Here is a 72,089-nt window from a genome sequence, read left to right on the forward strand (position 1 = left end):
GTTGTTTTAATGTGTTTTTTTTTTTCTTTTTAATTCTTCCTCCATGATGCTTTCTACCTCTTCAGACATCTAGTCTCTCTCACCTGTAAACATCTATTGGTTAACTTTTAATTTACCAAGAAAACATTGGGCTATCTACATGGGATCCTGGCTCCAATTCCACGTGAATCTGATAAGTCATCTTAGTGCTCTGTACTTCTGAGCCTTCCTTTTAGTCAATTTACAAATTGCAATTCTCAGATTTATCCTGTAAGCCTAGAGTTACCCCTCAGATGTAAGAGTTATTCCCTCTTCTATTAGAATTTGCATCTGAACCCTCTGCTCTTACTGTGGAAAGACATCATCAATAAATATCTATCATAAGCAGGCATTTTAAGGATTATATATATACATACATACATACACATATATAAAAGTCTTTGGCAACTCATCCTCTCTGGTACTTATCAGAACACATATAGCATTCAATTGTGTTTCCTCACTTATCATAGTACCTGGCATAATATCTGTAGTTCTTGAAACCTATTAGATGATGACTAAATGCTTGGTGAATTGCCATTTTCCATGGATAAGTATACAACTGCTTGTTCTAACCATAAACTTAGGAGAAATTTAAGTATTCTCATTCTCCTGCTATGTTTATCATTACTTGATGAGAAACAAGCTTTTGAAAGGAAGCTGCATTCCAATTTAATAATTTCTGATACTCTTTCTGGGGTTAATGTGAAAATATTCTTGCCTCTAAGAAAGAGAATCTTACTGAGTCATTTTACTTTGAAGATGATTATGGCATTTATTAATTGATGTTTTATCCTTTAAAACTTTTATCCACATACAATTTAACATTGTTATATTGTTGTAAAAATATAAAGTAAATTACAGATTCAGTAGACATGGATAAAAAACTCTTGCATAGGTGTTCAATACATAAGAATCTGTTAGGGAAAATAAATCCTTATTTTCAAAGTTTTAAAATGAAAATTTCAATGTGGAGAACTAACTGAAATAGCTTGCCAGGTAAGATAAAGAGATAGATAATGCACTATACAAATATACATATATACACAGAGTAACACAAGTATATCAAATCTGTTGCATACTGATGAATACTTATTACAAGTTAATTCATGGCTTATTGAGTGCAGCACTTTCACAGGATCATCATTATTAAATTAGGAGTATGATTAAGATTTGGTTATATTTCTGCATTTATATTTTGTTGATTTATTTTTATAAATCTGGCTTCCTTACATTTAATACTTATAACTCTGAATCACCATTCTACTTCAGTGTTAACATGCCAAGCAATATCAAAAAATAATATATGCAAGGTACATTGTAACTATAAAACTAAGATAGATACTTCAAAATTAATATAGGCTGCGGGGAGCTGGCTGGAGGACCTCCACCCGTGGCAAAGGTCATGAGGAAGGAGGCTCGACATACGCAAAGACGGGATCAAGCCTCAGGAGTCCCCCTGGAAATTCTCAAGCATCTACCCCCATAACCAGAGCCTGCCTACTTTACTACTTTGTGCTCTCACCTACACCTCTGACTTCACAGGGGGGCTGTCCCCCACCACCTCTTTCAGAGAAGGAGTTAACTTAGAGCTCCAGTTAAGAAAAACCCCTGGGTGTGACAAGAGTGTTTTAACCTACAAACTCCTCTGAAGGTTCTCTAGCCTGCCTGACAGGCTTGTCCGGCCACATGTGATTGCTCACAGCCTCCCAACCGTGAGAAGCACGAGATGCTTTACACCTTCTAAAAACAGATTCTTTAGAGAAGTTAGAAAACTATTAGTATAAGTATAATGGGCTGATTAGAAATTGTATTGGTGAAGAGTTTTTCATTTGTTGAGCCAATGTTCGCTGCTAAGTCTCCACATCCCTTGCCCTTACACACATTAATGAATATATAGAAGAAATAAGTATTAACCTTTGATATTAATCACGTTAGACCTTAGGCTAAGTAAATTCTTTCCTTAATTAAAACCCACTACACCCTCACCCTATAGGAATGTAACTTTATCTGGTACCTTCGGAAGGTGGAGTCTGTTTTAAGAATAATCACCCCTGGAGAAATAAGTGTCCTGGTTGACTGACCGCTGTCACAAGGAGAGGGTCATAAATTGTCAGCAGGCCCCCTGGCCAGAAGATGATGTAACACCCCTAAGACCTCTGTATACATTTGTATGAAGCACCTGACTTTGATAAAAGTCAGGACTGCTGACCCCACATGACTTTTGCATAATATCTCAGTGCATAAAAGTAGACCATGGAAAATAAAGAATTGGGATCAGTTTCTCGAAATACTGGTCTCCCCATGTGGCTCTCTCTCTCAAACTCTGGCTGAAGTTTCCATCTGGAGCGCAGAGCCCGCCATGCTTACTAATTATGCCTGGGCTTCTAAGACCCGACCGGGGAGGCCTCAGTGTCTCCTCTCCTTCGGGAGAACAGAAGGACGCCTGCAGCCTATGTAAGTGGTGCAAGCTTCTTATCTTGAAGTTTTATTGGTTTCCTGCATAAACCAAGCTACTCAGCCTCTTTTCTCCACTGAATTTTCCTACTGAGCTATCCTCATTCTGTTACTCTTTACATCTCTAATTAATATCTAATTGAAGCTATTGTATCTTGATCCTCGCCAACACCGTCCCCGCTTCAAACTCCCTGGATCAGCTGGGACTGGACCTTGGCAATAGGCTGTCTTTGTGTGCAGAGGAGTTAACAAAATTTCAATGCCATATTGCTATTATTTTTCTGAAAAAATGTAATGAATTCTATTAAAAAGATTATATTATTTGAGAGAAACTTGAGAAAACCTTACACCAACTAAAATAAATCTACAGTATAAACTATACCTTAATTCATATATAACACATAAATTTATATAGTCTTATAGAGATACTTTACACCTCTAAACTGTACATGTTTTCATAAGAAAATGTGACAATCTTAAAAATGTATTTGAAACAAAGTATATACTTTGAACTAGGAAATTATGAAAATCCTTAAAAGTGTATTTTGATCATTGGAAGTGTTCACATAATAAATGATTTCATCATGGCCAAGGTATTAACCCTGAGTAGTAATTTAATATTTCTTTGAGCCCCCTTTTTTTGGGTGGGGGCAAGAATACTGGAGTGGGTTGCCATTCCCTTTTCCAGGAGATCTTCCCGACCCAGGGATTGAACCCGGGTCTCCTGCACTCTAGGCAGACACTTTACCGTCTGAGCCACCTAAATAATCACACAAGACTTTCCTGTTAAAAGCAATTATTTATTGAAAATAGGTGATACATTTTCCTGATGTATCATTTTCTTTTTGTGGTCCACAGCTTTTTCATGGCATTTTTCATCTCACCGTTTCTCAGAGTATAGATGAGTGGGTTCAACATAGGGGTGATAATGCTGTAAAACAGAGTCAAGGATTTATCAACGGACAAGGTAGAAGGAGGTCTCATATACATAAAAATGCAGGGCACAAAGAAGAGGACCACCACAGTAATATGGGAGCCACAGGTGGACAAGGCTTTGCGCCTCCCTACCTGACCACGATTCTTCAGGGAGCACAGAATGACCCCATAGGAGATGAGTAAGAGAGAAAAGATGATCACACATATTGCCCCATCATTGGTAAGCACTGTAATGACAGTAACCTGGGTGTCAGTGCAAGCAAGTTTTAACAAGGGGTACATGTCACACATAAAGTGGTCAATGATATTGGGGCCACAGAAGGGAAGATTGTAGACAAAGAGAGGATGAAATATACCATGTAAAAACCCACCAATCCAGGTCAACAACAGCAACAGAACACACACTCTCTTATTCATGATGGTCAAATAATGCAAGGGTTTGCAGATGGCAACATAGCGGTCGTAGGCCATGACCACCAGGAGGAATATATCAGCACCGCCAAAAAAGTGCCATATAAAAAGCTGGGTCATGCAAGCTTGGAAGGAAATGGTTTTCCTTCCATACACCAAGTCTATAATCATATTTGGTGTGACTGTAGTAGAATAAATAGCATCCATAAATGATAAGCAGCCAAGAAAGAAGTACATAGGGGTATCCAGGATTGAACTGACCACCACAGTCAGGACAATAAGTAAGTTGCCCACCATGGTCACAATATAGATGAACAAGAACATGACAAATAATATTTTCTGGCCCTGGATGCTTTGAGTGAGCCCCAAAAGGACAAATTCAGTTACATTGTTCCTTTGTTCCATAGGTGCTTCTGCCTGTATTATTTCAGAGTTCAGGTCAAAATTACCTGTAAATATAATTGTTATTAGTGAATCCTGAAGTCTTAAGATAGTTTACTCATATATTCACTCAATGAGGATTATAGTTTATTATGATCCAATACTTCCAGATATTGTAATAGAATGCTGAGTAATACATTGCCCTGCACCTCAAAAATCTTAAAGAGCAGCAAGTAATTAAAATACATATGTGAGAAAAGAACACATTATTAAGTAAATGAGTTGCTACAATCTCCTTCCATTTGGAAGTTGATAAAATTATATATTTAATTAATATGTTATATAAAAAATAAATGTTGATTAAAGTTTTAATAAAAAAGTAAAGCAATTTAAAAAATTGCTTCTATTTATTAGAGAGATGATTTCCTCAATTCTAGCAGAGGAAGAATCTTAGCCAATCATTGGAATTTCAGATATATACATTTGAGAATTTCAGATTTCTTTTAAGGATTTAGGAAAAGATACAGTAGCACCAATTGACAAAATAAACTGGAAAAAGATTCACATTGTATGGAATAAACATATATTTAATAAATAAAACATAATTATCTCTAAGCAGTTTGCAAGTAAAAGTGTAAATAAAAATGTAAACATATATTTAAAGGAATAATGCATCTAAGTGGCCAACAAACATAAAGGAATTCTGAAACTTACTTGTGAACAGAAAAGTAGGATTTGAAGTAATATCTTGCTGGCTGCAGTATCATCTTGAGTTTTGAAATGCCACTGAATCAAGGTCTACAGATGCTACATCATCTTTTAAGCAGTTTAACAAACAATGAGGAACATAGTAATTGAACCATCATCAGGTTTACAGATATCTTTTCATGAAGATATCCTCAAATAGTTACACTTGAATTTAATTTCTAAGAAAACTTCATGTTAGAGAAAGAAATTTAGTCCAGAACATTAGAAAGTGAAAATATTTAAAAAAGAATATTACAAAACAGAATTGATTGTCACATATTTTAGTAATCACAACTAAACTAAATTTCTAACATGACTTATTATGAAAATCACCAAATAAAACTCTTACTAGTCTAAATTCTCACAACACCAATATATTCTTGAAAATAGAAAACCTAGTGCAGACCTTGTATACAAACAGTCATTGGGTTACCTGCATAAGAAGACAGCCATTCGATCCCTGTTCTGAGCTCTGATATTTTCTCCTTTTTGTCATAACTGATGCCAACTCTGTGAACACAAAAAGCCACATTCATGCATCATCACTCTACCTTGTACTGTTTTCATGTGGTCAATTCTTTCCATGTTTGCAAGAAATCAACTCATCTCAGTCATTCAGAAAAAGATTACCTTTCACAGTGCTTGGCTCTTCAAAATGATGGTGAATGTCCTGTTATTCAAAGTACTTGATTGTTGAACAGAGACCCAAAATATTTGCTCTTGGCAGAATTTGTGCCAAACACCAACAAATGTGAAATCAACATTTTTATTAGAGAGAAAACTAGAAATGATTTACAAATAGTTTAAATAAAAATTCTGCTGTACAATATTTTATACCAATCAAAGTGAAATAGTGAAATAATCTGAATAGCATATCAATTCTTAATCAATTTTAAAGTACTCTCTTCATTGTTGAACTTTGGGTTTTCTGAAGAATGGAGAATAATTTCATAATACATACATCGTTATGATTTGAGCCCACTATTTAAATTCTCAAAAGTCTGTCATGTGAGGTGAAGAAAAAAGCCTATAAATACCTTATCTACATTTGAAATAGGGCACATATTATTGAGTTATTCAACTAGTGCATCTCCAAGGATAAGTCTTGTCTAATTAAATTCATTGGGACCTTAAACATGATTTTGATGGTGCACTCTTTACCTCCAGAGATGCCACCAGTATAATCAGCATGTAGAACAAGACTTAGAGAGCCCTGTCCTCTTGAGGAAAAGCTATAAAAAGCAGCCTGATGTCATTTCACCAAAAGAGAATTGTCCATCTCTGCAGAAATATGTAAACTTTCTTTTTTAAAATAATGACCTACAAAATAGGCAAAACTATTCACGTTTAAGCTTTGTCTTTGAAAATCATATCTGACTTGAATTGTGGAAGATAATGGATGATAATATCAGAAGAAGTCATTTAAAACCTGTTTTAAATGTAGATAGATTTTTTTTTTCACATAGTTTGTCAACATAGCTTCAGATAGGCAAGTTGAGGGAGTCTATGTTAATATGGAATTGGGGAAATAGAAATTTGTGCAACTATTATCCCATTCATCTCAAAGTGCTCATGAGCCTTCCCCAAGGTAGAGAATTTACTATTCTGTGTCCTAATTGCAATACAGTTCAAAAGACTTAAGTCTATGCATATATATAATGCATTATATATTACAATTAAACAAGAAACATATAATAAAAATAAAAGTTTCTGATTATTTATAAATTAAACCACAGGTTACTCTTTAGTTCTCAGTCATTCTTTTTGTCAGTCTCTCTTTCTGTCTCCCTTATCTCTCTTTTGCTCTCTCTCTCTTTCTCTCCATCAGTTCAGTTGCTCAGTTGTGTCTGACTTTTTGCAACCCCATGGACTGCAGCACTCTAGGTTTCCCTGTCAATCACCTACTCCCAGAGCTTGTTCAAACTGATGTCCAAGTCAGTTATGCCATCCAACCATCTCATCCTCTGTTGTCTCTATCTCTTACCTTCAATTTTTCCCAGCATCAGGGTCTTTTCCAATAAGTGGGTTCTTCATATCAGGTGGTCAAAGTATTGATATTTCCAGGAAACTAGGTTTATAATCTTCAGTATTCTACTCTCAGAATTCTAACTGTCTTAGATGAAGACACTCAACTTCATCTCCTCAACTCAGAGACTGGACCAGGATCTTTGGTAGTACAGCTCTCTGTTTCGCAAAATGGAAATTCTTTAAAAAATAGTCAACCAGAAAACTCCTAGACAGAAATCAAATTGTTTGTTTACCATCTCTCAGTGATCATTGTCAGCTTCCCCTGACATCTAGTGACTTGAAAGTAATTGTCATATTTGTATTCGCTGTTTCCTTATTGTTCAGTGATTATACAAGAATATTTATAAGAGTTCTATTCATGGTTTCAAATAGTTGAAAATAACCAAAATAAATCTTAATTGAGAAAGGGAAAAACAAACTGGGATACATGCTTGAAATGGAATACTATTTACTAATAAATGAGTGAACTATTCATAGATAAAATAATATGCATAAATATCCAATGCATGGTACCAAGAAGAAGTCAAATTAAAGGGTTGTATGGTAGACACAATCTTATAATAGAAAATACAGGAAATTCACCAAAACTGTTAAAACTAATAAAAATATCCAAACAAGGTTGCAGGATACAAAATCAATAGATAAAATTTAGTTGCATTTACATATATGAATAATGAACTATCCTAAAAATAAATTAAGATATTAATCTTATTTCTAATATCAATAGTAAGAATAAAATATATAAGAATAAATTTATTACAAACAGTGCTTCTATGAATATTGGGGTACACATGTCTCTTTCAATTCTGGTTTCCTTGGTGTGTATGTCCAGCAGTTGGATTACTGGGTCATATGGCAGTTCTATTTCCAGTTTTTTAAGGAATCTCCACACTGTTCTCCATAGTCGCTGTACTAGTTTGCATTCCCACCAACAATGTAAGAGAGTTCCTTTTCCTCCTCACCCTCTCTAGCATTTATTGTTTACAGACTTTTTAATAGCAGCCATGCTGACTGGCATGAGATGGTACCTCATTTTGGTTTTAATTGGCATTTAATGAATCACTTTTATGAAAATGTAACTTATACCTGGTCTTTTTGAGGATATAGGATTATGCAATTAGGAGTATGATTAAAATTTGGTTATATTTCTGCATTTATATTTTGTTGATTTATTTTTATAAATCTGGCTTCTTTACATTTACTACTTATTACTCTGAATCACCATTCTACTTCAGTGTTAACATGCTAAGCAATATCAAAAAATAATATATGCAAGGTACATTGTAACTATAAAACTAAGATAGATACTTCAAAATTAATATAGGCTGTCTCTGTATGAAGAGGAGTGAACAAAATTTCTATGTCATATTACTATTGTTTTTCTGAAAAATGTAATGAATCCTTTTAAAAAGATTATATTATTTGAGAGAAAAGAAAACCTTACACCATACTGTCTTGATAACTGTGGCTTTGTAATAGAGCCTGAAGTCAGGCAGGTTGATTCCTCCAGTTCCATTCTTCTTTCTCAAGATAGCTTTGGCTATTCGAGGTTTTTTGTATTTCCATACAAATTGTGAAATTATTTGTTCTAGCTCTGTGAAGAATACCGTTGGTAGCTTGATAGGGATTGCATTGAATCTATAAATTGCTTTGGGTAGTATACTCATTTTCACTATATTGATTCTTCCAATCCATGAACATGGTATATTTCTCCATCTATTAGTGTCCTCTTTGATTTCTTTCACCAGTGTTTTAAAGTTTTCTATATATAGGTCTTTGTTCATTGCAGCACTGTTTATAATAGCCAGGACATGGAAGCAACCTAGATGCCCATCAGCAGATGAATGTATAAGAAAGCTGTGGTACATATACACAATGGAGCATTACTCAGCCATTAAAAAGAATACATTTGAATCAGTTCTAATGAGATGGATGAAACTGGAACCTATTATACAGAGTGAAGTAAGCCATAAAGAAAAACACCAATACAGTATACTAACGCATATATATGGAATTTAGAAAGATGGAAACAATAACCCTGTGTACGAGACAGCAAAAGAGACACCGATGTATAGATCAGTCTTATGGACTCTGTGGGAGAGGGAGAGGGTGGGGAGATTTGGGAAAATAGTATTGAAACATGTATAATATCATGTATGAAATGAGTCGCCAGTCCAGGTTCGATGCAAGGTACTGGATGCTTGGGGCTGGTGCACTGGGACGACCCAGAGGGAGGGGAGGGGAGGGAGGAGGGTGGAGGGTTCAGGATGGGGAACGCGGGTATACTTGTGGTGGATTCATTTCGATATTTGGCAAAACTAATACAATATTGTAAAGTTTAAAAATAAAATAAAAGAGATACTTAAAGAAAAAGAACAGAAAACCTTACACCAACTAAAATAAATCTACTATATAAACTATACCTTAATTCATATTTAACACAAATTTATATGGTCTTTTATAGATACTTTACACCTCTAAACTCTAGACTTTTTGATAGCAGCCATTCTGACTGGTGTGAAATATCTCATTGTGGTTTTTATTTGCATTTCTCTGATAATGAATGATGTTCAGCATCTTTTCATGTGTTTGTTAGCCATCTGTGTGTCTTCTTTGGGAAAATGTCTGTTTAGTTCTTTGGCCAATTTTTTGATTGGGTCATTTATTTTTCTGGTATTGAGCTTCAGGAGTTGCTTGTATATTTTTGAGATTAATTCTTTGTCAGTTGCTTCATTTGCTATTATTTTCTCCCATTCTGAAGGCTGTCTTTTCACCTTGCTTATAGTTTCCTTTGTAGTGCAGAAGCAACCTAGATGTCCATCAGCAGATGAATGGATAAGAAAGCTGTGGTACATATACACAATGGAGTATTACTTAGCCATTAAAAAGAATACATTTGAATCAGTTCTAATGAAGTGGGTGAAACTGGAGCCTATTATACAGAGTGAAGTAATCCAGGAAGAAAAATACCAATACAGTATACTAACACATATATATGGAATTTAGAAAGATGGTAACGATAACCCTATATGCGAGACAGCAAAAGAGATACAGATGTCTAAAACAGTCTTTGGGGCTTTGTGGGAGAGGGCGAGGGTGGGATGATTTGGGAAAATGGCATTGAAACATGTATAATATCATATGTGAAACGAATTGCCAGTCTAGGTCTGATGCATGGTACAGGATGCTCGGGGCTGGTGCACTGGGATGACCCAGAGGGATGATATGGGGAGGGAAGAGGGAGGGAGGTTCAGGATAGGAAACATGTGTGCACCCTTGGCAGATTCATGTTGATGTATGGCAAAACCAATACAATATTGTAAAGTAAATAGACTCCAATTAAAATAAATAAATATACATTAAAAATAAATTTAACCAAGGAGGTGAAAGATTTGTAAACTGACAATTATATGAACAAAATAACTGTGGAAACTTCTTAAAGAGGTAGGAATACCAGCCCACCTTATCTGTGTCCTGAGAAATCTGTATGCAGCTCAGGAAGCAAAAGTTAGAACTGGACATGGAACAATAGGCTGGTTCCAAATTGGGAAAGGAGTACATCAAGGCTGTATATTGTCACCTTACTTGTATGCAGGGTACTTCATTGTGAAATGCTGGACTGGGTTAAGAACAAGCTGGAATCAAGATTGCCAGGAAAAATATCAATAACCTCAGATACGCAGATGAAACTACACTTACAGCAGAAAGAGAAGAAGAACTAAGGAGCCTTTTGATGAAAATGAAAGAGGAGAGTGAAAAAGCTGCCTTAAAACTTAACATTCAAAAGACTAAGATCATGGCATCTGCTCCCATCACTTTATGGCAAATAGATGGGGAAACAATGGAAACAGTGACAGATTAATTTTCTTGGGCTCAAAAATCACTGCTAATGGTGACTGCAGCCATGAAATTATAAGACACTTGCTCCTTGGAAGAAAAGCCATGACAAATCTGGACAGCATACTAAAAAGCAGAGACATTACTTTGCCAAAAAAGGTCTGTTTAGTTGAAGTTATGGGTTTTTCCAAAAGTCATGTATGGATGTGAGAGTTGGACTATAAAGAAATCTGAGCACCAAAGAATTGATGATTCAACAGTTCAAACTGTTATGTTGGAGAAGACTCTTGAGAATTGCTTGGACTGCAAGAAGATCCAATGAGTCTATCCTAAAGGAAATCAGTCCTGAATATTCTTTGGAAGGACTGATGCTGAAGCTGAAGCTCCAATACTCTGACCAACTGATGCGAAGAACTCTCACTGGAAAAGACCCTGATGCTGGGCAAGATTGAAGGCAGAAGGAGAAGTGAATGACAGAGGATGAGATGGTTGGATGATATCCAACCAACTTGATGGACATGAGTTTGAACAAGCTCTGGGATTTGGTAATGGACAGGGAATCCTGGCATGCTGCAGTCCATGCAGTCACAGAGTTGTACACAACTGAGCAACTAAACTGAACTGAACTGAATTATATGAAATACATAAATTAAATTCAAGACACAAATTAATAGAAAGGTATCCTGAGTTCATCAATGGAAGAGTAAATATTATAAAAATGTTCACACCACGTAAATCAATCTACAGATTCAATTGTTCTTGTTGTTCAGCCTCCAAGTCATAATCAACTGTTTGTAACCCTAAGGACTATTGCACATCAGGGTCCTTTGTCTTAAACTGTCTCTTGGAGTTTTCTCAAATTCATAGCCATTGAGTCTGTGATGGTATCTAACAATCTCATCCTTTGTTGCCCAATTCTCCTTTTGTCTTCAATCATTCCCAGCATCAGGATCTTTTCCAATGAGTTGGCTCTTTGCATAAGGTGGCCAAAATATTGGAGGTTCAGCTCCACAACAGTTCCTTCAATGAATATTCAGGGTTTCCTTTAGGATTTACTGGTTTGAACTCCTTGCAGTCCAAAGGACTCTCAAGAGACTTCTCCAGCAACACAATTTGAAATGATTAATCCTTCAGTGCTCAGCCTTCTTTCTGGACCAACTATTATAATTCATGACAACTAGAAAAACCATAACTTTGACTATTTGAACTTTGGTGGGCAATGTCTCTGCTTTTCAATGCACTGTTTAGGTTTGTCATAGTTTTCCTTCCAAGGAACAAATATATTTTAATTTCATGGCTGCAGTCACTGTCTGCAATGTTTTTGGAGCCCGAGAAAGTAAAATCTGACAGTGCTTCTACTTTTTCCCCTTCTATTTGCCATAAAGTGATGGGATCAGAAGCCATGATCTTAGTTTCTTTCTCTGGAGAGGGAGATGGCAACCCACTCTGGTATTCTTGCCTGGAGATTTCCGTGGATAGAGGAGACTGGTGGGCTACAGTCCATGGGGTCGTAAAGAGTCAGACATGATTGAGTGACTAACACTAGATGGGACCAGATGCCATGATCTTAGTTTCTTTTAACATTGAGCATTGCCCTAGTTTTTACACTCTTCTCTTTCACCCTCATCGAGAGGCTCTTTAGTTCCTCTTCACTTTCTGTCATTAGAGTGCTATCATCTGCATATCTGAGATTGTTGATATATCTCCTGACAATCTTGATTCCAGCTTGTGATTCATTCAGCCTGACATTCCATATGATGTTCTCCACAAAGAAATTAAACAAACAGAGTGATGATACACAGCTTTGACATACTCCTTTCCCAACTTTGAAACAGTCCATTGTTCCATGACTGGTTCTAATGATTGTTTCTTTACCCACATACAGGTTTCTCAGAGAACAAGTAAGGCAATCTGGCATCCCCATCCCTTTAAGAATTTTCCACAATTTATTGTGGTCCACACAGTCAAAGACTTTTGTACAGTCAATGAAGCAGAAGTACATGGATTTCTGAAACCCCTTTGCTTTTTCCATGATTCAGCGAATGTTGGTAATTTGATCTCTGGTTCCTCTGCCTCTTCAAAAGGCAGTTCCTTCATATGGAAATGTTCAGTTCATGTACTACTGAAGTCTAGCTTGAAGGTTTTTGTGCATAACCTTACTAGCATGTGAAATGAGCACAATTGTACATTAGTTTTAAGATTCCTTGGCAATTCCCTTCTTTGGAACTGGGATGAAAACTGAATTTTTCCAGTCCTGTGGCCACTGCTGAGTTTTCCAAATTTGCTGGCATATTGAATGAAACACTTTCACAGCATCATCTTTTAGGATTTTAAATAGTTCAGCTTAAATTCCATCACCTCCACTAGATCTGTTTGAAAAAAAAAATGTTTCCTAAGGCCCACTTGCCTTCATACTCTATGATCTCTGGCTATAGGTGAGTGACCACACCATCATGATTATCCAGGACATTAATACCCTTCTTATATAGTTATTCTGTGTAGTCTTGCCACCTTTTCTTAATTTGTTATGTTTCTGCTAAGTCTTTACCATTTCTGCCCCTTATTATGCCAATCCTTGCAAGAAAATTCCCTTGATAGCCTCAGTTTTCTTTAAGAGACCTCTTGTCTATTCATTCTATTGTTTTTCTCTATTTCTTTGCATTGTTCATTTAAGAAGGTTATCTCATTGCTCCTTGCTATTCTCTGGATCTGCATTCAGTTAGGTATATCTTTCCCTTTCTCCCTTGCTTTTCACTTCTCTTCTTTCCTTAGTTATTTGTAAAGGCTCCTCAGACAACCGCTTTGCCTTCTTTCATTTTTTTGTTTGTGTGGGATGGTTTAGGCTGCTGCCTCCTGTACATTGAAAACTTATGTCCATAATTGTTCTAGCACCTTGTCTACCAGATCTAATCCCTTGAATCTATTCATCACTTCCATGATATAATCATAAATAATTTCATTTAGGTCATACCTGAATAGCCTAGTGGTTTTCCCTACTTTCTTCAGCTTCAGCCTGAATTTTGCAATCAGGATCTCATGATCTGAGGCATAGTTCACTCCAGGTCTTTTTTTTTTTTTTTTTTTTTTTTTGCTTACTATATAGGGTTTCTCCATCTTTGACTGCAAATAATATAGTCAGTTTATTTTCAGTATTGACCATCTGGTAATGTCCAAGTGTAGAGTCATCTCTTGTGTTGTTGGAAGTAGATGTTTGCTGTGACCAGCATGCTTTCTTAACAGAACTCTATGAGACTTTGCCCTGCTTTGTTGTATACTCAAAGGCCAAACGTGCCTGTTATTCTGGGTATCTGTTGACTTCCTACTTTTGCATTCCAAGCCCCAATAATGAAAGGGACATCTTTTTAAAAGAAATATAAAAGTAATCATACTATTCCTATGAAATCACATAAGAACCAAAATAGTCAAAGTGATTTTGAGAAAGAAAATTAAATCTGGGGACACCACAGTTCCTGATTTCAAAATACATTATGTGAATATAGTAATCAAAAGAGACACTGGATGTATGGAACAGTCTTATGGACTCTGTGGGAGAGGGAGAGGGTGGGAAGATTTGGGAGAATGGCATTGAAACATGTAAAATATCATGTATGAAATGAGATGCCAGTCCAGGTTCGATGCACGATACTGGATTCTTGGGGCTAGTGCACTGGGACGACCCAGAGGGATGGTATGGGGAGGGAGGAGGCAGGAGGGTTCAGGATGGGGAGCACATGTATACCTGTGATGGATTCATTTTGATATTTGGCAAAACTAATACAATTATGTAAAGTTTAAAAATAAAATATAATAATAATAATAAAAAAGAGTATAGCATCTCATGAAAACAGACATTTAGACCAGTGAACAGAATAGAAAGCTCAGAAATAACCCCACTCATATCCAATCAACTTATCTTTCAAAACAGGACCAAGAATACATTATGCAGAAAGGATGTATTGTGTTGGGAAAACTGGGTATTCATATGCAAAAGAATGAAATTTCATCTAAGCTGTAGTTTGAATATTTGTATTCTCAAATTTACAACTTGAACTCCAATTGTTCAATATGATAGTTTTAGGAAGTGGAGCGTTTGCAGAATTGTTAGATCATGAGGGCTGTGCCTTAAATAATAAAATTAATGTTCTTATAAAAGAGGAATATCAGTGAGGATGTGCAAAATTTGGAGCCCTTTTACACTGAACGTGGGACTATAAGTTGATGCAACCACTATGAAAGCAAACCAGTCAATCATAAAGAAAATCAGTTCTGAATATTCATTGAAAGGACTGGTGCTGAAGCTGAAGCTCCAATACTTTGGCCACCTGATGCGAAGAACTGACTAACTAGAAAAGACGCCAATGCTGGGAAAGATTGAAAGCAGGAGGAGAAGGGGATGATAGATTATGGTTGTATAGCATCATCGACTTGATGAACATGAGTTTGAGCAAGCTCCAGGAGTTGGTGATGGACAGGGAAGCCTGGCATGCTGCACTCCATGGGATCGCAAAGAGTCAGGAATTACTGAGTGACTGAATGCAGCTGAACTGACTATGAAAACATACGTAGGTTCCTAAAATAAAGTAGAACTAATGTATGATCCAACAATTTCCCTTCTGCGTATACATCCATAGGAAATTAGTAAATATCTTGAATATATAGTGGTACTCCCATGTTAATTGAAATGTTATTCGCAATAGCCAAAATATGAAAAATTCTAAATGTCTGTCAACAAATAAATAGACAAAGAAGATGTACATAGATAGGGAATGATTATTAAGCCATGGAAAAGAAGAAAATTATGTATTTGAGAATATGGATGAACATGGAAGATATTATAAGAAATAAGCCAAATACAAAAAAGACCCATACTTTATTATCTTACCTGTGTGTGGAATTTAAAAGTCAAATTTATGGAAGCAGAAAATAGAGTGTAGATTGTCCGGGGCTGGAGAGTGGGATAAATGGTAAAATGCTGTTCAAAGGCTATAAACATCCAGTTATGAGATGACTAAGTTCTGGAGATTTAACTTACATGGTGAAACTGTTAGTCTCTCAGTCATGTCTGACTCTGTGACCTCATGGACTGTAGCCCACCAGACTCCTCTGTCCATGGAATGCTCCAGGCAAGAATACTGGAGTGGGTTGCCATTCCCTTCTCCAGAGGGGAACTTCCAGACTCAGGGATCAAGCCCACATCTCCTGCATTGCAGGCAGATTCTTTACCATCTGAGCCACCAGGGAAACCCAATATATATGGAAGCAATAGTTAATAATATAGTACTGTGTTCTTGAAATATGCTGAATTTAGATTTTAGGATTTTTAACAAAAAAAGAAAGAAAGAAAACCATGATTTTTTGAGATGATGAATGTCTTAATTAGGTTATCTGTGGTAAACATTTCACAATGTATAGGTATATTAATTCATCCTATTGTACATTTTAAACATTTATCATTTCAATTTGTCAACTATACCTCAGTAAAGTTGGTTGGAAAAAAGAAACTAAATAACATTCTGCTGCTGTTGCTGCTACTAAGTCACTTCAGTCGTGTCCGACTCTGTACGACCCCATAGACGGCAGCCCACCAGGCTCCCCCATCCCTGGGATTCTCCAGGCAAAAACACAGAAGTGGGTTGCCATTTCCTTCTCCAATGCATGCAAGTGAAAAGTGAAAGTGAAGTCCCTCAGTCATGTCCAACTCTTAGCGACCCCATGGACTACAGCCCACCGGGCTCCTCCGTCCATGGGATTTTCCAGGCAAGAGTACTGGAGTGGGGTGCCATTGCCTTCTCCGTATAACATTCTAGAAATAGACAAAACTATAGGAACAGAAATGGATCAGTGTTTGCCAGGACCTGGGTGTGAAGCGAGGAGGTGAATATAAAGGCACATGGAGAATTATTTTTGGTGATGAAACACAGTAGTTACACAACTGTATGTATTTTGTCAATACTTGAAGAAATTAGACTAATAAAGATAACTAATATACTGTGAAGATTCTACATTATGTAAAAATGTAAAATATTCTACACTATGTAAAAACAAAAAATTCCCTACATTGAAACAACAGACACTTGGAAAATAGAGGATAGAACATTATTTTTAATCTTAGCATAAAAAGCAAGCTAAAAAAGACAAAATTTACAAGAAATACATGAAATCTATAAGAGTGCAAAAGAAGAAATATTAAGTGGAAAGACTTACCCAGTTAGTGGATTAAAACCCTCAATTCTCTAAAGATATAAATGCTTTCTAAAGCAAATCTTATAGAAAACACCAAGTAAACTTAGTTTTTACTAACTTGATTGAAATTTAATTTTAAAATATAAATATGCAAGAATAGATACAGTTCCAACAGGAAATACCAATGAAAAAACCTAGGCATATTAGGTATCGATGTGTATTTTAAATCAAATGCAATTATATCATGTATTAAATGGTACATTGATAAAGAGATCAGTGTAACATCATAAAAGCCTGAATAAAATACAACCATATGTTATAATTCAGAGTACAATGTTGGGATAGCAAACAAAATCCTGAGAAAGCTATATGCAGCCATAAAAATGGCCATAAAAATAATTATATGTATTACCAACTTAAGTCCTTACAACACAATATAGGTGGCTCAAAAGTTTAAACATAAAATATAAAACAATAGAAAATTTTTAAAAATTAAATGTTGAAAGAATGTGAAGATATTGTGGTGACACTGAAATAGGGAAATTCTTTCTATGTGAGAAGTTAACTCCAAAGAAAATTGTGTTAGACTTGATTAGGTAGATGTTAAGTATTTCTACATGGCCAAAACTTTTGCACAGTATAAAAAATTAAACACAAATCACAAGTTCTAAAAATAATTCCACACAAATAATCAATATGATAATATCTCTACTATATAATTAAATCATCATAATCAGAATGGAAAATGATTCACAATCAAGTGAAACATAAGTTTTAAATTAGCAATTCCAAAAGAGCAATACCAATCATTTTGAACAAAGTAATAGAGACTCAAAATTCGAGTTTCAATTAAAGTATATAAATGAAACAGTGCCTTTCTTCAGATTCTTAAACATTGTAAATTTTTATCAAGCACTGGTTGTTTAAAATCTAATTAGATGGCTATTTTCCAGAATGAGAGGAGTAATGAATTTGGTACAGTTCAGGCAATAACTGTGCACATCACCATTTTAAATGACTCATTTAAATGTCATTTTATTTTATTTTTTTTTCATCCTCAAACCTTTATTTATTTATTTTTTTAATTAAAAAAAAATTATACATGTGTTCCCCATCCTGAACCCTCCTCCCTCCTCCCTCCCCATACCATCCCTCTGGGTCGTCCCAGTACACCAGCCCCAAGCATCCAGCATCGTGCATTGAACCTGGACTGGCATCTCGTTTCATACATGACATTTCACATGTTTCAATGCCATTCTTCCAAATCTTGCCACCCTCTCCCTCTCCCACAGAGTCCATAAGCCTGTTCTATACATCAGTGTCTCTTTTGTGTCTCGTATACAGGGTTATCGTTACCATCTTTCTAAATTCCATATATATGCGTTAGTATACTGTATTGGTATTTGTCCTTCTGGCTTACTTCACTCTGTATAATAGGCTCCAGTTTCATCCACCTCATTAGAACTGATTCAAATGTATTCTTTTTAATGGCTGAGTAATACTCCATTGTGTATATGTACCATTGCTTTCTTATCCATTCATCTGCTGATGGACATCTAGGTTGCTTCCATGTCCTGGCTATTATAAACAGTGCTGCGATGAACATTGGGGTACACGTGTCTCTTTCCCTTCTGGTTTCCTCAGTGTGTATGCCCAGCAGTGGGATTGCTGGATCATAAGGCAGTTCTATTTCCAGCTTTTTAAGGAATCTCCACACTGTTCTCCATAGTGGCTGTACTAGTTTGCATTCCCACCAACAGTGTAAGAGGGTTCCCTTTTCTCCACACCCTCTCCAGCATTTATTATTTGTAGACTTTTGGATCACAGCCATTCTGACTGGTGTGAAATGGTATCTCATAGTGGTTTTGATTTGCATTTCTCTGATAATGAGTGATGTTGAGCATCTTTTCATGTGTTTGTTAGCCATCTGTATGTCTTCTTTGGAGAAATGTCTATTTAGATCTTTGGCCCATTTTTTGATTGGGCCATTTATTTTTCTGGAGTTTAGCTGGAGGAGTTGCTTGTATATTTTTGAGATTAGTTGTTTGTCGGTTGCTTCATTTGCTATTATTTTCTCCCATTCTGAAGGCTGTATTTTCACCTTGCTAATAGTTTCCTTTGATGTGCAGAAGCTTTTAAGTTTAATTAGGTCCCATTTGTTTATTTTTGCTTGTATTTCCAATATTCTGGGAGGTGGGTCATAGAGGATCCTGCTGTGATATATGTCAGAGAGTGTTTTGCCTATGTTCTCTTCTAGGAGTTTTATAGTTTCTGGTCTTACGTTGAGATCTTTAATCCATTTTGAGTTTATTTTTGTATATGGTGTTAGAAAGTGTTCTAGTTTCATTCTTTTACAAGTGGTTGACCAGATTTCCCAGCACCACTGGTTAAAGAGATTGTCTTTAATCCATTGTATATTCTTGCCTCCTTTGTCAAAGATAAGGTGTCCATATGTGCCTGGATTTATCTCTGGGCTTTCTATTTTGTTCCATTGATCTATATTTCTGTCTTTGTGCCATTACCATACTGTCTTGATAACTGTGGCTTTGTAGTAGAGCCTGAAGTCAGGTAGGTTGATTCCTCCAGTTCCGTTTTTCTTTCTCAAGATCGCTTTGGCTATTTGAGGTTTTTTGTTTTCCCATACAAATTGTGAAATTATTTGTTCTAGCTCTGTGAAGAATACTGTTGGTAGCTTGATAGGGATTGCATTGAATCTATAAATTGCTTTGGGTAGTATACTCATTTTCACTATATTGATTCTTCCAATCCATGAACATGGTATATTTCTCCATCTATTAGTGTCCTCTTTGATTTCTTTCACCAGTGTTTTATAGTTTTCTATATAGAGGTCTTTAGTTTCTTTAGGTAGATATATTCCTAAGTATTTCATTCTTTCCGTTGCAATGGTGAATGGAATTGTTTACTTAATTTCTCTTTCTGTTTTCTCATTATTAGTGTATAGGAATGCAAGGGATTTCTGTGTGTTGATTTTATATCCTGCAACTTTACTATAATCATTGATTATTTCTAGTAATTTTCTGGTGGAGTCTTTAGGGTTTTCTATGTAGAGGATCATGTCATCTGCAAATAGTGAGAGTTTTACTTCTTCTTTTCCAATTTGGATTCCTTTTATTTCTTTTTCTGCTCTGATTGCTGTGGCCAAAACTTCCAAAACTATGTTGAATAGTAATGGTGAAAGTGGGCACCCTTGTCTTGTTCCTGACTTTAGAGGAAATGCTTTCAATTTTTCACCATTGAGGATAATGTTTGCTGTGGGTTTGTCATATATAGCTTTTATTATGTTGAGGCATGTTCCTTCTATTCCTGCTTTCTGGAGAGTTTTTATCATAAATGGGTGTTGAATTTTGTCAAAGGCTTTCTCTGCATCTATTGAGATAATCATATGGTTTTTATTTTTCAATTTGTTAATGTGGTGTATTACATTGATTGATTTGCGGATATTGAAGAATCCTTGCATCCCTGGGATCAAGCCCACTTGGTCATGGTGTATGATCTTTTTAATGTGTTGTTGGATTCTGATTGCTAGAATTTTGTTTAGGATTTTTGCATCTATGTTCATCAGTGATATTGGTCTGTACTTTTCTTTTTTTGTGGGATCTTTGTCAGGTTTTGGTATTAGGGTGATGGTGGCCTCATAGAATGAGTTTGGAAGTTTACCTTCCTCTGCAATTTTCTGGAAGAGCTTGAGCAGGAGAGGTGTTAGCTCTTCTCTAAATTTTTGGTAGAATTCAGCTGTGAAGCCGTCTGGACCTGGGCTTTTGTTTGCTGGAAGATTTTTGATTACAGTTTCAATTTCTGTGCTTGTGATGGGTCTGTTAAGGTTTTCTATTTTTTCCTGGTCAAGTTTTGGAAAGTTGTACTTCTCTAAGAATTTGTCCATTTCTTCCTCGTTGTCCATTTTATTGGCATATAATTGTTGATAATAGTCTCTTATGATCCTGTGTATTTCTGTGTTGTCTGTTGTGATCTCTCCGTTTTCATTTCTAATTTTATTGATTTGATTTTTCTCCCTTTGTTTCTTGATGAGTCTGGCTAATGGTTTATCAATTTTATTTATCCTTTCAAAGAATCAGCTTTTGGCTTTGTTGATTTTTGCTATGGTCTCTTTTGTTTCTTTTGCATTTATTTCTGCTCTAATGTTTAAGATTTCTTTCCTTCTACTAACCCTGGGTTCTTCATTTCTTCCTTTTCTAGTTGCTTTAGGTGTAGAGTTAGGTTATTTATTTGACTTTTTTCTTGTTTCTTGAGGTGTGCCTGTATTGCTATGAACTTTCCCCTTATGACTGCTTTTACTGTGTCCCACAGGTTTTGGGTTGTTGTGTTTTCATTTTCATTCGTTTCTATGCAAATTTTGATTTCTTTTTTGATTTCTTCTGTGATTTGTTGGTTATTCAGCAGCGTGTTGTTCATCCTCCATATGTTGGAATTTTTAATAGTTTTTCTCCTGTAATTGAGATCTAATCTTACTGCATTGTGGTCAGAAAAGATGCTTGGAATTATTTCTATTTTTTTGAATTTACCAAGGCTAGCTTTATGGCCCAGGATGTAATCTATCCTGGAGAAGGTTCCATGTGCGCTTGAGAAAAAGGTGAAATTCATTTTTTGAGGGGTGAAATGTCCTATAGGTATCCAATTGACTCATGATTCCACTGCTAGGAATCATACTTTAAATATCACAAAAAGAGTTAACTGCAGAATTACTTATTATAGAAAAATATGAGGAAATATAAAGAGGACTGGATACTTCATTGTTAGTGTCTTGTCATAAAGTTAAGAGCATGAGACTACTGAGAACCAGCTAGATCTATATAGACTGATATGCAAAGATCTTGAGACTGAGCAGTAAAATGCAAAAGTTACATACAAAGGCATAAATACAACATATATTTGAAATATGCTGTATTGGCAAAGGTGATTGCCTAAACAATCTCAGGCACAGAGTATAGAGACTGCATTGGGAAGGACTGGGAGACACTGGTTTAAGATGGGGCAGGGGTTTATTCTGCACTATTCCATTTTATAAATATTCTGCTTTTACTATTTATTATTATTCAACATACCTTCAATATTTATCTAAGAAATTAAAATATTACACAAAAATTTCATATGTAAGGTAAATAAAATTGAACACAGAAGTTAATCAGCATATCATTAAATATTTTAACTAATACAATAAATGAATGAAATTAAAGACAACAATCTGATTTGAAATAAAATTATGAAAAAGTAGTAAAAGTAAATTAATAAATTAGTAATTACTGTAATAGTATGAAAATGCTGATTACTTCATTATATATTGCTTATTGACTCCCTACTGTAAAGACATTCCATCTTTGCAGGTACAGTGATAAACCAGATATTATACAGTTTACATTCTTCCAGGGAAACTATTGTAAATCACATGAACATATAGTTCATTCTTCAACAATAATTACTGTAAATCCTTCAAAGACAGAAACAGTTTACTTCAGATTTATGAAGATATTGAACTTTTGGAATTTGGCCAAAATAATGAACTTATTCAATAGTTAATTTCCCTTTTTTTTTTTTTTTTCTCCAGAGTAACCTCATAGCATCCATCATCTCTGAGTTTCTCAGAGTGTAGTTTAATGGATTCAGCATGGGGGTTATGACTGTATAAAACACACTCAATGATTTTTCAGTGGGAAAGATCTTAGCAGGTCTTGCATACATGAAAATACAGGGAACAAATAAGCAGAAAATCACAGTGATGTGGGAACCACAGATCTGGAAAACTTTCGACCTCCCTTCCTGACTCAGGTTCTTCAGAGAGTGCAGGATGACTCCATAGGAGAAGAGTAAGAGCAGAAACACTATAGCAGAGGTCAGTCTTCCATTGGCCACCACTAAGATGCCAATGACATAGGTGTCAGTACAGACGAGTTTCAATACAGAGAACATATCACTCATAAAATGATCAATGACATGCGGAAAACCTCCCACATAGCACATTACGTGCAGCACAACACAGACCCACTGTTTCATAATAACCAAGTAATGCAAGGGCTTACAAGCAGTCACAGGCCATGACCAACAGAACTGCAATTTCTGATCCACCAAAAAAATGCTCCATGAATAGCTGAGTCATGCAACATTTAAAGGATATGATATTTCCTTCAAGGAACAGATCTAAAATTAAAATGGGAGAAATGGAAGAGGAATAAGTGCATCCATAAATGATAAGCTAGCAAGAAAAAAGTGGATTGGTGACTTCAGGGTCTTAATGACAGCTAGAGTCACAGTTTCCCACAAGAGTCAAAGTGTAGAAGAGCAAGAATATAGCAAAAACAACTTTCTGTTCCTTTGGATCCTGTGTGAGGCCCAGGAGGACAAAATACATTACATTGTTCCTCGGTTCCATCTAGTCTGTACAGGAGCTGAAGCAGTTACTAGTAGTTAAGTCGCTAAGTCGTGTCCAACACTTGGGACCACATGGACTGTAGCCTGACAGGCTCCTCTATCCATGGGATTCTCCAGTCAAGAATACTGGAGTGGGTTGCCATTTCTGGAGCTGAGTTTACATGTTTGAAGCAGTTCATCTACAAATCAAGGTGAAAAAAAAATTAAATACATTGCAAGTTTCCATCTTTTTTATTCAATTTTAACCACGTGTATGGTCATAGCAAACACCCTTTTCCAACAGCAAAAGAGAAGACTCTACACATGGACATCACCAGATGGTCAACACCGAAATCAGATTGATTATATTTTTTGCAGCCAAAGATGGAGAAGCTCTATACAGTCACCAAAAACAAGACGAGGATCTGACTGTGGCTCAGATCATGAACTCCTTATTGCCAAATTCAGACTGAAATTGAAGAAAGTAGGGAAAACCACTATATCATTCAGGAATGATCTAAATAAAACTCCTTATGACTATACCATGGAAGTGAGAAATAGATTAAAGGAGCAAGATCTGACAGATAGAATGCCTAAAGAACTATAGATGGAGGTTCATGACATTGTATAGGAGACAGGGATCAAGACCATCCCCATGGAAAAGAAAAGCAAAAAAGCAAAATGACTGTCTGGGGAGGCCTTACAAATAGCTGTGAAAAGAAGAGAAGCAAAAAGCAAAGGAGAAAAGGAAAGATATAAACATCTGAATGCAGAGTTCCAAAGAATAGCAAGAAGAGATAAAAAAGCCTTCCTCAGCGATCAATGCAAAGAAATAGAGGAAAACAACAGAATGGGAAAGACTAGAGATCTCTTCAAGAAAATTAGAGATACCAAGGGAACATTTCATGCAAAGATGGGCTCGGTAAAGGACAGAAATGGTATGGACCTAACAGAAGCAGAAGAGAAGAAGGGGCAAGAATACACAGAAGAATTGTACAAAAAAGATCTTCATGACCCATATAATCACGATGGTGTGATCACTGACCTAGAGCCAGACATCCTGGAATGTGAAGTCAAGTGGGCCTTAGAAAGCATCATTATGAACAAAGCTAGTGGAGGTGATGGAATTCCAGTTAAGCTATTTCAAATCCTGAAAGATGACGCTGTGAAAGTGTTGCACTCAATATGCCAGCAAATTTGGAAAAGTCAGCAGTGGCCACAGGAGTGAAAAATGCGTTTTAATTCCAATCCCAAAGAAAGGCAATGCCAAAGAATTCTCAAACTACCACACAATTGCACTCATCTCACATGCTAGTAAAGTAACGTTCAAAATTCTCCAAGCTATGCTTCAGCAATACATGAACGGTGAACTTCCAGATGTTCAAGCTGGTTTTAAACAAGGGAGAGGAACCAGAGATCAAATTTCCAACATGCAGTGGATCACCTAAAAAGCAAAAGAGTTCCAGAAAAACATCCTTTTCTGCTTTATTGACTATGCCAAAGCCTTCGACTGTGTGGACCACAATAAACTGTGGAAAATTCTGAAAGAAATGGGAATACCAGACCACCTGACCTGTCTTGAGAAATTTGTATGCAGGTCAGGAAGCAACAGTTAGAACTGAACATGGAACAACAGACTGGTTCCAAATAGGAAAAGGAGTACGTCAAGACTGTATATTGCCACCATGCTTATTTAACTTCTATGCAGAGTACATCATGAGAAATGCTGGGCTGGAAGAAGCACAAGCTGGAATCAAGATTGCTGGGAGAAATATCAATAATCTCAGATATACAGATGACACCACCCTTACGACAGAAAGTGAAGAGGAACTAAAAAGCCTCTTGATGAAAATGAAAGAGGAGAGTGAAAACGTTGGCTTAAAGCTCAACATTCAGAAAACAAAGATCATGGTATCTGGTCCCATCACTTCATGGGAAATAGATGGGAAATAGATGGGAAATAGATGGGGAAACATTGGATGGGAAATAGATGGGGAAACAGTGTCAGACTTTATTTTTCTGGGCTCCAAAATCACTACAGATGGGGACTGCAGCCATGAAATTAAAAGATGATTACTCCTTGGAAGGAAAGTTATGACAAACCTAGACAGCATATTAAAAGGCAGAGACATTATTTTGCCAACAAAGGTACATCTAGTCAAGGCTATGGTACTTCCAGTGGTCATGTATGGATGTGCGAGTTGGACTGTGAAGAATGCTGAGCACCAAAGAATTGATGTTTTTGAACTGTGGTGTTGGAGAAGACTCTTAAGAGTCCCTTAGACTGCAAGGAGATTCCACCAGTCCATTCTAAAGGACATCAGTCCTGGGTGTTCTTTGGAAAGAACGATGCTAAATCTGAAACTCCAGTACTTTGGCCACCTGATGCAAAGAATTGACTCATTGGAAAAGACTCTGATGCTGGAAGGGATTGGGGACAGGAGGAGAAGGGGACAACAGAGTATAAGATGGCTGGTTGACATCACCCACTCGATGGACGTGAGTTTGAGTGAACTCTGGGAGTCAGTGATGGACAGGGAGGCCTGGTGTGCTGCAATTCATGAGTTTGCAAAGTCGGACACAACTGAGAGACTGAACTGAACTGAACTGATGGAGTATCTATTTGTGTCCAATGTGTTATGGACATTTTAATTATCAAATCAAATAAGGTACAGTTTCCTTCTCTCAGTGCTATGATGCATAATGAGAGATCAGACAATTCCAGACGCATGTAATAAGTGCCATCATTATGGTTCTGGCACAAAGACAGAAATATAGATCAATGGAACAAAGTAGAAAGCCCAGAGATAAATCCACGAACCTATGGACACTTTATCTTTGATACAGGAGGCAAGAATATACAATGGATTAGACAATCTCTTTAACAATTGGTGCTGGGAGAACTTGTCAACCACTTGTAAAAGAATGAAACTAGAACACTTTCTAACACCATACACAAAAATAAACTCAAAATGGATTAAAGATCTAAGTGTAAGACCAGAAACTATAAAACTCCTAGAGGAGAACATAGGCAAAACACTCTCCGACATACATCACAGCAGGATCCTCTATGACCCACCTCCAAGAATGTTGGAAATAAAAGCAAAAATAAACAAATGGTACCTAATTAAACTTAAAAGCTTCTGCACAACAAAGGAAACTATTAGCAAGGTGAAAAGACAGCCTTCAGAATGGGAGAAAATAATAGCAAATGAAGCAACTGACAAACAACTAATCTCAAAAATATACAAGCAGCTCAATTCCAGAAAAATAAATGACCCAATCAAAAAATGGGCCAAAGAACTAAACAGACATCTCTCTAAAGAAGACATACAGATGGCTAACAAACACATGGAAAGATGCTCAACATCACTCATTATCAGAGAAATGCAAATCAAAACCACAATGAGTTACCATTTCACGCCAGTCAGAATGGCTGTGATCCAAAAGCCTACAAGCAATAAATGCTGGAGAGGTTGTGGAGAAAAGGGAACCCTCTTACACTATTGGTGGGAATGCAAACTAGTACAGCCACTATGGAGAACAGTGTGGAGATTCCTTAAAAAACTGGAAATAGAACTGCCTTATGATCCAGCAATCCCACTGCTGGGCATACACACCGAGAAAACCAGAATTGAAAGAGAGATGTGTACCACAATGTTTATCGCAGCACTGTTTATAATAGCCAGGACATGGAAGCAACCTAGATGTCCATCAGCAGATGAATGTATAAGAAAGCTGTGGTACATATACACAATGGAGTATTACTCAGCCATTAAAAAGAATACATTTGAATAAGTTCTAATGAGGTGGATGAAACTGGAGCCTATTATACAGAGGGAAGTAAGCCACAAAGAAAAACATAAAAATAGTATGCTAATGCATATATATGAAATTTAGAAAGATGGTAATGACAACCCTGTATGTGAGAGAGTAAAAGAAACACAGATGTATAGAACAATCTTTTGGACTCTGTGGGAGAGGGTGAGGGTGGGGTGATTTGGGAGAATGGCATTGAAACATGTATAATATCATATATGAAATGAATCACCAGTCCAAGTTCGATGCGTGATACTGGTTGCTTGGGGCTGGTGCACTGGGACGGCCCAGAGGGATAGTACGGGGAGGGAGGAGGGAGGGGGGTTCTGGATGGGGAACAAGTGTATACCTGTGAGGGATGCATCTTGATGTATGCCAAAACCAATACAATATTGTAAAGTAATTAACCTCTAATTAAAATAAATAAATGTATATTTTAAAAAAATAAAAAGTAAAACAAAAAAAGAATATTCACAAAATGCAAATGTAATAGTATAAAAAAAATCAATCAATCTTAAATCAGGGAAAGCTTCTTTGAGAAATCAGCTTTAGCTGAGTTTTAAAGAAATAGAGAAAGAACAGGAAAATAGAAAAGGAATTTCATGAAAAGATGTGATATTATATCACAAAGATGTAATATTGAGATCCACACAAGCTACTTTACACATTCAGTGTGAGTAGATCAAACTATGAATAGATGGTCACTGCCCTTAATTGTCTGAGAACTCTGAGACTTCTTTCTTAGGGCTCTTAGTTGGACATTCCTCCTTTTCCTGACGAGCAAATGTTTCATTAGTCAAATTTTGTGTCTGCAGCTATAACTCTACTTTAATTTTCAAACTTGTATAAGCAACATTTCCAATTTTTGACATCTGTAATTGGTTATCAATCTACTATTTATAAACCTACATTTAAATTTTTCCAAAATAAAAAGGTATTTTCCCTTCTATACTGCTGATAAGAATGCAAATTATTTCAGCCAGTATAGAAAACACTATCAGTTCAGTTCAGTTCAGTCACTCAGTCATGTCCGACTCTTTACAACCCCATGAATTGCAGCACGCCAGGCCTACCTGTTCATCACCAACCCCTGGAGTTCACTCAGACTCACGTCCATCAAGTCAGTGATGCCATCCAGCCGTCATATCCTCTATCGTCCCCTCCTCCTCCTGCCCCCAATTCCTCTCAGCATCAGAGTCTTTTCCAATGAGGCAACCCTTTGCATGAGGTGGCCAAAGTACTGGAGTTTCAGCTTTAGCATCATTCCATCCAAAGAAATCCCAGGGTTGATCTCCTTCAGAATGGACCGGTTGGATTTCCTTGCAGTCCAAGGGACTCTCAAGAGTCTTCTCCAACACCACACTTCAAAAGCATCAATTCTTCAGTGCTCAGCTGTCTTCACAGCCCAACTCTCACATCCATACATGACCACTGGAAAAACCATAGCCTTGACTAGACAGACCTTTGTTGGCAAAGTAATGTCTCTGCTTCGGAATATGCTATCTAGGTTGGTCATAACTTTTCTTCCAAGGAGTAAACGTCTTTTAATTTCATGGCTGCAGTCACCATCTGCAGTGATTTTGGAGCCCAAAAGAATAAAGTCTGACACTGTTTCCACTATTTCCCCATCTATTTCCCATGAAGTGATGGGACCAGATGCCATGATCTTCGTTTTCTGAATGTTGAGCTTGAAGCCAACTTTTTCACTCTCCACTTTCACTTTCATCAAGAGGCTTTTTAGTACCTCTTCACTTTCTGCCATAAGGGTGGTGTCATCCGCATATCTGAGGTTATTGATATTTCTCCCGGCAATCTTCATTCCAGCTTGTGTTTCTTTGAGTCCATCGTTTGTCATGATGTACTCTGCATATAAGTTAAATAAGCATGGTGACGATATACAGCCTTCACATACTCCTTTTCCTATTTGGAACCAGTCTGTTGTTCCATGTCCAGTTCTAACTGTTGCTTCCTGACCTGCATACAACTTTCTCAAGAGGCAGGTCAGGTGGTTTGGTATTCCCACCTCTTTCAGAATTTTCCACAGTTTATTGTGATTCACACAGTCAAAGGCTTTGGCTTAGTCAATAAAGCAGAAAGATATGTTTTTCTGGAACTCTGTTGCTTTTTCCATGATCCAGTAGATGTTGGCAATTTGGTCTCTGGTTCCTCTGCCTTTTCTAAAACCAGCTTAAACATCTGGAAGTTCACGGTTCACATACTGCTGAAGCCTGGCTTGGAGAATTTTGAGCATTACTTTACTAGCATGTGAGATGAGTGCAAGTGTGTTGTAGTTTGAGCATTCTTTGGCATTGCCTTTCTTTGGGATTGGAATGAAAACTGACCTTTTCCAGTCCTGTGGTCACTGCTGAGTTTTCCAAATTGGCTGGCATATTGAGTGCAACACTTTCACAGCATAATCTTTCAGGATTTGAAATAGCTCCACTGGAATTCCATTACCTCCACTAGCTTTGTTCATAGTGATGCTTTCTAAGGCCCACTTGACTTCACATTCCAGGATGTCTGGCTCTAGGGGAGTGACCACACCATCATGATTATCTGGGTCATGAATATCTTTTTGGTACAGTTCATCTGTGTATTCTTGCCACCTCTTCTTAATATCTTCTGCTTCTGTTAGGTCCATACCATTTCTGTCCCTTATCGAGCCCATCTTTGCATGAAATATTCCCTTGGTATCTATAAGTTTCTTGAAGAGATCTCTAGTCTTTCCCTTTCTGTTTTTTTCCTCTATTTCTTACATTGATCTCTGAGGAAGGCTTTCTTATCTCTTCCTGCTATTCTTTGGAACTCTGCATTCAGATGATATATAAAAAATATTTATATAAATCTGATATATATAAATCTTTCCTTTGCTCCTTTGCTTTTTGCTTCTCTTCTTTCCACAGCTATTTGTAAGACCAAGGGAACATTTCATGCAAAGATGGGCTCGATAAAGGACAGAAATGGTATGGACCTAACAGAAGCAGAAGATATTAAGAAGAGGTGGCAAGAATACACAAAAGAACTGTACAAAAAAGATCTTCACAACCCAGATAATCACGATGGTGTGATCACTGACCTAGAGCCAGACATCCTGGAATGTGAAGTCAAGTGGGCCTTAGACAGCATCACTACGAACAAAGCGAGTGGAGGTGATGGAATTCCAGTGGAGCTATTTCAAATCCTGAAAGATGATGCTGTGAAAGTGTTGCACTCAATATGCCAGCAAATTTGGAAAACTCAGCAGTGGCCACAGGACTGGAAAAGTCAGTTTTCATTCCAATACCAAAGAAAGGCAATGCCAAAGAATGCTCAGACTACTGCACAATTTGCACTCATCTAGTGCAATTACTAGTAAAGTAATGCTCAATATTCTCCAAGCCAGGCTTCAGCAATACATGAACCATGAACTTCCAGATGTTCAAGCTGGTTTTAGAAAAGGCAAAGGAACCAGAGACCAAATTGCCAACATCTGCTGGATCATGGAAAAGGCAAGAGAGTTCCAGAAAAACATCTCTTTCTGCTTTATTGACTAAGCCAAAGCCTTTGACTGTGTGAATCACAATAAACTGTGGATAATTCTGAAAGAGATGGGAATACCAGACCACCTGACCTGCCTCTTGAGAATTCTGTATGCAGGTCAGGAAGCAGCAGTTAGAACTGGACATGGAACAACAAACTGGTTCCAAATAGGAAAAGGAGTATGTGAAGGCTGTATATTGTCACCATGCTTTTTTAACTTATATGCAGAGTACATCATGAGAAACACTGGACTGGAAGAAGCACAATCTGGAATGAAGATTGCCGGGAGAAATATCAATAACCTCAGATATACAGGTGGCACCACCGTTATGGCAGAAAGTGAAGAGGAACAAAAAAGCCTCTTGATGAAAGTGAAAGTGGAGAGTGAAAACTATGGCTTAAAGCTCAACATTCAGAAAATGAAGATCATGGCATCTGGTCCCATCACTTCATGGCAAATAGATGGGGAAACAATGGAAACAGTGACAGGTTTTATTTTTGGGGGGGCTCCAAAATCACTGCAGATGGTGACTGCAGCCATGAAATTAAAAGATGCTTGCTCCTTGGAAGAAAAGCTATGCCCAACCTAGACAGCATATTAAAAACCAGAGACCTGACTTTGCTGACAAAGGTCCATTTAGTCAAGCTATTGTTTTTCCAGCAGTCATGTATGGATCTGAGAGCTGGACTATAAAGAAGGCTGGGAATCAAAGAATTGATGCTTTTGAACTGTGTTGTTGGAGAAGAGTCTTGAGAGTCCCTTGTACTGCAAGGAGATCCAACCAGTCCATTCTAAAGGAGATCAGTCCTGGGTATTCATTGGAAGGACTGATGTTGAAACTGAAACTCCAATACTTTGGCCACCTGATGCAAAGAACTGACTCCTTGGAAAAGACCCCGATGCTGGGAAAGATTGAAGGCAGGAAAAGAAGGGGCTGACAGAGGATGAGATGGTTGGATGGCATCACTGACTCGGTGGACATGAGTTGAAGCAAGCTCCAGCAGTTGGTGATGGACACGGAGGCCTGGTGTGCTGCAGTCCATGGGGTCGGAGAGTCTGACAGGACTGAGCGCCTGAACTGAACCCATTTGTTGACTGGGTTGTTAATTTATTTTGATATTGAACTATAGGAGCTATTTGCTTATTTTGGAGATTGATTCCTTGTTTGATTAGTTAGTTTGCAAATATTTTCTCCCATTCTGAGAGCTGTCTTTTTTTTACTTACAGTTTCCTTTTATGTGAAAGGTTTTTTAGTTTAACTAGATTCCACTTTTTAATTTATGTTTTATTGTTCATTACTATACCTGGTGGCTCAAAAAAAGATCTTGCAATAGTATTCTGCCTATGTTTTACAATTAGAGTTTTATAGTAACATGGACTGTGGAAACAATTTATATACACAGAGTAAAAGAAAGTTTAAAGTCAAAGGACCTCTCCCAACCATAAACACTCAAACAACACTCTATTAACAAGTTAGTGCACACTCTTTAGATGTGCTTTTGTGTGTAGACCTATGTACTATCATTTACAGGTTTTACTCTATATGGAGGCACATAAAATATTATAATATTCTTGAAATTTTGATTAAAGTTTGTGTGGTCACTTTTTGTCATTATTTATTAAGTTTTCTTCATTTTAATTGCGACCTATTATTCCCTTTTATTGGAGAAGGAAATGGCAACCCACTCCAGTGTTCTTGCCTGGAGAATCCCAGGGATGGTGGAGACTGGTGGGCTGCTGTATCTGGGGTCAGAGTCAGACACGATTGAAGTGACGCAGCATTCCCTTTTATGTTTACAACACAATTCCTTTAACCAGGACATTTTTGCTTGAAATTTATTTTATTTCTACTATTCCTCCTTACATATAGTGCAACAATGAACATTACTTACAGACATCTTTACTTGTTTCTCTTGGAGAAATCTATATCACCAAGAGAAATAAACAAAAAATATGCACATGTTTAAATTTGATAGATTCTGTAGCTTTGTTATCAAATCCGTGAAGCATCTTTTATCCCCAAAAGTAGTGTACTAAAGAGTAATTTTCCCACAAATTAACCAACACTGTCATTATTGTATACATAGTAACCAAATTTTAAGGTAAAAATCATCCAATTTTAATTTGCATCCATTCAATCCTTCATTCATAGACTTTTATTGATGGCATTAATAATAAAACTATATTATTTGTCTCCAGATAATGTTATAGTAGATTAATGTAATGTCTATCAGTTCAGTTCAGTTCAGTCGCTCAGTTGAGTCCGACCCTTTGTGACCACATGAATCACAGCACGTCAGGCTTCCCTATCCATCACCAAGTCCCGGAGTTCACTCAGATTCATGTCCATCGAGTCAGTGATGCCATCCAGGCATATCTTCCTCTGTCGTCCCCTTCTCCTCCTGCCCCCAATCCCTCCCAGCATCAGAGTCTTTTCCAATGAGTCAACACTTCACATGAGGTGGCCAAAGTACTGAAGTTTGAGCTTTAGCATCACTACTTCCAAAGAAATCCCAGGGTTGATCTCCTTCAGAATGGACTGGTTGGATTTCCTTGCAGTCCAAGGGACTCTCAAGAGTCTTCTCCAACACCACAGTTCAAAACCATCAATTCTTCAGCGCTCAGCTTTCTTCACAGTCCAACTCTCACATCCATACATGACCACAGGAAAAACCATAGCCTTGACTAGACGGACCTTTGTTGGCAAAGTAATGTCTCTGCTTTTGAATATGCTATCTAGGTTGGTCATAACTTTCCTTCCAAGGAGTAAATGTCTTTTACTTTCATGCCTGAAGTCACCATCTGCATTGATTTTGGAGCCCAGAAAAATAAAGTCTGACACTGTTTCCACTGTTTCCCCATCTATTTGCCATGAAGTGATGGGACCAGATGCCATGATCTTCGTTTTCTGAATGTTGAGCTTGAAGCCAACTTTTTCACTCTTCACTTTTACTTTCATCAAGAGGCTTTTTAGTTCCTCTTCACTTTCTGCAATAAGAGTGGTGTCATCTGCATATCTGAGGTTATTGATATTTCTCCCAGCAATCTTCTTTCCAGCTTGTGTTTATTCCAGTCCAGCGCTTCTCATGATGTACTCTGCATATAAGTTAAATAAGCATGGTGACAATATACAGCCTTGATGTACTCCTTTTCCTATTTGGAGCCAGTCTGTTGTTCCATGTCCAGTTCTAACTGTTGCTTCCTGACCTGCATACAACTTTCTCAAGAGGCAGGTCAGGTGGTCTGGTACTCCCATCTCTTTCAGAATTTTCCACAGTTTATTGTGATCCACACAGTCAAAGGCTTTGGCATAGTCAATAAAGCAGAAAGAGATGTTTTTCTGGAACTTTTTTGCTTTTTCCATGATCCAGCAGATGTTGGCAATTTGGTTTCTGGTTCCTCTGCCTTTTCTAAAACCAGCTTGAACATCTGGAAGTCCACAGTTCATGTATTGCTGAAGCCTGGCTTGGAGAATTTTGAGCATTACTTTACTAGCATGTGAGATGAGTGCAATTGTGTGGTAGTCTGAGCATTCTTTGGCATTGCCTTTCTTTGGGATTGGAATGAAAACTGACCTTTTCCAGTCCTGTGGCCACTGCTGACTTTTCCAAATTTTCTGGGCATATTTAGTGTAGCACTTTCACAGCATAATCTTTCAGGATTTGAAATAGCTCAACTGGAATTCCATCACCTCCACTAGCTTTGTTCATAGTGATGCTTTCTAAGGCCCATTTGACTTCACATTCCAGGATGTCTGGCTCTAGGTCAGTGATCACACCATCGTGATTATCTGCGTCATGCAGATCTTTTTTGTACAGTTCTTCTGTGTATTCTTGCCACCTCTTCTTAATAGCTTCTGCTTCTGTTAGGTCCATACCATTTCTGTCCTTTATCGAGCCCATCTTTGCATGAAATCTTCCCTTGGTATCTCTAAGTTTCTTCAAGAGATCTCTAGTCTTTCCCATTCTGTTGTTTTCCTCTATTTCTTTGCATTGATCACTGAAGAAGGCTTCCTTATCTCTTTGTGCTCTTCTTTGGAACTCTGCATTCAGATGTTTATATCTTTCCTTTTCTCCTTTGCTTTTTGCTTCTCTTCTTTTCACAGCTATTTTTAAGGCCTCCCCAGACAGCCATTTTGCTTTTTTGCATTTCTTTTCCATGGGGATGGTCTTGATCCCTGTCTCCTGTACAATGTCACGAACTTCATTCCATAGTTCATCAGGCACTCTGTCTATCAGATCTAGGCCCTTAAATCTATTTCTCACTTCCACTGTATAATCATAAGGGATTTGATTTAGGTCATACCTGAATAGTCTAGTGGTTTTTCTATATAGAGATACAAATGTATACATAAATACAACATACTCATAACTGCTACTGCTAAGCCACTTCAGTCGTGTCTGACTCTGTGCAACCCCATAGATGGCAGCCCACCAGGCTCCCCCGTCCCTGGGATTCTCCAGGCAAGAACACTGGAGTGGATTGCCATTCCCTTTCCAATGCATGAAAGTGAAAAGTGAAAATGAAGTTGCTCAGTCGTGTCCGACCCTCAGTGACCCCATGGACTTCAACCTTCCAGGCTCCGCCTTCCATGGGATTTTCCAGGCAAGAGTACTGGAGTGGGGTGCCATTTCCTTCTCTGAAAGAAGGTCTATATAGCATTAAATATTTTAAGTAATACCCTAAAAACAATAAATAGAAAAGGTTCTGAACTAAAATCAAACTAACAATAAGAAAGTGACAAAAGTAAATACAAATTTAATTTAAAATTAGGATAATTCTAAAATAATTTCATTAGCTAATGTGCTACATGTTAGTTACTGACACCCTACTGTAAATGCATTCATCCATTTAAGTGTAATGTTAAACCAGATGTTATGAAGTTTACATTATAGCAAGGAATTGTTATTAATAGCACAAACTTAGAATTCATCCTTTATTATAATTATCTTAATTTCTTGAGAAAAAAAAGAAAAGGTGCACTTATGATGATATTTACATTCCAAATAGATTGGCCCTATTGCTTAATTTGTTACTTCATGAAGGATAATGCACATATTTAAAACTTGATTTGCCTTTTTCTTCTCCAGAGCTTCTTCATAACATTAGTCAACTCAGAATTTCTTAGGCTGTAGATTAATAGATTAAGCATGGGGGTTATGACTGTATAAAACACACTCAACGATTTGTTAATGGAGAAGGTCTTAACAGGTCTTGCATACATGAAAATACAAGGAACAAAGAAACAGACAACCACAGTGACGTGGGAACCACAGGTTTGGAGGGCTTTCCACCTCCCTTCCTGACTCAGGTTTTTTGGAGAATGAAGGATGACTCCATAGGAGACAGATAAGAACAGAAACACTATAATACACATCAGTCCTCCATTGGCCACAACTAGGATACCAATGACATAGGTGTCAGTACAGACCAATTTCAGTAATGGAAATACGTCACATGTAAAGTGATCAATGACATTGGGACCACAGAAAGGGAGCCCATAAATAGTGATAAGTTGAGTTACTGAGTGTAGACAACGTCCAACCCAGGACACCAGCAGCAGCACAACACACACCCCTTGTCTCATGATCACTAAATAATGCAAGGGCTTACAGAGTGCCGCATAGCAGTCGTAGGCCATCACCAACAGAAGGATTAACTCTGATCCACCAAAAAAGTGCTCCATAAACAGCTGAGTCTTGCAAGATTTAAAGGATATGGTATTTTTTCCCAAAGAACAAATCTGAAATCAACCTGGAGGAGATAGAAGAGGAATAAATTAGGTCTAAAAATGGCAAACTAGCAAGAAAGAAATACATAGGTGAGTTCAGGGTCTTACTGACAGTTACGGTCAGTACAATGAGAATGTTGCCAACCATGGTTAAAATGAAGAAAAATAAGAACAGAACAGAAAGGACTTTCTGCTCCTTTGGGTTCTGTGTGAGGCCCAGGAAGATAAAATAAGTTATATTGCTTCCTGGTTCCATCTAGTCTGTACAGAAACTGACTTCTTCACTTATTAGAAGCTGCTTACCTACAAAGAAAAGGAGGAAAAATTTTATATACATTATAAATTTAATCTTTTATTTATTCATTCAATTAAAAGAATGTGTAAGAATTTATTAGTGTCAAATACATCATAGATATTGTGATTACCAAGTTGAAGAAGGCATAGTTCTCTGCCCTTAGTAATATATGACAGGATGAAAAATTTCATACTGATATAATGCGTGCCATTTTAAGAATATTCATATGATGCTAGAGATCACTGTGTAGGAATATATCAGGTAAACTGGAATCATAAAGGGCTTCCTAGAGGAAACAACACTTTTGCTGAGTTTTAAAGGGAAAACAAAGAATGAGAAAAGATGGGAAGAAAATGTGATGGAAAGATACATCACTTATAGTGTTATAAAGCTTTCATACTTGAGAACCACATAAGGTAATTCACACACTCAGTGAGAATAGCTGAAGCTCTGCCCTGGACTGTTAAAGGACTCGCTGAAATGCCTTTCTGAGGGTCATTAGCAGGATGCTCTTCATTTCCTGACCAATAAATACTGGTGCCATCCAGTGTTGTCTCAGCCCCAACCTCTACACACATTATCAAATTATGGTATGCTATATCTCCAATTTTGGACATCAGTAGTTGGATATCAGTTTAGTATATATAACAAAAATGTTTAATTTTCCACAATAAAGAGGTGTTTCCCATCTCATTAAATGGTACCACCTTCAATGGAACCGCTCTTACAGAAAATATCACTTGAGTTCTTCACTTCCTTTTTATTTCCATATTTTGATTTTTGTCAAAGTCTCCTGCCCCTATTTTCAAAATATATCACAAATTTGGTCATTCCTTATCCCTCATTTTCTTCCTGGTCCACTGCAATAGCCTCCTGACATGTCTCTCCACTTTTCTTCTGGCCTCCAACAATGTGTTCTCCTGAAACATCTCAAATTATACTTTTTAAAACTTCTTTCAGTTATGTCACTCAATTCCTCAGAACCCTTATATTGCTGCTGCTGCTGCTAAGTCACTTCAGTCGTGTCTGATTCTATACAACCCCATGGACTGCAGCCTACCAGGCTCCTCTGTCCATGGGATTTTCCAGGCAAGAGTACTGGAATGGGTTGCCATTGCCTTCTCTGCAGAACCCTTATAGTGACTTCTAATCTTGCTCTCACAATTTAATGTGCCACAGTTGACATTACACTAAGAAGTATACTATAATCACTATTTTATCATTGATGAAGCTGAGCCTAAGAATATCTTATTAATTGTCTTAATGACACATTTTAAGTAGTAAAACTAGAATTGGAACCTACATATGCTTTATTTCAAAATGACTTAATTTTAACACAACAAAAGAAAGAAACAAAATTGTGAATCCTGTTTCCCACCATTTCCTTAGTCTTACCTTGAGGAAATTTACAATATGAAGTAAGACTCTTTCAGTTATTCACAAACACCCAGAATTCGTCTTCATCTAGTTTGGCAACCGAGGGAGCTAGATTGCATTTTTACTTGAGGAAATATTTTATTTCACTCAGTTACCTGTTCATTTCCTCAATGACTTTTTCTGGTTATTCATAAGAATGCTTCTATTTACATTACAGATTTTTTGAAAGCTATTCCAAGGTGCATGCAAAAAAACAAAATCTTACAATGTTAGAATAATTTATCTAAAAGACAAATAAAACCTCCATTTACACAGGAAGATAGCAACAACCCATTTCCCAGGGAAACTTATCTCTAATTACTTCTTTTCTTATTAACTTCAAAATAGGAAGAAAAAAAGAAAAGAAAAGAAAAACAGTCTATAGTTCAGCCTTTCTCACTCTATCATGTTGGTAGGGCCAGACTGCTTGACTTCAGATTTTTAGAGACTTTCTTGTGTGTATGAATGTTTTAATAATGTATTGTAATAAGCCTAACAAAGAGATATATATATATATATATATATACATATCAGTTTTTAAAAGGGCGTCATTTTTTCCCACTAGAGGAAAACAATATTGGATATGTTATCCCTTATAGCCAAATTTATCATTAAATCTTAGAACTGGAATGTGTCCAAGACTGATTCTTGCTTAATTAAATTCACTGGGATTTTCCAGTAAATTTTAAAAGTACATCTGTGTGTAAAAGTACTACTAAACCAAATCACAGAATTAGGGTCAGAAAGATGTGTGTGCTCAGTCACTTCAGTTGTGTCTGACTCTTTGTGACCCTATGGACCCTGTCGGGCTTCTCAGTCCATGGGATTCTCCAGGCAAAATACTGGAGTGGGTCGATATGCCCTCCCCCAGGGGGTCATCCTGACCCAGGGATCTAACCTGCATCTCCTGTGGCTCATGCACTGCAGGCAGATTCTTTACCACTGAGTTACCAGGGAAGCCCCAGAAAGATGTAACATGAAGAAAAAAATACAGCTTAAGAACCATACTGAGACTATTGCCAGGCAAAAGCAAAATGTGAGACCAATCTTTTTGTTTCACTGAAGATTAGTTTGTTATGTATTTGCCTACTTTCCAGAACAAGTTTTACATTCTTTTTATTTACAGCTTCATTCTGCCTTGTCGTTTGGTCAAATATATAAACATTATATCATTAATTCAGATATAAAAAACTAATTATTGAAAATAATGAAAGGGAAAAATCTACAATCCAGAACAAACTACTGGACAAGGCTTTTATTTAGATTTTAATGAGAAATCAAAAGTTTAACAGGAAAGGAAAGGCTCAGAAAGTTCAGCACCATGAAACTAGATTTATAAGAAATATTAAAGGGACTTCTATAAGCAAAACAATTAAAAAATAAAAGGCCACAACTAGCAATGTAAAAATCATAAACAGAAAAATCTCATTGGAAAATTCAAATATAGATTAAAGGCATTAAGGTCAACCACTTATGAAGATAGTAAGAAGTTTAGTAGAAAAATTAGAAAATGCATCTATATGCTCATAAGTAGTTAAAGGATACACAAAACAAAAAGATATAAAATACCAAATCAAAAGTAAATATGAAGAAAAAGAGTAAAAGTTCATGATAGTTAAAATATAGTTGAACTTCACAAGTTAAAATAATTATATACATATACATATGCCCCATGTAAAAACAAAACAAAATTATTTAATAGATTATTAATTAAATTATTTAATAGATAACTCTTTGCAACCACATAGACTATACAGCCCATGGAATTCTCCAGGCTAGAATACTGAAATGGGTTGCCTTTCCCTTCTCCAGGTGATTTTCCCAACCCAGGGATCAAACCGAGGTCTCCTGCATTGCAGGTGGATTCTTTACCAACTGAGCTATCAGGGAAGTCAATTTAATAGATACACACAGACAAATGAAGTAATAATCTAAGCATAACAATAAAGGTAGTCATCAAATCACAAGGGTAGATAAGCTAAAAGTGAGCTACAAGGACAAGTCAAATACAATTAACAAATGACAAAGCGTACATACCTATCAATAATTACTCTCCATATAAATGGACTAAATGCTCCAAAGACACAGAGTGACTGAATGAACACAAAAAGACCTATATATAAGCTGTTTATAAAAGACCCACTAGACATGAGAACACAATATAGAATGAAAGAGTGAGAAAGGAACAAGATATCCCAAGAAAAGAGAAACAAACAAACAAAAAAAGTCCAAGGTAGCAATATTTGCATCAAAAAATATAGACTTTAAGACAAAGAGTGTAAGAAGAAATTACAAAGGATAACACATAATGGCAAGGAGATCAATACACTGTCCCTGTGAACTATCAGGTTTTTTATCTGATGGGAATATGCACTATTCTTCGCCCAGTGTGAGCACCAACCTCTCTTATCTGTAATCCATCTGAAATTCTTTCCCCAGGTTTAGACAGTTTCCTCAAATTCACCACTGAGGCTGAGGGGAATCCTCTGCAGTCTTCCAGAATTCCTTCCCTCACACTTTCTCTGCCTCTTTATGTCTCTATCTCTCTTCCCCACTCCCAGGTCTATAGGTCTATCCTCTGCAGTATTCTACTCTCAGTATTCTAGCTGCCTTTGTATTCTCAGACCCTCAACTTCACTTCTGAATTCAAGGAGTCTACCAGGATCCTCTGACGTAACACTTCTTATACCACAACTTGAAAAATGTAGAGAAGAGCTAACCCTTTCTTCCAGAAAATTGCAGAGCAAGGTAAACTTCCAAACTCATTCTATGAGGCCACCATCACCCTAATAGCAAAACCAGGCAAATATGCCACAAAAAAGAAAACTACAGGCCAATATCACTGATGAACATAAATGCAAAAGTCCTTAACAAAATTCTAGCAAACAGAATTCAAAAAACATATTAAAAAGATCATATGTCATGACCAAGTGGGCTTTATCCCATGGATGCAAGGATTCTTCAATATCTGCAAATCAATCAACACAGTACACCACATCAACAAATTGAAAGATAAAAACCATATGATTATCTCAATATATGCAGAGAAAGCATTTGACAAAATTCAACATCCATTTATGACAAAAACCCTCCAGAAAGCAGGAACAGAAGGAATATACCTCAACATAATAACAGCTATCTCTATATGACAAACCCACAGCAAACATTATCTTCAATGGTGAAAAACTGAAAGCATTTCCCCTAAAGTCAGGAACAAGACAAGGGTGCCCACTCTCACCACAACTATTTAACATAGTTTTGGAAGTTTTGGCCACAGCAATCAGAGCAGAAAAAGAAATAAAAGAAATTCAGATAGGAAAAGAATAAGTAAAACTCTCACTGTTTGCAAATGGCATGATCCTCTACATAGAAAACCCTAAAGACTCCACCAGAAAATCACTAGAGCTAATCAATGAATATAGTAAAGTTACAAGATATAAAATTAACACACAGAAATCCCTTGCATTTCTATACCCTAACAATGAAAAACCAGAAAGAGAAATTAAGGGAACAATCCCATTCACCATTGCAATGAAAAGAATAAAATATTTAAGAATGTATCTACCTAAAGAGTCAAAAGACCTATATATAGAAAACTATAAAACACTGGTGAAAGAAATCAAAGAGGACACAAATAGATTTTATTTATTTGAGTCCTCTTTGATTATTTAATTAATTATAATAATTAATTATTTATTTAATATATTATTATAATATAATTTAATATAATATATAATATATTATAATATATAATATAATATAATATATAATATAATACTATATAAAATATTATAATATAATTATAATAATTAATTATTTATTTAATATAATAATTGATTAATTATACCATGTTCATGGATTGGAAGAATCAATATAGTGAAAATGAGTATACTACCCAAAGTAATCTATAAATTCAATGCAATACCTATCAACCTACTGAAAGAGATGGGAATACCAGACCACCTGACCTGCCTCATGAGAAACCTATACGCAGGTCAGGAAGCAACAGTTAGAACTGAACATGGAACAACAGACTGGTTCCAAATAGGAAAAGTAGTGCATCAAGGCTGTATATTGTCACCCTGCTTAATTTAACTTATATGCAGAGTACATCATGAGAAATGTTGGGCTGGAAGAAGCACAAGCTGGAATCAAGATTGTTGGGAGAAATATCAATAACCTCAGATATGCAGATGACACCACCCTTATGGCAGAAAGTGAAGAGGAACTAAAAAGCCTCTTGATGAAAATGAAAGTGGAGAGTGAAAAAGTTGGCTTAAAGCTCAACATTCAGAAAACGAAGATCATGGCATCTGGTCCCATCACTTCATAGCAAGTAGATGGGGAAAAGTGGAAACAGTGTCAGACTTTATTTTTCTGGGCTCCAAAATCATTGCAGATGGTGACTGCAGCCATGAAATTTAAAGACGCTTACTCCTTGGAAGGAAAGTATGACCAACCTAGATAGAATATTCAAAAGCAGAGACATTACTTTGTCAACCAAGGTCCATCTAATCAAGGCTATGGTTTTTCCAGTGGTTATGTATGGATGTGAGAGTTGGACTGTGAAGAAAGCTGAGCGCCGAATAACTGATGCTTTTGAAATGTGGTTTTGGAAAAGACTCTTGAGAGTCCATTGGCCTGCAAGGAGATCCAACCAGTCCATTCTAAAGGAGATCAGCCCTGGGTATTCTTTGGGAGGAATGATGTTAAAGCTGAAACTCCAGTACTTTGGCCTCATGGTAAGAGTTGACTCATTGGAAAAGACTCTGATGCTATGAGGGATTGGGGGCAGGAGGAGAAGGGGACAACAGAGGATAAGATGGCTGGATGGCATCACTGACTCAATGCACATGAGTTTGAGTGAACTCCAGGAGTTGGTGATGGACAGGGAGGCCCGGAGTGCTGCAATTCATGGGGTTGCAAAGAGTTGGATATGAATGAGTGACTGAACTGAACTGAACTGATCAAGCTACCAACAGTATTTTTCACAGAACCAGAACAAATAATTTCAAAATTTGTATGGAAATACAAAACCCTCGAATAGCCAAAGCAATCTTGAGAAGGAAGAATGGAACTGGAGGAATCAACCTGCCTGACTTCAGGCTGTACTACAAATCAACAGTCATTAAGACAGTATGATACTGGCACAAAGACAGAAATATAGATCAATGGAACAAAATAGAAAGCCCAGAGATAAATCCACACACCTATGGACACCTTATCTTTGACAAAGGAGGCAAGAATATACAATGGAGAAAAGACAATTTCTTTAACAAGTGGTGCTGGGAAAACTGGTCAAAGAATGAAACTAGAACACTTTCTAACACCATACACAAGAATAAATTCAAAATGGATTAAAGATCTAAACAAAGACCAGAAACTATAAAACTCCTAGAGGAAAACATAGGCAAAACACTCTCTGACATAAATCACAGCAGCATCCTCTATGACCCACCTCCCAGAATATTGGAAATAAAGCAAAAATAAACAAATGGGACCTAATTAGACTGAAAAGCTTTTGCACAACAAAGCAAACTATAAGCAAGGTGAAAAGACAGCCTTCAGAATGGGAGAAAATAACAGAAAACAAAACAAGTGACTGAGAGTTAATCTAAAAAATATACAAGCAATTCCTGCAGCTCAATTCCAGAAAAATAAACAAGTCAATCAACTAATGGCCAAAGAACTAAACAGACATTTCTCCAAAGAAGACATGCAGATGGCTAATAAACACATGAAAAGATGCTCAACATCATTCATTATCAGAGAAATGCAAATCAAAACCACAGTGATGTACCATCTCACACAGGTCAGAAAGGCTGCTATCCAAAAATCTACAAGCAATAAATGCTGCAAAGGGTGTGGAGAAAAGGGAACCCTCTTAACACTGTTGGTGGGAATGCGAACTAGTACAGCCACTATGGAGAACAGTGTGGAGATTCCTTTAAAAGCTCGAAATATAATTGCCATATGACCCAGCAATCCCACGAGTGGGAATACACACTGAGGAAACCAGAATTGAAAGAGACACGTGTACCCCAATGTTCATCGCAGCACTGTTTATAATAGCCCGGACATGGAAGCAACCTAGATGTCCATCAGCAGATTAATGGATAAGAAAGTGTGGTACATATATATACACAATGGAATATTACTCAGTCATTAAAAAGAATGCATTTGAATCATTTCTAATGAGGTGGATGAAACTGGATCTTATTATACAGAGTGAAGTAAGACAGAAAGAAAAACATCAATACAGTATACTAACACATATATATGGAATTTAGAAAGATAGTAACGATAACCCTATATGTGAGACAGCAAAAGAGACACAGATGTCTAGAACAGTCTTTTGGACTCTGTGGGAAAGGTTGAGGGTGGGATGATTTGGAAGAATGGCATTGAAACATGTATATTATCATATGTGAAATGAATCACCAGTCCAGTTTTGATCCATGAGACAGGGTGCTAGGGCTGGGGCACTGGGATGACCCAGAGGGATGGGATGGGGAAGGAGGTGGGAGGGGGGTTCAGGATGGGGAACACATGTAAATCCATGGCAGATTCATGTCAATGTATGGCAAAACCACTACAATATTGTAAAGTAATTACTCTCCAATTAAAATAAATTTATATTTAAAAAATAAAACTGTTAAAGGTAGTAAACTCGAGAAAGCCTACAGATAAACTTGTTTTTTCCCCCATCTCTGAGTGATCATTGTAAATTGTTCCTGATATGTAGTGTCTTGAAAGTAGTTTTTTCATATTTTTCTGATTTGTTTTTTTAATAACTATACATGAGTACTTGTTGAAAATTTACGCATAATTTCAAATTGCTAAAAATAACCAAAACATCTCTTACTTAAGAAAAGGTTAAATGAACTGGGATACATCCATAATATCCACCAATCAAATAGACTATTGATAGTCCCTGAAGAAGGCAATGGCACCCCACTCCAGTACTCTTGCCTGGAAAATCCCATGGACAGAGGAGCCTTGTAGGCTGCAGTCCATGGGGTCACTAAGAGTCGGACATGACTGAGCAACTTCACTTTCACTTTTCACGTTCATGCATTGGAGAAGGAAATGGCACCCCACTCTAGTTTTCTTGCCTGGAGAATCCCAGGGACGGGGGAGCCTGGTGGGCTGCTGTCTATGGGGTCGCACAGAGTTGGACACGACTGAAGCAACTTAGCAACAGCAACAACAAAATTGATAGTCCCATTCATACACATAAACCTCAAATGCATGATACTAAAAGCAAGAAGTCATATTTAAAGACTGCATGGTAGACATGATCTTACATATAGAAAATGCCAAAAAAACTGCACCTAATAAAAGAAATTCAAGAAAATTGTAGGATAAAAATCAACTGACATTAATTAGTTTCAATTACATTTAGAAACAATGAACTATACAAAAGAAAAAAATCATTTACAATGGCATCAGAAAGAATAAATTCTTAGGAATAAATTTAACCAAGAAAGTGAACAATTTATACACTGAAAAATATGACATAAGTGAAAGAAATTGCAGGTGCAAATAAATGAAAAGTTACCCCATGTTCATAAATTGGAAGAAAAAATATTGTTAAAATGGACATGGCAGACAAATCAAATCACAGATTCAATACAATCCCTATCAAAATCTAAATGGCTTTTTGTTTGAAATTATTTAACTGAAGTATAATTGATACCAATGCAATATTTACTAGGAATACAAAAATAATCATAAAATTCATAAAAGCCTGGGCTTCCCTGCTGGCTAAGTGGTAAAGAATCCACCTACCAATGCAGAAGACATGGTTCCATCCCTGAGCCTGGAGGATCCAACATGCCATGGAGCAACCAAGCCCATGTGCCACAGTATTGAGCCTGTGCTTTTGAGCCTGGGAGCTGCAAATACTGAGCTCATGTGCCACAGCTACCGAAGCTTGTATGCCCTAGAGCCTATATCTTGCAACAAGAGATGTGACTGCAATGAGAAGCCAGCACTTCAACTAGAGAGTATCCCCAACTCAACACAAAAGAAAAGCCCATGCATCAATGAAGACCAAGTACAGCAAAATTAAATAAGTAAATAAAATTATACTAAAAAGAGAACAGAGATGCTAGACTTGTTCAGTTTCATCAAATGATTGCTAAATCTTAAAAAAAAAAAAAATTCATAAGACCCCATTCAGGAGAAAGCAGAGTGAAGCTAGAGACATCACACTTCCTGATCCCAAAATACATTCCAAAACTTTACTAGTAAAAACAGTAAGGGGCTGACACAAAAACATACACATAAATCAATGGACAGAATAGAAAGCTCAGAAATAAACCCATCCATATATAGCTAACTTATTTTAAAATATGGGTCCAAGTATAGAGTATAGCGAAAGGAAATTCTTTTCAATGTGTTGGGAAAAGTGAACATATGCAGAAGAACAAAATCAGAAACTGTGATTTATCTACATACCCATATTATTTGAAGCACTATTCAAAAAGCAAGATCAAAAACAACCTAAGTAGATGGACAAAGAAATAGAATATAATAAACAATGCAGAGACATTACTTTGCCAACAAAGGTCCATCTAGTCAAGGTTATGGTTTTCCAGTAGTCATGTATGGATGTGAGAGTTGGACCATACAGAAAGCTGAGCATCAAAGAATAGATGCTTTTGAACTGTGGTGCTGGAGAAAACTCTTGAGAGTCCCTTGTACTGCAAGGAGATCCAACCAGTGAATCTTAAAGGAAATGAGTCCTGAATATTCATTGGAAGGATTGATGTTGAAGTGGAAATTCCAATACTTTGGTCACCTTATCTGAAGAACTGGTTCATTTGAAAAGACCCTGATGTTGGGGAAGATTGAAGGCAGGAGGAGAAGAAGATGACTGAGGGTGAGATGGTTGAATGGAATCACCAACTCAATGGACATGAATTTGAGTAAACTCTGGGATTTGGTGATTAACAGGGAAGCCTGATATGCTACAGTCTATGGAGTTGCAAAGAGTCAGATATGACTGACTGACTGATCTGACTGACTGAAGCAATGGAATATTACTGACTCATGAAAAAGAAAGAAATTTGGTCTTTGGAGGTATGTGTGAATCTGGAGGACATAAGAAAAATAAACCAGATACAGAAAGACAAATACTGTATTATCTTACATGTGTAATCTAAAAAAGTCAAATAATGGAAGCAGAAAGTATGCCAGGGCTGAAGAGTGGTGTAAATAGGAAGATGTTTCTAAAAGGTTATAAAATTGCAGCTACAAGATGAATAAGACCTGGGATTAATATATAGCATATTGGCTATAGTTAATAGTATAATAATGTATACTTGTGGCTTCCCAAGTAGCACAGAGGTAAAGGAATCTGCATGAGACCCGAGACATCAGTTGGGTCCTTAGGTCAGGAAGATCTCCTGGAGTAGAAAGTGGCAACCCACTCCAGTATTCTTGCCTGGAACTTCTTATCGATGGAGGATCCTGATGGGCTACAGTCCATAGCGTTGCAAAGAGTTGCACATGACTGAGCAATTGAAGACAGTATACACTTAAAATTCACTGAGAGTAGGTTTTATGGGGTCTTACCAAAAGAAAAACAAATATGGTGATTATGTGAGATGATAGTTGTGTTAAGTAAGGTTTATTGTGGTCATTTCACAATGTATATCAAATCATCAATTGTACATATTCTATATAATATTTTAATTTATCAATTATACCTCAATAAAGCATGGAGGAAAATTAAAAAATACATAATATGTGATTCTATTTATATAAAATTCTGAATGAGATAAAAATATAGATACAGAGATGGATTATTGTCTATCAGAACCTAGAAGTGAAGGAAGAATGTGACTCCAAAGGTGGATGAGGAAACATTTACTATGATAAAACGTTCTGGTTATTAATTATGGTGATTACACAACTGTACATATTTTGTCACTTGCGCAATATAGACTGAAAAGAATGAATGATGTATTGGAAAGATTATGCATATTATATAAAATGGAAAACAAAACATTTCCTGCACGGAAGCAACAAACACTTGAAAAACACAACTAATTAAAGAAAATTACTAGATTTATATGAATACAAAAACAAGTTAAGTGGGAAGACCTATCCAGTTTCTGGATAAGACCTCTCAATTCTCTAAAGACACAAAAACCTTCTGAAGCAAGTCTTATGTAAAACATCAACTACAAATATGTTTTCCCAAACTAGGTTATTTAAATTTATTTTTAAACTTTAAATAAGCAAATATAAACAGAAGTCTGATATGGAATGGTAATGAAGGTGTCCTATGTTTATCAGGCATCAGAGTGTATTTTAAATTGAATGCCATTACACTTCATGTTAAATGGCACATGGATCAAGATATCAAAGGACAATAATAGAGGAGTGAATTGGATCCAAACATGTGCTATATGTAGGAATACAGAGTTGGAAAATCAAACCATTGGGGAAAAATAATCATGCATCCATAAAAATAACAATCTATGAAAGTAACTAAAATTTAGTCCCCAACTAAATTCTGACATAAAAATAATGTGTAAAGGGTTTTAAAATTTAAATGTAAAATATAAAACAACAAAACAATGTAAAAATTAGGTTGAAAAATGTGGAACAACATTTTAGTGACATTGAATTAGGAAAATTCTAAGCAAGACATAAAATTGAAAGGAAATACTGATAGATTTAATTAGACAAATGTAAAAATATTTTTATATGGCCAAAAACATCCTGCACAGCATAAATACATCAAAAACAAATCAAAAACTGAAATACTAATATTAACAATTCCACATACATGGTGAATGGGATAATTTCCATCACTTCAGATCAGTTCAGTTGCTCAATTGTGTCTGACTCTGCGACCCCATTGACTGCAGCACACCAGGCCTCCCATCTCCCAAGCTCCATCACCAACTCACGGAGCTTGCTCAAACTCATGTCCATTGAGGCAGTGATGTCATCCGCCATTTAATCCTCCATCATCCCCTTCTCCTTCTGCCTTCAATCTTTCCCAGCATCAGGGTCTTTTCAAATGAGTCAGTTATTTGCATCAGGTGGCCGAAGTATTGGAGTTTCAGCTTCAGCATCAGTCCTTCTAATGAATATTCAGGACTGATTTCCTTTAGGATGGACTGGTTGGATGTCCTTGCAGTCCAAGGGACTCTCAAGAGTCTTCTCCAACAGCACAGTTCAAAAGCATCAATTCTTTGGCACTCAGCTTTCTTTATAGTCCAACTCTCACATCCATACATGATGACTGGAAAAACCATAGCTTTGACTAGACGGACCTTTGTTGGCAAAGTAATGTCTCTGCTTTTTAATATGCCATCTAGGTTGGTCATAGCTTTCCTTCCAAGGAACAAGCGTTTTTTAATTTCATGGCTGCAGTCACCATCTTCAGTGATTTTGGAGCCCTAGAAAATATAGCATCTCACTGTTTCCACTGTTTGCCCGTTTATTTGCCATGAAGTGATGGGACCAGATGCCATGATCTTAGATTTTTGAATGTTGAGTTTTAAGCCAACTTTTTCACTCTTCTCTTTCACTTTCATTAAGAGGCTCTTTTGTTCTTCTTCACTTTCTGCCATAAGGGTGGTGTTATCTATGTATCTGAGCTTATTGATATTTCTTCTGGCAATCTTGATTCCAGTTTGTTCTTCATCCAGCCTGGCATTTTGCATGATTTTCTCTTCATATAATTTAAATAAGTAGAGTGACAATATACACCCCTGATGCACTCCTTTCATGATTTGGAACCAGTCTATTGTTGCTAATTTCCTTAGTGTATAATTAAATCATTAAGATCAATTTGGAAAATATCAGTAATGGAAATAAAATGAGATATTCATTCATAAGCAGTACAAGAAAATGCATAAAAACCACTTTAAACACGTGAATAGATGTCCAAATTCAGTTACATATATTTTTATAATTAAAGTATGTAAATGAAATGCAATTTTTTATCTGATTTTCAAATACCACAAATGTTTTTCAAGCAGTGATTTTTAAGAGTGTGATCAAACAATTTTTCAGAATTAGAGGAGTAATGAGTGTGATAAAATTTCATGGATAGCATTTTAGCAATAACTACCAACATAATTGATGGCGCTAGTGGTAAAGAACCTGCCTGCCAATGCTGGAGGCATAAGAGACATGGGTTCCACCCCTGGGTCAGGAAGATCCCCTGGGAAAGCGAGTGGCCACCCACTCCTCTGTTCTTGCTTGTCTTATTCTTCCAGTCCCATGCATAGAGGAGCCTGGTGGACTATAGTCCTTAGAGTATCAGAGAGTCAGACATGACTGAGCCAGCAGCCTGCACGCACAAACATAAACATTGTAGACAGATATACCAATTAAATCAACAAGCCCACTTGTACAATTCATACTTACAAAGTATCAGAAAGCCTGTATTGAAAAACCTGAAGAGGACTTAATACCTAAATTTTAGTGTATCTTTATAAAGAAGTTGGGCTTCCCTGGTTCCTCAGCTGGTAAAGAATTTACCTGCAATGTGGGAGACCTGGGTTTGATCCTTGGGTTGGGAAAATCCCCTGGTGAAGGGAATGTCTACCCGCTCCAGTATTCTGGCTTAGAGAATTCCATGGACTCTATAGTCCAGAGGGTCACAAAAAGTCGGACACGATCCAGTATAAAGAAGTTAAGCAGGATCGTGAAACTAGAATAACTTACATCTATATAGACTGGCATGTCTATATTGAATATCTTCCAGAGGCTGAGAAGATAAGTACAAAATTTATACAGAGCTAAGTGAACACATTCATATATGAAAATATGCATGTATTTGCAAAATTATTATTTGAAGAATCTTAGAAACCATGTACAGTGACTGAAACTGGGGAAACTGAGAGTTATTGGGTGTGAAGTTTGCAAGAGGTGTATCCTACGCTATTACAATTTGCTTGGCTTCTATTTTTTTTTTTCCTAATTTTATTTTATTTTTAAACTTTACATAATTGTATTAGTTTTGCCAAATATCAAAATGAATCCGCCACAGGTATACATGTGTTCCCCATCCCGAACCCTCCTCCCTCCTCCCTCCCCATACCATCCCTCTATTTTTAAAACTTCTTAAAATACTCATCATATTTAAATTATTTAAAAATTAAATTATCATATTTAGTTATATGTGTAAAGAAAATGACATTGAATAGATGATGATCTATACAGAATTAAATTTTTAGCAAGTACAATAAAGATAATATACAAAATTCTGATGTGAAAAAAACTAACAATGAGAAAGCAATAAAAGCAAAATTGGATATAAATTTAAAAATAGTGTAACCACATAACATTTTAATTAACTCATTTGCTACATAATTTTCATTGTTCTCTATTGTAAATGGAAACACCTTTCTATTTTAAATGTCCCACCTATTTAGACACAGTGGTACACAAGATGTTATACAGTTTACATATGAGCAAAGAAATTGTCAGTGAAAGGATGAATGTGTAGTTCATTCCTTATTTATAATTAACTTAATTCCTTGAGAGAGGAGGAAAAATTTAATCAGATTTACGAAGACTTTTACTTTCTGGAAAATTGGCCCTCTTGCTAAGTTACTGAAGTCATTATGGGTAATGAACTAATTTGATTTGATCTACTATTTTTCTCCAGAGTTTCTTCATAGCATTAATCATCTCAGAATTTCTTAGACTGTAGATTAATGGGTTCAGCATGGGGGTTATGACTGTATAAAACACATTCAACAATTTGTCAATGAGGAAGGTTGTCACTGGTCTTAAATATATGAAAATACAAAGGGAATAAAGAAGACAACCACAGTGATGTGGGAACCACAGGTCTGGGGGACTTTCTGCCTCCCTTCCTGACTCAGGTTCTTCAGAGAGTGCAGGATGACTCCATAGAGGACAAGTAAGAGCAGAAAGATGATAAAGCAGATCAGACCTCCATTGGCCAGCACTACAATGCTGATGACACAGGTGTCAGTACAGATGAGTTTCAATAAGGGGTACATGTCACATGTAAAGTGATCAATGACATTGGGGCCACAGAATGGGACATAAACAGTGCTATGTTGAATTACTGAGTGCAGAAAGCCTCCAACCCAGGACACCACCAGCATCACAACACACACCTTCTTCCTCATGATCACCAAATAATGCAAGGGCTTGCAGATGGCCACATAGCGGTCACAGGCCATGACCAGCAGAAATGATCTATAAACATGTGAGTCATACAAGATTCAAAGGCTGTGATATTTTCCCCAAAGAGTAAGTCTGAAATCAGTCTGGGGGTTATAGAAGAGGCATCCATAAATGATAAGCTGGCAAGAAAAAAATACAACAGTGAGTTCAGGGTCTTACTGACAGTTATAGTCACAATAATGAGCAGGTTGCCCACCACTGTCAAAATGTAGAAAACCAAGAACATAACAAAAAGGATTTTCTGCTCCTTTGGATTATGTGTGAGGCCCAGGAGGACAAAGTAAGTTACATTATTTCTTGGTTCCATCTATTCTGGACAGGAGTTGACCTCACATATTAGAAGCAGTTTACCTACAAAACAAAGGGGAAAAGTTTTAAATGTACTAAAATCCTGTCTTCTGTTTATCCTTTCAATTAGAAAATATGCATACAGAATCTGCTTGTGCCCAGTGGGTCATAGACATTGTGATGTCCAGCTGAATCACTCATAGTTCCTTAGATTCAATGATATGACACAAAATGAGGAATCAGAAAGTTGCAGACATACATAATAGGCGCCAAGATACAGATACTCTCAAAATGCTAAATATCACAGAGGACAAATATATCAATCAGACTAGAATCAGAGAAATCTTCCCAGAAATGACTTAGCTGAGTTTTAAAGGTAAAGTTAAATAACAAAAAAAGATGGGGAAGGAATTCCAGGAAAAGTATATCATTTATAAAGTCACAAAAGTATAACACTAGAGACCCACTTAAGTTAACATATTCCTTGTGAATAGATCAAACTATGAATATAAAGTGACTGCCCAGAATTTTCTCAAAACTTCCTGAGACTTCTTTCTTAGAGTTTGTAGTGATATTCCTTCTAAACAATGAATACTGAGGCAGTCCAAATTTGTGTCTCCAGCCCCTATCTCTAGCCTCATTTTAATATAAGCAGCACTTCCAATTTTGAATATTTACAGTTAGACATCAATTTAGTACATATAATGCAAAATTTTCTACAATATAAAAGATGTCCCCCATCTTGCTAAAAGGCATCACTATTCAATGTAACTGTTCAGACAAAGCTTTGCACAGTGTTATCATTCTCTTTTTGCTTTCATATTATTTACTGATAACTGTATGAAATATAGTTGACTATACTTTCCAAATATGTCACTAATGTGATCATTCCCTTCCCCTCATTTTTCCTGGTCCAGAGCAGTAACCTCCTGCTACTTTTCTCCATTTGAGGAGGGGGGGAGTGGAGAGGGTTGTACACCAATTTGTTCTCTTGAAGCAACTCAAATTACATTCTTATATCTTGTTCCAGTTATATCACTCACCTGCTCAAAATTCTTATTCTATCAAATGTAATAGATAACAATTAATATTTACAGTAACAAACCCATAATCACATTTTCCCAGTTGATGAAGCTAAGGCTAAGAATACTCCTTTAATTTTCCTAAGGGTACACATTTCTACGTGATAAAACAAGAATTGGAAACTAAGTTTGATACCTTTCAAAACAGCTTAAATTCTTGCATAAAAAAGTCCATAATTGTGAACCATGTTTCCCAACATTTACTGTTAGTCTTACCTTGTTGGAACGTATTCAAAACCAGAAGGAAAAGTTTTTAAATCATTCCTAAAGATCTTGACCTTTTTCTTTAATCCAATATGACAAAAGAGGGCAAAAGGTTGCAATATTACCTGAGGATATGCTTGATTTCATTCAGCTGTCTGTTCATTTCTTCCATGGATTCTCCCATTTATTCAGAAGAATGTTTTATTTGCACTTTAGATTGTTTAAAAGAAATTCCATGGTACCCAAAAAATAAAAGTTTACCATGTTAAGATAATTTGTCAGAAAACTATGCAAATTCTAGGTTTATATAGGAAGAACAACAAGGTATTTCCAGGAAAATTTGTTTCTAGTAAATTTTTTCATAACTTCAAGATAGAAAAAAATCCGTGAATTGCTTAACACTTCTCATTTTGTCACATTGGTACAGCCAAACTAGTTGACTTAAGATTTTGAGAAAAATTCTTCTGCTGTCCTTTACATATTTTAGTGCAATATTTTAAGCCTAACAAATGACCTCCTGAAACTTTTACATCAGTTCCTAAAAGAACATCATCTATTTTCCCAAAAGAGACAAAGATCACTTTTATCCCTTCTAACCATACTTAACATTATGTCTTAGAAGTGGAATGTATCCGATATTGATTATTTCTTAATTAAATTCACTGGGACTTTCCATTAAATTTTAAAAATACATCTGTATGTAAAGATGTGTGCTGTGCAGTTGTATCTGTCTTCTTTGTGACCCAATGGACTCCTCTGTCCATGGGGATTCTCTGGCAAGAATACTGGAGTGGGTTGGCATGCCCTCCTCCAGGGGATCTTTCCACATCAGGGATTGACACCAGGTCTCCCACATTGCAAACAGATTCTTTGCTATCTGAGCCACCAGAGAAGACCCTATGCAAAGATACTACCAATAAAAGACAGATATTTAGGGTGGAGTAGCAAAGGTGGTATAATAGAAAGACCCTGGGTTCATGTCCTCCCCTGGGAACATTGAAATTCCGACTATTTACAGAGTGACCATTTTTGAGAACGACTTGATGAGTGGCAGAAAATTTCCACTATTAATTAAGATATAAAAGGGCCATTGCAGGTTAGGTAGGAGTGACAAATATAGTGTATAGGCAACTCCCATATCTTGGGTAGGAAATACAAAAATGAGAGGATAATCCAGTTGAAGAGGCTCCCCAAAGGAGCAAAGTGGTCTGAGCCCCATATTAAGCAACTCATACTGGAGGTCCTGCACTACAAAGATGAGCCCCAAAAACATTTGACATTGAAAGCCAGTGGGGTTAACTTTGGTGAGAACCAGAGGTCTTGAGAAATAAAGACTCCAGATTTAAAGGTCACACACAGACAAGACCTCTTTCAGAAATAGCTATTTGAATGGAGACTGAGTCAGATGTACTTGAAGACCTTCCCAGAGGGGTAAAAGGAAGTTGGGATTCATACTGGGGATATAGATGTTGGCAGCACCAGTTTGGGGGAGATAGCCCATAAAAAGATCACTGTTAATGGTAAACACCATACAGAAACCCTCCCTCTGTCTTCTTAGCGGTGGGGGCCAGGCCCAGCCAGCAGTCAGACAAAACAAACCCTTAGCAGGCTCCAGACCAAGCAGCTAGCTGGGCAAGAAAATAGCCATGTACCAACAGGCTAGCTATCATAGAACTCCTTGAACCCCTAGCTGAGATGAGACCCAAGAACAGACACCAGTTAGCCAGCACCAGGACCATCCTCATCCACCAGGGCACCAACCTGGGATAATGTGGGCTCCTCTCTGTCCATCTGTTGACCAAAACCAGATGAGAACCCCTAGGCCCAGATATATTGTCTAGGATACTGCTCCACTTACCATTGGATTTGTAACAGGCACAGAAGGCAATGTGTCATGTCCATGAATGTAGGGTATATTCATGATGAAGAAAGATTCTGCATATTGATAAACAATTGTGATTATACAACTGTATGTACTTTGCCAAAATATCCAAGATATAACTAAAATGATGAATGATGTACTGTAAAATCACGTACTATGTAAAGATGAGTTTGGGTAAACTCCGGGACTTGGTGGTAGACAGGGAGGCCTGGCATGCTGTGATTCATGGGGTTGCAAACAGTTGGACAAAACTGAGTGACTGAACTGAGCTGAACTGAAAGATGAAAAATAAAAATATTTCCAACATTGAAATAACAGACACTTTAGTTCAGTTCAGTCGCTCAGTCGTGTCTGACTCTTTGTGACCCCATGAATCACAGCACGCCAGGCCTCCCTGTCCATCACCAACTTCTAGAGTTCATTCAAACTCACATCCATCGAGTCGGTGATGCCATCCAGCCATCTCATCCTCTGTCGTCCCCTATTCCTCCTGCCCCCAATCCCTCCCAGCATCAGAGTCTTTTCCAATGAGTCAACTCTTCGCATGAGGTGGCCAAAGTACTGGAGTTTCAGCTTTAGCATCATTCCTTCAAAAGAAATTCCAGGGCTGATCCCCTTCAGAATGGACTGGCTGGATCTCCTTGCAGTCCAAGGGACTCTCAAGAGTCTTCTCCAACACCACAGTTCAAAAGCATCAATTCCTCAGTGCTCAGCTTTCTTCACAGTCCAACTCTCACATTCATACACGACCACTGGAAAAACCATAGCCTTGACTAAATTGACCTTTGTTGGCAAAGTAATGTCTCTGCTTTTCAATATGCTATCTAGGTTGGTCATAACTTTTCTTCCAAGGAGTAAGCTTAGAATATGTAATTAAGGTCAATACTATTTATAATATCATCTAAAAATAAAAATGACTACATTTACAGTGAAACAAACTAGATTTATATGAACATCAAAGGAGACTTAAGTGAAAAGACAGATCCACTATGTAAGAATTCTCATTTTTTTTATGTAAGATATTCTCAATATGTAAGAATATCTCAAGACAAAAATATTTTGTAAAGCAATTCTCATAGAAAACACTAACTAAATTTAGTTTTCCTTAGATTAGCTTATTGAAATTCAATTTTAAAATATAAACAAGCAAGAGTAGACATAGTTTTGTTAAAGAATAGTAATGGAGAAGTCTTAACCTAATTCAGTATCAAAGTATATTTTAAATCAAATACAATTACATCATGTTAAATATCACATGAATAGAGATTCATGGATAATAATAGTAACTTGAATTGGATCCAAACACATACTCTATTTTAGACTATAAAGTTGGGATATCAAAGACATTGGGAAAATAATTATGCATTGATAAAAATAGCCATCAACAAAATAATTAAAACTTGGTCACTATTTAACTCCTTATGTAAAATTAATGCATAGATGGTTCAAAAATTGAAATGAAAAACATAAAACAAGAAGACTTCACAAATTGTATTGAGAACTGTGGGAAAATATTTTGGTAAAATTGAAATAGGAAAATTATTTCTAAACAAGGCATAAAATCCAAAGAAAATATTGATAGATTTGACTATGCAAATGTGAACATATTTCTAGAGGACCAAAATATTCTGCACAGTATAAATACATCAAGAATAATCACAAGATAGAAATGCAATAATTAAAATACATGGTAAAAGGTATAATTTCTTTAATATATAATTAAATTGTAAAAATCAGTATGAAAATATCAGCAATTAAATAAAATATATAATATTCATTAATAAGCAATTGATGAAAAAAGAAATAACTTTAAACAGTTAAAGAGATGCCAAAATTCAATTATATTTACATATTTATGATTAAAGTATACAAGTGAACCATAACTCCTTTAATCAGATGTGCGTGTTTGCATGTGTGCTTAGTCATGTCCTACTCTTTGCAACCCCATGTGTTGCAGTCTGCCAGGCTCCTCTGTTCATGGTATTTTTCCAGGCAAGAGTACTGGAGTGGGTTGCCATTTCCTTCTCCAGGGGATCTTCCCAGCCCAAGAATCAAACCCATGTCTCCTGCATCTCCTGCTTTGAAAGGCAGATCCTTTATCACTGAGCCACTTGGAAAGCCAATCAGATGTCAGATACACCCGTTTATCAAGCCTTGGTTGTTCAGAATGTGGTAAAATGTATTTTCCAGAATTAGGGGAGTGGTGGGTTTGGTATAAGCACGTGAATGACATTTTGGCAATAACTATGAGCATCAGCATTTTGAATAAATATGCCAAATGAACTAACAATTCCACTTCTAGGATTCATACTTACAAAATCTCAAAAAGATTTCATTGTAGAGTCATACATCATAGAAAAAGATGGGAAAAACCTAAAGATGACTGGATACCTAGATTTTAGTGTTTTTTTATGAAGAATTTAAGCAGTACAATGAAAGTAAAATGAGTTAACTCTGCATTGTCTGTTATGTAAAGATCTTCTGGAGGCTCAGAAGTAAAATAGAAAATTTATACACAGAGACATGAACACACACATATATGAAATCATGTTTCCATTTGTAGTATTATTTGTTGAAGAATCTCAGGAGTGACTAGAGTAGTATAGTGACTAGATCTGAAAGGAATGGAAGACTCTGGTGTGGCAAGTATAGGATTTCATTTTGCACTATTCCATTTTCATGAATTCTAAAGTTTCTTATTATACATCATACTTTAAATTTTTATTTTAAAACTTAAAATATGACATTAAAATTTCATCAGTAAAGCAAATGAAACTGAATACAGAGAACAGCCTACATATAAATATTTTAATCAGAATAATAAGAAAAGATACAAGATTCTGATATAAAATCAAACTAAGAATATGAAAGTAAATACAAAAATTACTTAAAAATTAGTGCAATTCTATAAAATTTTATTATCTAATTAATTACAAGTTCTTTACTGACTACTTAATATGATTTTCTAGGTCCAGTGATAAGCCATCCATCATATAGTTTATATTTGAGTAGGGAAACTGTCACAGAGAGCATGAACATATAGTTCATTCTTTAATTATAATTAACTTAATTGTTTGAGAAAAAAAGAAAATTTACATCAGATTCATGAAGACTTACATTCTAAGGACTGGCTGTAATGTTAATTTTTCATGATGAATAATGCATTTATTTAATACTTGATCTACCTTTTTTTCTCCAGAGCGTCTTCATATCATTTGTCATCTCAGAATTTCTTAGACTGTAGATTAATGGATTCAAAATAGGGGTATGATTTTATAAAACACACTTAGTAATTTGTCAATAGAGAAGGTGGTAAAGGGTCTTGCATATATGAAAATACAGGGAACAAAAAAGCAGACAACCACTGTGACGAGGGAACCACATGTCTAGAGGGCTTTCCTCCTCCATTCCTGACTCAGGTTCTTCAGAGTGGGCAAGATGACTCCATAGGAGACAAGTAAGAGCAGAAACACAATAAAGCAAATCAGTCCTCCATTGGCCACAGCTAAGTAGCCAATGACGTAGGTGTCAGTACAGATGAGTTTCAATAAGGGGTACATGTCACACCTAAAGTGATCAATGACATTGGGGCCACAGAATGGGAGCCTGTAAATAGTGCTAAGTTGAATTACTGAGTGCACAAAACCTCCTGTGCAGGACAGCACCAGCAGAACAACACACACCCTCTGTCTCATGGACACCAAATAATGCAAGGGCTTACAGATGGCCACAAAGAGGTCATAGGCCATTGCTAAAAGAAGAAAGACCTCTCACCCACCAAAAATGTGCTGTATAAACAGCTGAATCATGCAGTATTCAAAGGATATGATATTTTCCACAAAGAACAAGTCTGATATCAACCTGGTTGTAATACAAGAGGAATAAGTGACATCCATAAATGATAAGCAACCAAGAAAAAAAAATGCATTGGTGAGTTCAGGGTATTACTGAAAGTTACAGTCACAGTAATGATCAGGTTGCCCATCACTGTCAAAATGTAGAAGAGCAAGAACATAATAAAAAGGACTTTCTGCTCCTTTGGATTCTGTGTGAGGCCCAGGAGGACAAAGCAAGTTACATTGTTCCTTGTTTCCATCTACTCTGGACAGGAGTTGAGTTTACATATTATGAAGCAGTTTACCTAGAAAACAAGTGGGAAAGCTTTTAAAACAGACTTAAATTTTGCTTTCTATTTATACATTCAAATGAAAGAGGTGTATGGAATATCTATTTGTGTACAGTAGGTCATAGACAACATTGTAATACCCTGGTTGATTAAGTTCCCTACACTCAATGATAAGTATCAGAAAATTCCAGATCAGTTTCTTAAGTGCTATAAGAATACTGACACAGTGCTAAGTATCACAGTGTAATAATATCACAATTAAACCGGAATCAGAGAATTCTTACCAGGAATAGCAGTGCCTTATTGAGTTTTAAAGGGAAAGCTAAAGGACAGGAAAAGATTGAAAGATAATTGTATGTAAATTTCTAAAATACCATTCATAAAGTCAATATGGATAATACTTGAGACTAGTTAAACTGATATGCATATTCCCTGTGAGTAGATGAGTCTATGAAGAGAGGGTCACTGTCCTGGATTGCGTTAGAATTTACTGAGAAGTCTTTCTGTGTGTCTATACTTCGATGTCTCCATTTCCTGCCCTATAAATGCTGATGTTATCCAATGTTGTGTCTCCAGCCTCTACCTCCACCCTTTAGTTGACACATGTATGAGCAATATCTCCAACTTTGGATATCTATTTAGTATATATAACAAAACTTTTTGAAGGTTTTCCTCATTTTTGGTACCTCCTTCAAAATATCTCACAGTGCTCATCACTCCACTTTTGCATTCATATTAAAACTTTCTTCCTTTAACAAATCCTGTTGTCTCTACTTTCATATCATTTCACAAATTTGATCATTTCCTATCTCCCCATTTCCTTTCTAGCCCACAGCACTAGCTTTCTGCCATGTCTTTCCACTTTTATTCTGCCCTCCCACAACTTGATTTCCTGAAACAGCTCAAATTACTCTTTACATCTTGTTCTGATTATATCACTCCACTGCTCAAAATAGTTTTAGTAGATTCCAATCATGCTTTTATAATTTAATATATCATAATTAGTATTTATAATAACAGTACTGTAATTACTTATTACCTTTCCATAACTGATGAAAATGAGGTTCATAATATCTCATTAATTTTCTCAAGGGCACACATTTTTAAGTGATAAAACTAGAATCGAAACCTAAGTTTGATATATTTCAAAATGGTTTAGTTTCTTACATTGTAAAAAAAGTCACACAATGGTGAACCTGGTTCCCACTGTTCACTACTACTCTTACCTTGTGAAAGCTTTTTCATAATCTGAAGAAAGACTTTTTAAGTTACTCATAAAATCCTGGAATTCTTGTATCCAGTATGACAACATAGATTGAAAGCCTGCATTATTACATGAAGAAACATTTTCTTTTTATTCATCCAGTCATTTATTCCATGGAGTTTTCAGATTATTTGAAATGCTATTTTTATCTGCATTAGAAATAGTTTAAAAGAAATTCCACAGTGCACACAAAATAACAAAAATTTACCATATTAAGGAAATTGATCCAAAAGATAAGCAAACCCTAGCTTTACATAGAAAGATAGAAGCTAGCCATTTCCAAGGAAATTTGTCTTAAGTAACTACTTTTCGTATTAACTTCAAAAAAAAAAAATTTTTTTAAATACCACTTAATTCTTTAGCCCCATCTGATTCTACCATGTTAGTGGAGCCAGACTAGTTGACTTGCAATTTTGAGAGACTTCCTTGTGTTGCTGCTGCTGTTGTTGTTTTTACATATTGCTTAAAGTCTAGGATCTTCCTGAGAAATTTGTATCAGTTCTTCAAAGACTATTGACTTTTTTTCCTCAATACGATCAAAGAACACTGGACTTTTTATCCCTTCTAGCCACATTTATCATTGTCTTAAACTAGGAATGTGTCCAAGACTGATTCTTAATTAAATTCACTGGGATTTTCCACTAAATTTTATAAATGCATCTATATGTAAAGATACTATTGGACTACATCACATAATTAATTAGGGTCAGAAACATGAAATATGGAAAGAAAAATAAAAGTTTGAGAACCATATTAAGATTATTGCCAGTCAACAACAAAATATCGACCCAACCATTTTGTTTCAGTGAAGATTAATTCATCATGTATTTCCCTTCTTGCTATAGAAAAAATTTTCTCTCTTTTTATTGAGAGCTCAATTTATACTGCCTCGATGTTTGATCAAGTATATAAAAATTTTATCACTGAATCAGGTATAATAACTAATTTTATCCCATTATTAGCTTTCTTTTAATGTAGAATGCTGCTGCTGCTGCTGCTAAGTCACTTTAGTCATGTCAGACCCTGTGCGACCCCATAGACAGCAGCCCACCAGGCTCCCCCGTCCCTGGGATTCTCCAGGCAAGAACACTGGAGTGGGGTGCCATTTCCTTCTCTAATGCATGAAAGTGAAAAGTGAAAGTGAAGTCACTCAGTCGTGTCTGACTCTTAGCGACCTCATGGACTGCAGCTTACCAGGCTCCTCCATCCATGGGATTTTCCAGGCAAGAGTACTGGAGTGGGGTGCCATTGCCTTCTCCAATAATGTAGAACACCTACATTTTAAACAAACTATGCTATGGGTAAAGACACAGCAATTAATAAAACAGGAGAAAATAGCATGTAAAATTTCCTTCCTGCATGGATCTTAAATTCTTTTTTTTTTTTTTTTAGTTCAAATTATTATTTTTTTGTCCTTTCCTTATTTATTTATTTATTTTTTTAGCTTTACAATATTGTATTGGTTTTTCCGTATATCAACATGAATCCGCCACAGGTATACACATGTTCCCCATCCTGAACTCTCCTCCCTCCTCCCTCCCCATACCATCCCTCTGGGCCGTCCCAGTGTACCAGCCCCAAGATGTAGTAGGACAATATAGGAGACACTTTAATAAAGAAGTTCTAGTCTTATTTAGTGCATATAAGACAAGAAATAGAGTACTGCAACAGAAACAAGAGGGAGGATTCTACTGTGGGTAATGTAATCAGCAAAGACCTTTCCTAAAAGGTCATGTTGAAGCTGAGATTGAAAAGATAGGGATTGGCTGCCATCAGAAGCATTGTTAAAGACAGCAAAATTAACTAAAATTATCAAACTTCAGAGATGACCTGGTCTGTAAGTAGAAAAATGTAAAAATTTAACGAGAATTTTTATTTCAGTGCCATGTTACAAAAGAAGGGGTTTTCCCTGTGGTTCAATGGGAAAAGATTCTGTCTGCAACACAAGAGACACAGAAGACATGGGTTCATTCTCTGGGTCAGGAAGATCCCCTGGAGAAGGAAATGAAACCCTCTCCAATATTTCTTGCCTGAAAAATCCCCTGGATAGAGGAACCAGGTGGGCTACCATCCAAAGGGTCAAAAAGAATTGGACAGGACTGAGCAACTAAGCACATGTTACAAAGTAGTGGTGAGAATGTTGCACTCACATCTTGGTCCAGATTTTAAAGACAAAGTTTTTAATCATTTAATGTTAATTGTGATCTGAGCTGTGGGTATGTCATCAGTTCAGTTCAGTTCAGTCAGTCATGTCGACTCCTTGTGACCCCATGAATTACAGCATGCCAGGCCTCCCTGTCCATCACCAACTCTTGGGGTACACTCAAACTCATGCCCATCGAGTCAGTGATGCCATCCAGCCATCTCACCCTCTGTTGTCCCCTGCTCATCCTGCCCTCAATCCCTCCCAGCCTCAGGGTATTTTCCAATGAGTCAACACTTCACATGAGGTGGCCAAAGTATTGGACTTTCAGCTTCAGCATCAGTCCTTCAAATGAATACCCAGGACTGATCTATTTTAGGATGAACTGGTTGGATGTCCTTGCAGTCCAAGGGACTCTCAAGAGTCTTCTCCAACACCACATTTCAAAAGCATCAATTTTTTGGTGCTCAGCTTTCTTCACAGTCTAACTCTCACATCCATACATGATGACTGGAAAAACCATAGTCTTGACTAGACAGACCTTTGTTGGCAAAATAATATCTCTGCTTTTCAATATGCTATCTAGGTTGGTCATAACTTTCCTTCCAAGGAGTATGTGGCTTTTAATTTCATGGCTACAATCACCATCTGCAGTGATTCTGGAGCCCCCCAAAATAGTCTCACACTCTTTCCACTGTATCCCCATGTATTTTCCATGAATTGATGGGACCAGATGCCATTATCTTAGTTTTCTGAATGTTGAGCTTTAAGCCAACTTTTTCATTCTCCTCTTTCACTTTCATAAAGAGGCTTTTTAGTTCCTCTTCACTTTCTGAAATAAGAGTGATGTCATCTGTATATCTGAGGTTATTGATATTTTTCCTGGCGATCTTGATTCCAGCTTGTGCTTCTTCCAGTCCAGCGTTTCTCATGATGTACTCTGCATATAAGTTAAATAAGCAGGGTGACAATATACAGCCTTCACATACTCCTTTTCCTATTTGGAACCAGTCTGTTGTTCCATGTCCAGTTCTAACTGTTGCTTCCTGACCTCCATATAGGTTTCTCAAGAGGCAGGTCAGGTGGTCTGGTGTTCCCATCTCTTTCATAATTTTCCACAGTTTATTGTGATCCACACAGTCAAAGGCTTTGGCATAGTCAATAAAGCAGAAAGAGATGTTTTTCTGGAACTCTCTTGCTTTTTCAATGATACAGCAGATGTTGGCAATTTGATCTCTGGTTCCTCTACCTTTTCTAAAACCAGCGTGAGCATCTGGAAGTTCACAGTTCATGTATTGCTGAAGTGTGGTTTGGAAAATTTTGAGCATTACTTTACTAGCGTGTGAGATGAGTGAAATTGTGTGGTAGTTTGAGTATTCTTTGACATTGCCTTTGTTCGGAACTGGAATGAAAACTGACCTTTTCCAGTCCTGTGGCCACTGCTGAGTTTTCCAAATTTGCTGGCATATTGAGTGCAATACTTTCACAGCATCATCTTTCAGGATTTGAAATAGCTCAAATGAAATTCCATCACCTCCACTAGCTTTGTTCATAGTGATGCTTTCTAAGGCCCTCTTGACTTCACATTCCAGGATGTCTGGCTCCTGATGAGTGATCACACCATTGTGATTATCTTGGTCATGAAGCTCTTTTTTGTACAGTTCTTCTGTGTATTCTTGCCACCTCTTCTTAATATCTTCTGCTTCTGTTAGGTCCATACCATTTCTGTCCTTTATCAAGCCCATCGTTGCATAAATGTTCCCTTGGTATATTTAATTTTCTTGAAGAGATCTCTAGTCTTTCCCATTCTGTTGTTTTCCTCTATTTCTTTGCATTGATGGCTGAGGAAGGCTTTCTTATCTCTTCTTGCTATTCTTTGGAACTCTGAATTCAGATGCTTATATCTTTCCTTTTCTCCTTTGCTTTTCGCTTCTCTTCTTTTCACAGCTATTGGTAAGGCCTCCCCAGACAGCCATTTTCCTTGTTGCATTTCTTTTCCATGTGGATGGTCTTGATCCCTGTCTCCTGTACAATGTCACGAACCTCAGTCCATAGTTCATCAGGCACTCTATCTATCAGATCTAGTCCCTTAAATCTATTTCTCACTTCCACTGTATAATCATAAGGGATTTGATTTAGGTCATACCTGTATGGTCTAGTGGTTTGCCCTACTTTCTTCAATTTCAGTCTGAATTTGGCAATAAGGAGTTCATGATCTGAGCCACAGTCAGCTCCTGGTCTTTTTTTTTTTTTTTTTTTCTGACTGTATAGAGCTTCTCTATCTTTGGCTGCAAAGAATATAATCAATCTGATTTCGGCATTGACCATCTGGTGATGTCCATGTGTAGAGTCTTCTCTTGTCTTGTTGGAAGAGGGTGTTTGCTATGACAGTGCATTCTCTTAGCAAATCTCTATTAGCCTTTCCCCTGCTTCATTCCGTACTCCAAGGCCAAATTTGCCTGTTACTCCAGGTGTTTCTTGACTTCCTATTTTTGCATTCCAGTCCCCTATAATGAAAAGGACATCTCTGTGTTGAGGAAGAAATGAAGAACCCCAAGGTTAGTAGAAGGAAAGAAATCTTAAAAATTAGAGCAGAAGTAAATGCAAAAGAAACAAAAGAGACCATAGCAAAAATCAACAAAGTCAAAAGCTGGTTCTTTGAAACGATAAGTAAAATTGACAAACTATTAGCCAGACTCATCAAGAAACAAAGGGAGAAAAATCAAATCAATAAAATTAGAAATGAAAATGGAGAGATCACAACAGACAACACAGAAATACAAAAGATCATAAGACACTACTATCAACAATTATATGCCAATAAAATGGACCACATGGAAGAAATGGACAAATTCTTAGAAAAGTACAACTTTCCAAAACTCGATCAGGAAGAAATAGAAAATCTTAACAGACCCATCACAAGCATGGAAATTGAAACTATAATCAAAAATCTTCCAGCAAACAAAAGCCCAGGTCCAGACGGCTTGACAGCTGAATTCTACCAAAAATTTAGAGAAGAGCTAACACCTATCCTGCTCAAACTCTTCCAGAAAATTGCAGAGGAAGGTAAACTTCCAAACTCTTTCTATGAGGCCACTATCACCCTAATACCAAAACCTGACAAAGATCCCACAAAAAAAAAGAAAACTACAGGCCAATATCACTGATGAACATAGATGCAAAAATCCTAAACAAAATTCTAGCAATCAGAATCCAACAACACATTAAAAAGATCATACACCATGACCAATGAGCTTTATCCCAGGGATGCAAGAATTCTTCAATATCTGCAAATAAATCACTGAAAATTGAAAAATAAAACCCATATGATTATCTCAATAGATGCAGAGAAAGCCTTTGACAAAATTCAACACCCATTTATGATAAAAACTCTCCAGAAAGCAGGAATAGAAGGAACATACCTCAACATAATAAAAGCTATATATGACAAACCCACAGCAAACATTATCCTCAATGGTGAAAAATTGAAAGCATTTCCTCTAAAGTCAGGAACAAGACAAGGGTGCCCACTTTCACCATTACTATTCAACATAGTTTTGGAAGTTTTGGCCACAGCAATCAGAGCAGAAAAAGAAATAAAAGGAATCCAAGTTGGAAAAGAAGAAGTAAAACTCTCACTGTTTGCAGATGACATGATCCTCTACATAGAAAACCCTAAAGACTCCACCAGAAAATTACTAGAAATAATCAATGACTATAGTAAAGTTACAGGATATAAAATCAACACACAGAAATCCCTTGCATTCCTATACACTAATAATGAGAAAACAGAAAGAGAAATTAAGGAAACAATTCCTTCACCATTGCAACGGAAAGATTAAAATACTTAGAAATATATCTACCTAAAGAAACTAAAGACCTATATATAGAAAACTATAAAACACTGGTGAAAGAAATCAAAGAGGACACTAATATATGGAGAAATATACCATGTTCATGGATGGGAAGAATCAATATAGTGAAAATGAGCATACTACCCAAAGCAATTTATAGATTCAATGCAATCCCTATCAAGCTACCAACAGTATTCTTCACAGAGCTAGAACAAATACTTTCACAATTCGTATAGAAATACAAAAAACCCCTTGAATAGCCAAAGCTATCTTGACAAAGAAGAATGGAACTGGAGGAATCAACATACCTGACTTCAGGCTCTACTACAAAGCCACAGTCATCAAGACAGTATGGTACTGGCACAAAGACAGAAATATAGATCAATGGAACAAAATAGAAAGCCCAGAGATAAATCCACGCACATATGGACACCTTATCTTTGAAAAAGGAGGCAAGAATATACAGTGGATTAAAGACAATCTCTTTAACAAGTGGTGCTGGGAAAACTGGTCAACGACTTGTAAAAGAATGAAACTAGAACACTTTCTAACACCATACACAAAAATAAACTCAAAATGGATTAAATCTCTAAATGTAAGACCAGAAACTATAAAACTCCTAGAGGAGAACATAGGCAAAACACCCTCCGACATACATCACAGCAGGATCCTCTATGACCCACCTCCCAGAAGATCGGAAATAAAATCAAAAATAAACAAATGGGACCTAATTAACCTTAAAAGCTTCTGCACATCAAAGGAAACTATTAGCAAGGTGAAAAGACAGCCTTCAGAATGGGAGAAAATAATAGCAAATGAAGCAACTGACAAATAACTAATCTCAAAAATATACAAGCAACTCCTACAACTCCAGAAAAATAAATGACCCAATCAAACAATGGGCCAAAGAACTAAATAGACATTTCTCCAAAGAAGACATACAGATGGCTCACAAACACATGAAAAGATGCTCAACATCACTCATTATCAGAGAAATGCAAATCAAAACCACTATGAGGTACCATTTCACACCAGTCAGAGGCTGTGATCCAAAAGTCTACAAATAATAAATGCTGGAGAGGGTGTGGAGAAAAGGGAACCCTCTTACACTGTTGGGTAGGAATGCAAACTAGTACAGCCACTATGGACAACAGTGTGGAGATTCCTTGAAAAACTGGAAATAGAACTGCCTTATGATCCAGCAATCCCACTGCTGGGCATACACACTGAGGAAACCAGAAGGGAAAGAGACACGTGTACCCCAATGTTCATCGCAGCACTGTTTATAATAGCCAAGATGTGGAAGCAACCTAGATGTCCATCAGCAGATGAATGGAAAAGAAAGCGGTGGTACATATACACAATGGAGTATTACTCAGCCATTAAAAAGAATACATTTGAATCAGTTCTAATGAGGTGGATGAAACTGGAGCCTATTATACAGAGTGAAGTAAGCCAGAAGGAAAAACACCAATACAGTGTACTAACGCTTATATATGGAATTTAGAAAGATGGTAACAATAACCCTGTGTACGAGACAGCAAAAGAGACACTGATGTATAGAACAGTCTTATGGACTCTGTGGGAGAGGGAGAGGGTGGGAAGATTTGGGAGAATGGCACTGAAACATGTAAAATATCATGTATGAAACGAGATACCAGTCCAGGTTTGATGCACGATACTGGATGCTTGGGGCTAGTGCACTGGGACGACCCAGAAGGATAGTATGGGGAGAGAGGAGGGAGGAGGGTTCAGGATGGGGAACACATGTATACCTGTGGCAGATTCATTTTCATATTTGGCAAAACTAATACAATTATGTAAAATTTAAAAATAAAATAAAATTAAAAAAAAAAAGGACATCTTTTTTGGGTGTTTGTTCTAAAAGGTCTTGTAGGTCTTCATAAAATCATTCAGCTTCAGCTTCTTCAGCATTACTGGTTGGGGCATAGACCTGAATTATCATGATATTGAATGGTTTGCCTTGGAAACGAACAGAGATCATTTTGTAGTTTTTGAGATTGCATCCAAGTACTGCTTTTCGGACACTTGTTGACCATGATGGCTACTCCGTTTCTTCTAAGGGATTCCTGCCCACAGTAGTAGATATAATGGTCATCTGAGTTAAATTCACCCATTCCAGTCCATTTTCGTTCGCTGATTCCTAGAATTTCGACGTTCACTCTTGCCATCTCCTGTTTGACTGCTTCCAATTTGCCTTGATTCATGTACCTGACATTCCAGATTCCTATGCAATATTGCTATTTACAACATCAGACCTTGCTTCTATCACCAGTCACATCCACAACCGCATGTTGTTTTTGTTTGGCTCCATCCCTTCATTCTTTCTGGAGTTATTTCTCCACTGATGTCCAGTGGCTATGTCATACATCACTTTTATTACATTCAGGTACATTCCTACCATCTTTGAGAGTTTCTTTTTACTATGAAAAGATGTTGATTTTTTTGTGCAATGAGCAACACAAAAAGGAAATTAAGAATAAAATTCTCCTTGCAATAGCATGAAAAAGAATAACATATTTAAATAAACTTAAGCAAGGAAGCAAAAAGTCTCATACACTGAAAAGTACAAAACACTGCTGAAAGATATTTGAGAAGAAGTACATATATGGCAAGACATTCATGAGCTGGAATATTTAATATTATTAATATGTCAATAATGCCTAAAATATGTTTCCCCAGCTTTTTCTAGTGGTAAAGAACCCACCTGCCAATGTAGGAGGCATAAAGGACATGATTTGATCCCTGGATCTGTAAGATTCACTGGAGGAGGGCATGGCAACCCACTCCAGTATTCTTGCTTAGAGAATCCCATGGAGAGAGGAGCCTGGTGGGCTAGAGTCAATGGGGTTGCAGAGAGTCAGACACATCTGAAATGACTTAGCACATATGCACATTACCTAAAATAATCTACATATTCAGCACAATCTGTCTCAAAATATGAAGAAAAAAAAACCATTTTTTGCAAGAGTATAAAATTCCAACTAAAATTTTATATTGAATTTCAAGTGATTCCAAAAATGTAAAACTCATACTTCCTCTTTATAAAATACAATTTAAAGCTATGATAATCAAAAGAATTTGCTACTGGAGTATAAAGGCATGGGCTGGCTACAGTCCATGGGATTGCAGAGTCAGACACAATTAAGCAACTGTGCTCACACACATACACATTGGCCTGTAGACAACCATAAGGAGATACAGGGTGTCATGGCCAAAATAGTACTGTAGAAGGACAATGAGCTCATGTCTGCACATGGGAACACCAAAATTACAACTATTTACAGAAAGGGTATTGATGAGAATGACCTGAAGACCAATAGAAAAGATCCTCTATTACTAAAAATATAAGGAAGAAACCACGACAAACAGGGAGGAATAGTGGATACAGGGTATAGTCTAGTCCCATACTATGGGTAGGCAACAATCACACAAGAAGATCATCCAGTTACAGAGGTTCTCCCAAAGGAGCAATGGGATGTGAGCTTCACATCAAGCTACTGAGACCAGGGATTCTGTACTAAGAATATGAGCCCCCCAAATGTTTGGCTTTTGATGTCAGTGGGATATCTCTTGGGGTGAGCCAGAGGCCTTGAGAAATTGAGGCTCTAGGTCTAAAGGTCACACACAGTATAAGACCCAAGACAGAAGAGTCATTTGAAAGAAGACTGAGTCAGACACACCTGTTGATCTTGGAGAGCATGCCAGAGAGTGAGGAAGAAATTACAACTCACCTCAGGGACATCAGCCATTTCGGACAGCTATCCCATGACAAGGGCACTGATGCTGGCAAGGACCATATTGGAATCCTCCTTCTAGCTTTTCAGTAGTGGCATTCAGCACTACCCAAGACAAGGTAGCACAAATCTTGGGAATCCCCAGGTCAAACAGCTAACTGGGAAAAGCACAGCCCCATTCGCAATCAGGCTGGCTACTGTAGATCCCTTTAGCATCCACCTGACCTATGACTCAGGCCTCTCCATCGGTTGGTCAGCACCAACCCCAGGACCAGACTCCCACACCAAGAGGAGTAGTGATACCAGTCCCAAGGCAACTTGGACCTAGTCTCCACCCACTTTTGCACCAAAACTAGTAACAGGACCCAGCTCCATCCACTAATGGGTTGGCACTAGCCCCAGGACCCATTGGTTCATAGCCCTGAACATTGCCACATGGACACCAGTCCTAGGACCAGAATGGCTCATCAGCTAGTTATGTCCCAATGCAGCCCACTCACCAGTGAGATAGCAGCAGCCCCAGGATCCCCTGGGCACTATCTGGGAGCTAACACCAGCTCTGCAATCCCTGTTCTAAAGCTAGAGACTTCAGGACGTGGTTCAGCTCAGCAGTGGGCTGGTAGCCACCTCGGGACCAGGCCTGAGTAGGCCTTGGGTTCCATTCTCTGGGCCACAGCCCTATTCAACAACAGCATACACTTGCTTCAGGAGCACCATGATTCTGCATCCAGCCTGGTCAGAGCCAGTCTACCCTTCAGCATACCAGCACCACACCAGTACAACTTGGCTCAGCTTTGCTACCAGTATGATACAGGGTCCAGTCCAGTACACACTGAGGCCCTGAGCCAGCCTAAGTGGAACTGGACTCTGCCCAGAAGTTGGTAAGAACAAAACTGAGGCTCCATGGCCAGTTTCCTTCCCATCTACACTACCCACCATGGGTCTGCACTAGGACTGGGATTTCTTGGTTAAGCAACCAACAGTGCCAGTGCCTGGTTTATCCACCAGCAGTGGAAAAACACTGGACAAGGCATGTCTATTCAAACAGTGGGAACTGGTACCACCCATGCAGTGTTCCCACAGTACTGAGCCCACAACAATAGTGGATTGTGAAGCCACATAATGGACATTG

The 72,089-nt window shown here is 37.0% G+C and overlaps 1 protein-coding gene and 4 pseudogenes across 1 annotated transcript; all 5 read right to left on the bottom strand.

Moving 5' to 3' along the window:
- Window positions 1–128, bottom strand: part of LOC139179046 (olfactory receptor 4C3D-like) — a 1,204-nt pseudogene extending 1,076 nt beyond the window's left edge.
- Window positions 129–3,309: 3,181 nt separating this feature from the next.
- On the bottom strand, window positions 3,310–4,227 carry LOC139178861 (putative olfactory receptor 4A4). Its single transcript, XM_070777678.1, has one exon. The coding sequence runs from the start codon at window positions 4,225–4,227 to the stop codon at window positions 3,310–3,312; it is 918 nt and encodes a 305-aa protein (XP_070633779.1).
- Window positions 4,228–35,777: 31,550 nt separating this feature from the next.
- LOC139179047 (olfactory receptor 4A47-like) lies at window positions 35,778–36,714 on the bottom strand (annotated as a pseudogene).
- Window positions 36,715–51,587: 14,873 nt separating this feature from the next.
- Window positions 51,588–52,949, bottom strand: LOC139178863 (olfactory receptor 4A47-like; annotated as a pseudogene).
- Window positions 52,950–58,799: 5,850 nt separating this feature from the next.
- LOC139178862 (olfactory receptor 4A47-like) lies at window positions 58,800–60,207 on the bottom strand (annotated as a pseudogene).
- Window positions 60,208–72,089: the final 11,882 nt, after the last annotated feature.

This window comes from Bos indicus, chromosome 23, assembly GCF_029378745.1.
Source record: "Bos indicus isolate NIAB-ARS_2022 breed Sahiwal x Tharparkar chromosome 23, NIAB-ARS_B.indTharparkar_mat_pri_1.0, whole genome shotgun sequence".
NCBI classification, from domain to species: domain Eukaryota; kingdom Metazoa; phylum Chordata; class Mammalia; order Artiodactyla; family Bovidae; genus Bos; species Bos indicus.

Excerpts from the sequence above, each read along its gene's own strand:
- LOC139178861 (XM_070777678.1), bottom strand. The coding sequence starts at position 4,227 with ATGGAACAAAGGAACAATGTAACTGAATTTGTCCTTTTGGGGCTCACT.